This window comes from Osmia bicornis, chromosome 7 (assembly GCF_907164935.1).
Source record: "Osmia bicornis bicornis chromosome 7, iOsmBic2.1, whole genome shotgun sequence".
Lineage (NCBI taxonomy): Eukaryota > Metazoa > Arthropoda > Insecta > Hymenoptera > Megachilidae > Osmia > Osmia bicornis.
The window spans coordinates 8,594,041-8,665,363 of record NC_060222.1 but is presented as its reverse complement, the minus strand read 5'-3'; the positions used below and the strand labels follow the sequence as shown (position 1 = coordinate 8,665,363).

Below are 71,323 nucleotides of genomic sequence, written 5' to 3'. Positions count from 1 at the left end.
TACGTCTCGTTACTGACTTCACCGTTCCTTCTGCCTTCGCGAACGCGAACCACTCCTTGAGACGCGTAGGGGAAATCGTCCGCTCGTACTACTCGCGGTATCTTCTCCTTCGCATAAGTAGCGAAAGATCTAAACGTTACACAATATTGCCCTTATCAGAACATCTCTGTTGTTCAATATAAGGGCAAATATTTCTAATAATAATTTAAAGAATACATATCTAATAATTTCAATTTTACATTACAGAGCACAGTGGTCCAGAAACTGGTTTTTCGTAACCAAAATTCAATTTTTCAAATTTAATGTTTTGAAAAATTTTTTTTCCTACTAACTAAGAACACTTTAAAACTAGGAAATCCAAAATCATTTTCATTTTGGACGATTGTGTACCCGTGTACAACATGCTGAAGTCAAAATTCCGAAATTCGAAGTGAAACTAATTTTTGTAAGTATTCATTATAGATCATCAAATAATAGTTTTTGAGAACAACTTTATGCATATTAGTAGTTCTATTTTGATTATGTATAAATAGTGCAATGTTTTCAACAATTAAAACTTTGCGGATGGTTTTAAAAAAATGCTTAAAAGTGCTAGCTACCAGATTTGTTTTATAAGAAAGCTTAAACGTTTCTTTAAAGAATTATATAAATTGTAGGTTCAACCTTCCTCAACTTTTAAAGTTATACAAATTTCAATAAATGACGTTGCGGCCACCGCGGCAGCATACGTATCGCTCGGGCCGAAGTGACTTCTGTCTAGAGCAGGCATGGGCAGCTAGTAGTAAATTGAGCCGGAGCGCTCTCCGGCGCTCCGGAGCTTGTCGGCGAGCTCAAAGCGGAGCGTGAACCGAACCGAGCGGCGGAGAAATATCCCCACTCCGTAGTATCTTTAGGGTACGCAGTCGAAGCATGCATGTGTGACGTTCTCTGTCGAACGCCACACGTTCGTATCATCTCACCGCCGCAGCTCGATTTCTCCTACAATACTGCCCCACCACCTCAAAAGAGCGAATCAGTAGAGTAAGCGCGCTCCCAAAACAGTGTCGCTGTCAGACGCGCTCTTTGAGCCGGTTTCGTGCCCATGCCTGGGCTAGAGTCTAGAGCAGGCATGGGCACGAAACCGGCTCAAAGAGCGCGTCTGACAGCGACACTGTTTGGGAGCGCGCGTCACTCTACTGATTCGCTGTTTCAAGGTGGTGGGGCAGCATTGTAGGGGAAATCGAGCAGCGGCGGTGAGGTGATACGAACGTGTGGCGTTCGACAGAGAACGTCATGCATGCTTCGACTGCGTAACCTCGAGATACTACGGAGTGGGGATATTTCTCCGCCGCTCGGTTCGCTTCACGCTCCGCTTTGAGCTCGCGGACAAGTTCCGGAGCGCCGGATGCCCATGCCCATGCCTGGTCTAGAGTAATACGAAACGTTTTCTTTGCGAGACTTATTTCTTGTTAGTATTAATTTTTATAAACACGAGATAACAATCATTTGGAGACATATTTCAGCTTCATCGCCGTAGTATTTTAGTCAACGTGCTAAGCGAAACATCGGTGATAAAAAGTGTAAATTTAGTATAACTTTATTATAGTTATGCATATTAAACGGATTTTTTAGTTTTAATTTTAATTTGTTATAAGTATTTGTGTAGCAGTCGAAAGAAAACAAACGGTGTTTCGTCTCGGGATCGTCTGTTAGACTCGTCAGTGGGGCTGACAACAGACGACCCCTGCCCCAGACACCTATCATACCGCGGTTCGAAAGTTGTATATATTCGAGCCGCATGCCGGGCGAGCGCTTGCGAGAGCACGGTTCCCCTCGCCGCCACCTAGCGTTCCCCGGCCCGAACTCAAGGCGTCCGGGGAGACGAAACCCCCTCCATTAAACGATTGCGACATTTGTAAGACTATATGCAGTAGTGTCCGAAATGTCCTTATATGTTTTATTTCTTTCTCGCACTTAACAGTTTCGTTCAGAAAGAGTTAAATATTCTTATTTTTGTAGACGAATATTCGTTCAAATATGAAGAGCTTTTTAATGTTTGGAGAAGTGAACTTAATAAAAAAAAAAGTACAGTAAAACTTGGATATATGCAACAAACATTGGGACCCAGGCGTTGCATATATCCAGTCGAGGTGTCGAATCTCGGGTTACACGCGACGAGCAGCCAAGCGTGAACGTAGAAAAGGACAGACAGTGGTGGAAAGAGAGAGGTCCGGTGATCAAAGGAAAGAGCCGAAACGTATCGGTGTGACTAATACTAATTCAACTATAAAACTTTTTTATTTTTGACTTTTTTTTACTGAAACTTTTACTAACGCATTGGTGAAATTTTTCTGATTAAAATGATACCAGACACGATATAGTTTGAATTATAATTACTTGCTAAAATTGATGTTAAAAGTTGGCGAAAAGCAAAGGAGGATTGGAAATGAAAACCGGTTGCGGCGTCGACTCGGGTTTCAAACGTTGCATATATCCAAGCGAGGTGTCGATCCTGGGCATTTAAACGTTGCATATATCCAAGCGAGGTGTCGATTCTGGGCATTTAAACGTTGCAAATATCCAAGCGAGGTGTCGATTCTGGGCATTTAATGTTGCATATATCCAAGCGAGGTGTCGATTCTGCGTCCGTACAAATCGTTTGTACCGTGCCGCGTTACCTATTCTACGTTCGTACACAACATGCGACGTGTTGCATGTTGCATGTTGCGTGTTTCATGTATCTTTGGTGTACGGCCTGCCTTATACATATGTAACCAAATCATATCGTGTTTGGTACCATTTTAATCAGAAAAATTTCACAAATGCGTTAGTAAAAGTTTCATTAAGAAAAAGTTAAAAATAAAAAAGTTTTATCGTTCAATTAGTATTAGTCACATCGATATTACGGTCGGATCATATTACACGGTTTCCTCGCCGAGCGGCTCGGTTCGGCTTAGGGGAATCTCCCCAAGTGGAGGGGATAGCGATGTTGCATATATCCAGACAAACTTTTGTTGCATATATCCAGGTTTTACTGTAGGTGCTGTTTCTGCATATATTTTTAATAAAATGGAGAAAACTAATTTTTCTGAAGGGTACAGAAAATCTGTTCAGGAAACAGTGCGTAAATTTAGTTGCAATTTATATACAAAGTGGGCAAATTCGTATAGTATAGTACAAAAGTTTAAAAAAAAGAATCATGAATGGTTGGGAAAATATCTCATTATTAAAAAATATTCGAATATCGTTATGAGTCCCGAATTACAATAAAAAAATTTTTTTTAAATTATATTTTTGCATTTGTTTAGTTGTATTTTAGTTCTATTAATTATATTTAGTATATTTATATTGATTATATTTGGTCAAAAGTCGATTTAGAGACGTTTTTAATTTTGGCCACGGAAAGCGGGTTCCTGAACCACTGTGCAGAGAGAGGAGTAGCTGCTGGCATCGCGCGGCGCCTGAGCGGGTACCGCGGGGGAAGGGAAAGGGGGGTTAGCGGGTCAGGACGGGGGAATGTAGTCCATCTTAGTTTTTATTAAAGTTATTTTTAAAAAAATGGTATTCGTTGTTCTCCTTTTTTATTAATTACCTGTATTTGATCATTACTTAACCATTAAGAACGGAAAACCAGCTTACGGCATCTTACAAATACTGTTCGTTCCACTAATTCCACTAAAAAGTGTGAAATAAAATAATTTTTAACAAAAAAAAAATCCGACTTCGAAATGCACTAAAAAGTGTAAAATAATTTCTATTTCATTTATACTAATATTCCATAGCTATTAATAATATCCACTTAATCGTTAAATAGGATACTAAATATGTACATTTCAACCTTTTCGGAGGCGGCGTAAAATTAAAAACTTTTCTTCTACTAGGAAGATCCTAGTTCAGGCGTCGGCAACCTATGATAAATGACCCATTTAATAATTTCAAGTAAACAATATTCAACGGGAATCAACATACCCATTACGGATTAAATATACTGCAGTTTACGAGAGACCATGCTTAACTCGCGCCACAGCCGATTCTATACTCCGTTCAACGAGACGAGTCACCAAGTATAAACACGTGCACGTGAGCAGGACAGGGCCGACTTACGGGTTCCGGATCCCCAAATCGCATCGTAAGATAAGCCTGACATTGCATACAAGAGCCCTCGGCAAAGGACCACCATAACTTGGCCCTGAGTTGTAGCATGTGGCAGCCAATGACCGCAGTCGTAGAGACGATCACGTGAAAACCGAGGGAGTTGTTTGTTTTGACTTGGTGACTCGTCTCGTTGAACGGAGTATAGTACTAGCCGTGCTGAAGTAAAAATGGCAATACCGCGGGAGTCCGGTCTGAATATATCAACATCTACCCTACTCTATCTGTCTCCCGGACTCCCAGACTTCCAGCCAATCAACGTCGTCAGACTCTCGGCTACTCTCTGGACTTCACATAACCTCTTTGGTTTCGTTCCAATAATTTCACTTGTTTCAAGGTTTTTATTAACTTATAGACGCGTTTATCAATTCTTAAATGTTTCAATTTGATCCAAAGATGGTTTCATTTTGCTTCATACCTAAATTTTCTTGAAACCCCTGTAAATATTTCAAATATCATACTTCACAACACCAAACTACTTCGAGAGTACACAAAATATATATCACATTTATAACAATTTTATACTGTTGGCGAAATTTCCCAAGTCTACGCAGAACGACGAAGTTGGCAACGAAAGTATTTCGTCGGTGCGTCGTTACCATAGACATATGAAAATATAGATCGAGCTTTTGTACGAGGGGTAACTGATAATCGCGGTAAGGGAGGAACTCATCTGACTTCGACTATTTTCGTAAGCGTAGACTCGGGTATGTTCGGCTTTTCGCATCTGTACGATGAGTTGCATTGAACTTGTCGCAGTGAAGTTGGCTACAAATTCACTACGCATTCACGCCGCGTCGATGAGTGAATGCGTGGCCAACTTCACTGCGACAAGTTCAATGCAACTCATTGTCAGTGTATGTACATACACACATGTGAAATGTGAGCCGACTACTATCGAGTCTTGCCGGAATAAGTCGATGTCAAACGAGTACCTTACTCGCCCCGAATATCAGATCCCCCCTTGCCTAAAGTAGCAGTTTATGCTCGGTCTATATTTTCATATGTCTATGGTCGTTACCAATAGCGGCAGCACCTCTCGGGCCCACTTTGTCCACGCGGAACCGGTACGATCGACGCCATGACTGATTTCCTTCTTCTTGATCGATCGTTCGCTGAGTAAAGACGTGTTCGCTGATCTCGCTGTCGATCAAGTTTTGCTCAGTATCCGCGCCGTTGAATTGGGTCAGACCTCGCTTCTCCGTCAATTCCTTTGTCCACGTGTTGAGTTCGCATACGTTAATTATAGTCGATTAGTAATAAGTGTATATTTTTGTTCTGTGACTACGCTTACTTGTTATTGTAAATACTTTCTCTTATAAATACGGTTCAATGTCATTAAACTCTTTGTGAACGCTACTGTTACGTTGCGCAGCGCGAGAGGCGAGCGCGCAACGTAAAAAGAAAATTTAATTAAATATGTGTGTTAAGAAAATTCAATTAGAATTATTCTTATTTCTGGGCGATGAGAAAGGTATCGCTGCCACCAGTTCTGATCGTTTATGACGCGTTAACGTCCTCTACGGTCAGAACAAATTAAAAGACGGAAATTTAGGTAGAATTTATTTTCGTTGGGTTCGTCAGTGTTCTGGGTCCTGTACGGGTCCCTCCTTGAAACGTTGTGTTGGCGTGCGTGGATTTGAACGTAAAATAATATCAGGAATGGAAATTGAATGAAATGTTAATACTGTTTAGTGTGCAAGAAAATAATATAATTCAAAACTATTGAAGCTAATACAGAACTGAAAATGACTATTGAATTTAATACTGTTAGTTTCTGGTAATACTGATAATTACTATTAAATGAATTCAAATTAGAACAATAATGGTTAACAAGGGTAAAGATGCTTAACCTATTTTATAAACGTAATTCGATCAGAAAGGTATTTTTCCTTTGATTCACAATAAGAACTTCCAATATAATTTTAACGGATTTTAGTTGAAATTTTAGTGTTGGACGACCGGCTCGACCAAATATAATAGAAAATGGAGAAATTGGCGGTATCTATCCGCGAGGTAACGGCTTGAATGGAGAGGCTCTCACAACCCCCGAAAGGGCTTTACAAGTCGTTCCTGATAAAATATCGCAGTCGAACAATCGTCACACACAGAAAATCGCGATAGATCAAAATTCGGAGTATCAATATAGCGTATAACTTACAATTCGGTACCTGTACGTAATAACCGAGACGATCTAAAATGGAGTGACTCTCATAACCCGTAGGCATAATAGATCACCCGTTTTGCCTTGTTGAAATTGAATCACAATGCCGTGCTCGACGAATTAGTAATTGACAGGCTTACCGTGAAAATGTAGAATACAAGATACGATGTGAATCGCTTTGGAAATCGCTATTGAGTCGTTGAGAAATCGCTGTTGAATCTGGAACACCAAGAGAGTTGAGAGAATCGTGTCGCACTAGCACTTGTCGCGCACCCATTTGCCGTTTATTGCAAATAAAATTAACTAAGACGATACACAAGACGATTACAATTTTCGGAAATAGAATAATTAAACGCGAATGAATTTAATACGATAATTACGCGATCAACGGATTAAAAGAAAGAGAAAAGATAGAAATTTAATAGTATGAAAGCTTAACGTGCGCGTCTCTGAGTCTTTGCCGCGTATCCGGAATTTCACCCTCGCGACATTCTGCCTAATACGTAGGACTTGCCGCGCAGCTAAATTACACAAAGTACAAATCGGCAACTCTATCTCTAGACGCACGGGCTCCCGTCACGACTTACTCGATTGTTCGACGAAGAGTAATCAAAATCGATCGCGATCCTGGCCGGAAGGGCCCGTCGCGAGGATGATATCCTGCGTGGGGACATCTCAACAAATCATAGCGTGTGACGACAGCGTCACGTGCGTCGCTATTGGCTGAAGGCGCGTGCTAGCTAAATTCCTCTAGATCATACTTTCTCTCTTTCCTGGTGTTCCATCTTTGTCTAACGGTTTTTCGGCGTTTCTACGTCGTAGAATTTCTGGAATGTTCCGTTCTCGTCTATAATTCCAATACCAGATATAAAACGATGCGATTATCAATTAATAGTTTAAATCAGAATTACTGAACAATAAATATGCGAATAATTATGAACATGAATTATATCTGTTATACTATTATATATAAATAATTGATCGGCGATCACGAGGTTCCCTGATTAACAATTGGCTTGTTCATAATCATTTATTCGTAGATATTCGATTCGCAACACGAGTTGCGCTGGTGCGCACGTTGTAAAACATTCGGTGTTTGAATGCAATCTGCAATTATTCGATATATTGTCTTTAGCTATTAAGTCGAATATTCATTATTACATTTGTAACGTAGCTAGTTCGAGAACGTTCTTGCTATTCGAAAAATTACCGTTGGGTCTTGATTTCAGGCAAATTCTCGGAATTCGATACAAAGACTTTTATTGCCCCGTTCGACCCTTCGCCCCTAAACAGTCTTCGAACGCTCACTAACGCTTGCTTGCGAGGGTTCTCATTCCTCACTCTATCTTTCAAATAAATATTCAAATCGCTAGTTCATCTCGCGTTTCCATTCCAGCATTCAATTCATGCATACGATCGGATTAGGGACCGACTGGCGCCCACGCGTGAAAAGGAGGAGAGTATCGGTTGAAATTAAGAGTTAAATTAATCTTTACGCTTTTGCGCAGTTAACCTGAGGAGACCCCTGCAATGCGAAGCACTGGCTAACTGCGCAGCGAACGCTGTTTATGATACCTCTCCTTGGTCGAACCGAGTTTTTCTATCTCGAAATCTGTTACTACGCAGTTGAGCACGACGTTAGTTTCAAGGAGGGATAATAAACTAAAGAAAAGAATACAGAAATGGTGAAGAGAATGAAAGAATAGGAAAGACAAAAATAGAATAATTATAAGCTCAAACTCTTCCCTGTGCATTTCCTACATGAAGAAGACTCTCACAACCCGAAGGCTTGATGGGAAAGCACAGAGTCGAGGAGAAAATCAAAATTGTGTAGAAGCGATTTATCCCCCTCACGCCCCTTACATGAGGAGACTCCTATAACCCCAAGGCTTGATAAGGGAACGTGAGGTGGACAAATTTGTAAAATTTTCCAGACGTGACACTACAAAGTGCGTACTTCCTTGCAGCCTGCTCCGACCACGCGAATTTCCGAACATATACTACCACATCACTTCTATTTGCCATAGTTGCAATATTAATATATTGTTTATACATAATTAATACAAAATAGTGTATATTACTACAGCTTTTAATTAAAAAAGACGTTAATTACAATTCCGAGCACAGGACTCGGAAATTTGAAAATAGGACTCCCGATTGTCACGTGAACGGTGTTACCACGTTGTTCAACATGGCTAGTACTAGAGTCGGCTGTGCTCGCGCAGGTCACTAGGGAGATTTTTAATAATGTGTGTGATTCCCCTCTACAACTTGCTTCTTACTCTGCGATCATATAATTTTTCCTTTGAAAAATAATAGGAATTTCATTGTATCGTGTATCTTTATCATATTGTAACGTGAAACGATATCACGTGTATATGTTTAGAATTGTAACGACCCAGAGTGAGTACGTCACTGCACCGACTTGTAGGGAGAGCGGTTCCTTTAGAAGGCGACTTGTAATCAATGTGTTAGGGATTATAGGTTCGTGTGGTGTGCGGCTAAGGAGTGAAATCCAAACACTAATGTGCTAGAACTAATGGAAATTTGTTTATTCAAGAATATGAGGTAAGTGAATATTAATTGAAATATAACATAAAATGAAATCGCTAGTATTACAATAAGTGCGGCTAGAAATAGGAATACAATAAGAAATTATAATTTGTTCGCCCTAGATTGGGAATACAATAAGAAATATGTAATTAGTGATAGAAATTAGTAATTAGTAATTAGTAATAAATTATAATAATTAATAGCGCTAACGCGAACGTGGCCTAGTCTTCTATTACAGTCAATACTCTGTTTAATTTCATCAATGACTTTGGAAACTAAATTCCAGAGGTTTATGCAAAACTATTGGATTCAAGTTAACCTTTCCTATAGGTCGCAATCGGTTTCTGGTAATACCAGAGCTGTGTTAGACGCAGGCCGTCTCAAGGAGCTCGGCTCCTCGCTAGCTCTTTACACTTGAGTGTTGGCTTAGCGTAACACCTATGTAACACGTTGCGTACCGTGGATAGGAGGTCCACTGATCCGCAGTACTGCACGCCACCAGTGGAAGAGAAGGAATAAGCTATTTCTCGCGCTCTATTGCTGTTCAAACAGCTCAGCGCAAGGTTTCCTCTACTGTTCAGAGTATTGTCTGTTCCTGACCGTGGTCAGAGAAGATCTGCGCTGAAACCGTGTGGAACGCCTTTATTTATACTCAGATTTTGCTGAGTCGGCACTTTTTTTCCACATAGAGTTTCTTGGGGTAGCTGGGTTTTCCCCATCACGTGACGGTCCAGCATCCCCACTCTAGAATTTCACCCCACCGTATGTTTATTGGGGTTGCGCTGGCGCATGCGCGGTCAGACGTCGATAATTTATCGATAAACTGTTTTACCGTCTGACTTATCGACTATACGCTTATCGACGAATTCAGCAAACTCGGTTATCGACGAAAATGAAAACTATTTATTACAAAAATTATTATATACATTAAACTAAATATTAACAATAGAAATTAAATTAGACACTTTGTATGAAATATAATAAAGAAAAATGAAATAAAAAGGTATTGTGCTTCTTATTGGGTCGTTACAGAGTGGTATGGCGACATTGTCTTGGGAATATTTATCGATGGTCTGTTGTATCGATATGTCTCGAATATTCGTCGAGGACCTTTGTATCGATGGTTATAAATTAAGAGCGGAGTTTAAACCATCTGCGTGTATGTATGTATGTACACTCAGTCCCATCGAAGTTGTCGCAGTGAAGTTGGCGCGCTAACGCCGCCGCGGCGTGAATGCGTTAGCGCGCCAACTTCACTGCGACAACTTCGATGGGACTGAGTGTACACTTCCGTTAATCTGAAGTTTGCCGCGTCCCTCATGCCCCGCGCACCTTTAATCGACTACCAGTAGATGACCGAAGAGGACAAGTGTCGTTACAGGTAGGAGTGTAAATAATGTAAATAATATAAATAAGTATTGTAAAGTAACGAATAAAATCTTAAACTTTGTTTACAGAGAAACACATTTCAGTTTGGCTATTCACCTTCCTAACTACAGTAATAAAAGAACTTATAAAACGATAATGTTCTTTACAATGGCAAAAAGACTGCAGTTTGTATTTAAATCTGTGGCATCACCAAAGGATAAGAAAACAAATGTAATCGCCATAACCTCAATAAAAACAGAGGAGGTTATGGAATATGTGTTGCCACAAGATATGATGTTTATGAGTCAACATGAAGAACTAATGAAGACGGATGTCTATAAGAGAGTGAGGAAAAGTCTCAGTCAAAGAGGTCAAGAGTGTGGATTACACTTACAGAAGAATTGGAGAAAATATACTTCGATACAGATGGTAATGTAATGTTTAATGATGTATATTTAGAATAGGTAGCAGAAACAGATAGGGTAGTGGAATCTACACAAAAGAAAGAGAGCCAATTGAATTTGAAACATGTAGCAGAGAAGTTTATGATTGAGAAGTTTACATGCAAACATTCAAATACAAAACAGTGGCTAGACATATTTGAAAAAGAATGTAGGAGATTGGAAATCAAGGAAGATAGTACTAAGATTGAAATATTGAGGTTATTCCTTGAAAAACCATGTCTAGATTGGCACTCAGCAACTTTAACAACGTTGACAATGGAGTCTCAATGGGATGAATGGAAAAAGAAGTTTTTAGAAACATTTGCGGACAAGGGATGGAGTACAGGAATGTATGCTATAACTTACAAGTATAAGGAAGGTTCATTGATGGAATATGCTATAAGGAAAGAAAAACTAGTACTAGACATGGACAATGATATTAGTGCACAGACTCTAGTAATGCTTATAGCTGCAGGACTACGGGAATTTATTAGAAATAAAATAGACACAGAAAAGGGTGGAAGCTTAATTGAACTACTACATGAAATCAGAAAATGCGAAGGTCTAGTGAGTAAAAATAACTTCATAAAAAAAAGGAGGAAAGACAGGAGAATAAAAATAGATTTGACGAAAAAAAACATGTAAAAATTGTGAGAAATTAAATAAAGGTATCAGGTATCACCCAGAGAATTCATGCTGGTTCAAAAAGAAGAATGGAAATGAAGCTAGAGTAATTGGAAGCAACACGGTGATAGAGGTAGACTTAAATACAGAACAAAACACGAGTAATCACACCATTGATTAAAGTTAAAATACTACTAGAAGAAAAGCTAAAGGTAAACGGAATATATGACGCAGGTTCCCAAGTCTCTCTAATAAATTCAAAATTAGTTAAAATAAAAAAAAGACAGAAGATGTAAATAAGATATTTTTGCAAATCAAGAATCATATGCAAGGAAGATAATTAAACGTTTTAGATTAGAAGAAGCCAACACTGTAGCAATACCTGCTAATCAACATCAGGATCTTACTTTGCGTACCTCAGATGATGAGATGGTTACTAATGTTCCACATGAAGAAGCAGTAGGTAGCCTACTTTTCCTTGCCAAAGTAACGAGACCTGATATAGCATACGCTGTAAATGCTGTAAGTCAATATGCAGAAGCACCACAGAAGATTCATTGGAATGCTGTCAAAAGGATTTTAAAATATATAAAAGGTACTATTAGTTATGGAATTATTTTTGGAGGTATTGAAAACAATCTGAGCTTAGAGGTATATAGCGATGCCGATTTTGCCGGAGATAAGAATACTAGAAGATCAACTAGTGGTTTTATAATAAAACTAGGTAACAGTCTAATTACCTGGGGATCTCGTAAGCAACGGTCTGTTGCATTATCGTCAACAGAATCAGAATATATAGCAGCAAGTGAAGCTATGAAGGAATTAATTTGGTTTAAAAGATTATTAGATGATTTAATTAAAACTCAAACTCCATTTTTTCATATAGATAATCAAAGTGCTATTAAACTTATCAAGAACCCAGAGTATCATCAACGAACAAAACATATAGATATAAGATACAATTTTATCAGGCAATATTATAAAGAAGAGTTTTTCAAACTGCAGTATGTTAGTAGTGAAAAACAAGTAGCGGATATACTCACTAAACCTTCAAATAAAACAAGATTTATTTATCTACGAGAGGAGCTGAGGATAATTGCAGACCCGGAGAAGGAAGGAAAGAACAAGAAGAACCTATGTCAAACCAAAGTGGAAGTGTTGAAATAAACTTTAGATTTTTAAAAACAGGTTATACAGTAATGCTTCGAAATATGCAAGTGGCTCGGGACCGAACAGTTTGTGACGGTCCTGCGGTGGACCGGGGAGGCAGGGCGGCTCAGTCGTGTGGTCAGGGTTCCTTCGAATGAGTACACGGTTGTGGGTATGGGTGGTAACGTCGTTTATTCAATATTATCTTACTGACTAGCGGTTTACAGGCGATGCGGCGGAAATCTTGAATTCTTACAGGTATAGCTGGTCGCGTGAACGCGGCGCGGTCTTAATCCTACGCGGATCTTATAACTATTCGAACGCGGCTTAAATCTACGGTTCGCGGCGGATCTTAATACTATCGGCGCGGGTCTTATGACTACGGATCGCGGTCTTACAAGCTAAGTGCGGTCGCGTGAACAGCGTTACGAGGGTGGTGCTGGACGGGATTGAGGTATCGTCGGAGCGGTAGCGGCCGTAGTAATGGTACCCTCGGTTAGGTGGCAATCGCCGTCCCTCGGGCCTGGCCAGAGGACCTGTGTCCCGCCTGCTGGTGGCTTCCGCCGGGGCAGAACGGAGGTCTGGGTTGCCTGAAATGCAGGAAGGCCAGACGGGCCTTCCGCGGGCGGAGGATATCGACCTTTCTCGGGGCGGCCGGATTTCACCAAACCGTCCCGGAGCCGTGGAGGAAGCGGGAGTACAAAAACAGGAGTCTGGCTCGATCGTATCGGCGGTTGCGACGGTGCGGTTCGGTATGCTTCGCTTTCGCTTTCGCTTTCGATCTCGGTACGGAGCCGACTCGCTGTCTTGGGCCCGCGGGCCGCCTTATATTTGGTCAGGCGGCTTGGTCGCCTTGCGAGAGCGCCTCGCGGCTCGCGGCCCTCTATCGGTCGCGGCGCGAAGTTTCGTCGCGCGCGGCCTACGGTGGTCTGGTGGGGGGTCGGGCTATCGTACCCGTCACACCCCCCTCCTTCATCGGGCGGCTGATGCTTCAGGATCGGCCGAGCGGTCCCGCGGTGGTGGGTGGTTTACCCGGCTCCTTGCCAGGATACTTGGAGCTGGCCTCCCCGCAGCCTCTTCACCAGTATGGTGCCTCCTGGGACCGGCAGTCGGTAACGGCGGCCGAGCTGTGTGGCCGGCAGGTTGACCCGGTAGGTGTGCGGGCGGTTCCCGGGCATGGCCTGCACGGGTAGGCCTGCTTGCCGGGGCGGGCTTGCCGGAGCTTGGCCCGGATCAGCGGCGCGGTCCTCGGTCTGCGTACCGGTCGTGCGGGTGGTTGTGGTTCCGGTGGCCTGGGTTGCGGGCACGGCTGCTCGGGCGGCGGGTGTGCCCCGGGCGGGGGCCTCTGGCGTCAGTCCCTGGGCCGGTCGGGGCCTGCTGGGGGTGGCGGTTGCCGATGGCGTTGGCGGTGGTTCGGCCGCTGCGGTGGTCGGCTGCCTGGGTGGTGGGGCCGAGGTCAACCACCGTTGATCCGGCCCTTTGAATATAGGCAGGGTTACTGCGCTGACCCCGGCGATGCGCGGCACCCCGCGTGTTGGCGGCTGGTCCATTGTCTGGTGTGGTCCTGGGGCTGGCCGGGGCCGGGCGGTCACTTCCGGCCGGCGGACGACCTGGTGTGGTCGGGGTAGGGCCTTGGTTCCGGGGGCGACCCCTGGCGGCCGCTTTCCTCCCTGGCGCCTCTCCGTTGCCGGTTGTCTCGGCGGGCGGGTCGATGCCCTTTGCTCCGGTGGTACCGGGTTTATCGGCGGGGGTGGCGTCGTGTGTGCCGACCCGGTGGGTGGTTGCGGGACCTCGGGTGCTGGCCCTGCGCCTGGCTGTGGCGGCGTTGCCGGTAGCGGTGCCAGGATTGGCGGTGGCGGGGATGGCGGCCGGGGTTGGTCCCTGCCGGCTGTTGGACGGCGAGCTGGTGGTGGCCGGATCCTCGACGGTGGCCCGCTCCGTCTCCTTACTTCTGCTGCCGCTGCTGCTTTCGCGCGTTCTGTTATCGATCGCTTCATGATCTCTACTAATTGCCGGTTCGGTTTCGGGCTGACTTTTATAGGCAGATTCGTCTCCCTCCGGTCCCGCGGGTCGCGGGTAGGGCTTGAGGTCTTGTACGTGCGCGCGGTGCTTCTTTCCCCGCGCGTCGGTGATGAGCACGATGGTGGGGCCCAGACGCTGCCGTACGGTATAAGGACCAGCGTACTTGGGTGCGAGTTTTGCGCAGAATTGGTCGGCCGCGGAGGAGAGGTGGTGTTCTCGCCTGAGAACTGTCGTTCCGATGTCGGGGTGCCATTCCCGCCGGTGCTGGTCGTAGTACCGTTCCTGGCGGCTGGTGGCCAGTGCTTGTGCCCGGCGTGCGAGCTGGCGTGCCGTTTCTAGTTTTTCCAGCGCGCGGAGCTGGCTCGTGGTGTCGGCGGGGGATGGGTCGGTATTGATCATGTCCGGTGGGACGTACCGGGTGCCCGGCGCGGCCGGCTCGCGGCCAAAGTTTAAGTAGGCGGGTGTCTGCCCGGTCGCCTCGTGTTGGGCGGTGTTGTAGGCGAACATCAGTTCGGGGATCCATTGATCCCAGTGGCGGTGGTCGTCGCCCGTCGCCTGGGCGATCATCGTCTTGACCACCCGGTTGGCTCGCTCGACCGGGTTGCATTGCGGGGTATACGGTGGGGTTTTCTGGTGCTCTATCCCGTAGTCCCGGAGGAGGGCCGTGAATTCGCGGCTTTCGAATTGTCGGCCGTTGTCCGTGATTAGCCGACGTGGGCGGCCGAAGCGGAGTACTACCCTTTCCCTTAGCGCTCGGGTTACGGCAGGGGCCGTGGCCTGTCGTAGTGGTTGCATTTCAATCCATTTGGTGAATTTGTCCTGGAAGATGACGAGGGCCGTATGCCCCTTCTTGGAGCGTGGGAGGGGACCGACTAGGTCAGCGGCGACGACTTCCCAGGGTTGGTTGGCTGGGGTGGAGTGCATCAGCCCAGCGGGGGCCCGTTGGGAGGCCTTGTATTCCAGGCAGCTATGGCAGCGCTGTACGTACTGTCCGGCGTCGTGGAACATCCGTGGCCAATAGTACCGGGCGGCCAGGCGGGCGGCCGTTTTTGTTCGGCCGAGGTGTCCGGCGGTGGGTGCGTCGTGGGCTTCGTGTAGAACCGCTGCCCGTGCCGCTCGGGGGACACATAGCTTCCACTCCGTATCGGGGCGTAGCCCGGTACTGTCTCGGATGCGACGGTATAGTTGGCCGTCGGTCACCCGGTAGTCTCGGTATTTTGCCGGAGCGGCCTCTACGGTCTGTTTCCAGTGATGGTACCAGGCGTCTTGGGGCTCCGTGGCCCCTGGTTGGGGTTGGTCCACGCCGCTTACGGCCTGTGGGTTGCGGGAAAGGGCGTCGGCGACCAGGTTGTTCTCCCCTTTTCGGTACTGGATCTCAAAGTCATATTGTTGGAGTTCGAGGCTCCAGCGGGCTAGTCGTCCGGAGGGGCTGTCCATCTGCTGTAGCCACTTGAGGGCTTGGTGGTCGGTTAGGACCGTGAATCTGTATCCTTCCAGGTACGGTCGCATCTTTCGGATTCCCCAGACCACGGCCAGGCATTCCTTTTCCGTGACGCTGTAGTTGCGTTCGGCCGGGTTGAGCGTGCGGCTGGCATATGCTATAACCCTTTCCTCCCCCTCCACGGTTTGGGTGAGGACGGCGCCTAGCCCGTAGTTGCTGGCATCGGTTTGTAGTACGAACTCCTTCGTGAAGTCGGGGCAAGCTAGTACCGGTGCCGTGGCGAGCTGTTCGCGGAGTACGCAGAAGGCCTGTTCTGCGGTGTCGTCCCACTGCCACCGTTGTTTCTTCTCTAGGAGGCGGGTGAGGGGTGCCGCCGTGTCCGAGAAGCGGGGTATGAATCGCCTATACCACGAGAGCATGCCGAGGAAGCGGCGGAGCTCCCTCAGGTTGCTAGGCGTGGGGATGTCGCGTATTGCCTGAACTTTGTCAGGGTCTGTCTTGATTCCGTGTGCGGTGACCATGTGTCCGAGGTATCGGAGTTCCGACCGGCAGAAGTCGCACTTCTCCGGATTGATTTTTAGTCCGGCCTGGCGTAGGCGGTGGAGCACTAGTCGGAGGTTGGCGAGGTGCTCCTCGAAGGTCTTTCCGAGGACCAGGATGTCGTCGAGGTATACCTTGGCGATATGATCCATACCGGGCCCGATGATCTGGTCGAGGCAGCGTTGGAACGTGGCGGGAGCGGAGTGTAGCCCAAAGGGCATGACGCGGAATTGGTATAGGCCGCGTCCGGGTACCGTGAACGCGGTCAAGGGTCGGCTGTCGGCCGTCAGGGGTATCTGCCAGTATCCGTTCTTGAGGTCGATGGTGGAGATATACCGGGCCTCCCGTAGCTGGTCCAGGGTGGCTTGTACCTGGGGCAGTGGGTATGCGTCTTTTTCGGTGACGCTATTCAGCCGGCGGAAGTCGATACAGAATCGTGGCTTGCCGTTTTTCTTTCGTACCACTACCACGGGGGAGCTCCAGGGGCTCTCGGATGGCTCTATAACCCCTTCCTGGAGCATTCGGTCTACTTCCTCGTTGATGACCGCCTGGGTAGCGGGGTTTCTCGGGGTGTACCGCTGTTTGATCGGTTCGGTACCGGGGCGCAAGCGGATGCGGTGAGCCGTGCGGTGGGTGAGTCCTGGACTGTCCGTAAATTTTTCCAGTTCGTTTCCGAGGGTCTGCTGGAGGGTTTGCTCCTGCGCGGGGGTCAGATGGCAGACCCCGGCCAGCTCGAGTGGTTGGGCTTGGGCCGGCGGAGGCCTCGTGTACTGACCCTCCGAGTCGTTTCTGGCCGGTTGTGGCGCGGCCGCGGCGAGAACTGTTTCGGGCCCCCAACGGCGCCTCCCGATAGTGATGGTGGCCCCTAGGGCGAGTAGGGCGTCCATCCCCAGGAACGCGTCTTCGGTTAGCGTCGGGAGTACTGCGTATTCGTGGGTGAGCGGTTGCCCGTCCACTCGGGCGGTGACTTGGATTTCCTCCGCTACGGTGACGTGCGTTCCGTCCGCTACCCGGGCGATGGTGTCGGTGGGGAGGGTCTGGCAGCCGTGTTGGCGGCACCAGGCGGCGGTGTCGTGGTGGAGGAAGGACCGGGCGGCCCCGGAGTCGACGAGCGCTCGGAATTGCCTTCCGAAGGCTTCGAAGGGCAAGAAGATCCTGGGGTCCTCGCCTATTTCTCGGGTGGAGGCGCTATGATTGTTTGGGCCGGTCGGCTGCCTCCTTCTCCGGACCCGGCGGCGTTTCCCGTCGGCTGGTGGCACGGGCAGTCTCGGGAAGTACGCCCGACGGTGCCGCAGTGGGAGCAGAATAGTCTGGCGGGTCGCCGGCATTCTGTCCGTTGATGCCCTCTCTGGCCGCACCGCCAGCAGCAGGTGTCTCGGTCGTACCCGCTGCCGATCCCGGCCAGTGGTTGTTTTCTACTGGCCGTCGGGGTGGGGTTTAATTGTCGCTCTTGGTCAAGCGTTTTCTCGAGCTCGGTGGTCAGGGCGAGCAGTCCGGCCAGGGTCGAGAACTCGGTGCGGCGGATAAACTTGCGGAGGTCCGCCCGGAGGTTGTGGTAAATCCAGTCCAGTTGGCGGTCCTTGGGGATCTTTCCGTGTCTTCTCATCAGAGTCTGGATGGCGGTGACGTAATCCCTGGTGGCCTCGTTCGGCTGGTGGGTGCGCCGGTGGATTGCCAGCTCGAGTTCGAACTCGGTCTGCTGGGGGAGGTACATGGCCTTGAATGCCTCGATGAAATCCTCCCAGGTGGTCCACTCGTCTCGCTGGTTGCGGAACCATTGTAGTGCCGGTCCGAGCAGTATTTCGGACAGGCACTGGAGTATCTGGTGGGGGGTAACCCCATAGCTGGCTTGGAGGTCCCCCAGGCGGTCGAGGAATTCCTCGGCCCCCTTTCCGCCGGCGTAGTGTCCGCCCCAACGGCGGATGTTTTTCATGACCGCAGGGTCTAGCCCTGTGTCCATGGCTCGGGTTTCCTCGGGTTTTTCCCCGGGCCGTTTGTCTGTGTCTCGCGGCATCTCGAGGTGGCGTGTCTGATGGGCCACGCGGTGGCGGAGTTCGTCCAGGGTCCCCTCGGCGGGGATTCCCCTTCGGGCGGCTTCTTCTTGAAGTTCGGCTTTCTTTAGTTTGTAGACCCAACTGACCGGTGTACTCATTCAGTCCTCCCTTCGCGGTCCCTGTTCGGGCGCCAATTTGTGACGGTCCTGCGGTGGACCGGGGAGGCAGGGCGGCTCAGTCGTGTGGTCAGGGTTCCTTCGAATGAGTACACGGTTGTGGGTATGGGTGGTAACGTCGTTTATTCAATATTATCTTACTGACTAGCGGTTTACAGGCGATGCGGCGGAAATCTTGAATTCTTACAGGTATAGCTGGTCGCGTGAACGCGGCGCGGTCTTAATCCTACGCGGATCTTATAACTATTCGAACGCGGCTTAAATCTACGGTTCGCGGCGGATCTTAATACTATCGGCGCGGGTCTTATGACTACGGATCGCGGTCTTACAAGCTAAGTGCGGTCGCGTGAACAGCGTTACGAGGGTGGTGCTGGACGGGATTGAGGTATCGTCGGAGCGGTAGCGGCCGTAGTAATGGTACCCTCGGTTAGGTGGCAATCGCCGTCCCTCGGGCCTGGCCAGAGGACCTGTGTCCCGTCTGCTGGTGGCTTCCGCCGGGGCAGAACGGAGGTCTGGGTTGCCTGAAATGCAGGAAGGCCAGACGGGCCTTCCGCGGGCGGAGGATATCGACCTTTCTCGGGGCGGCCGGATTTCACCAAACCGTCCCGGAGCCGTGGAGGAAGCGGGAGTACAAAAACAGGAGTCTGGCTCGATCGTATCGGCGGTTGCGACGGTGCGGTTCGGTATGCTTCGCTTTCGCTTTCGCTTTCGATCTCGGTACGGAGCCGACTCGCTGTCTTGGGCCCGCGGGCCGCCTTATATTTGGTCAGGCGGCTTGGTCGCCTTGCGAGAGCGCCTCGCGGCTCGCGGCCCTCTATCGGTCGCGGCGCGAAGTTTCGTCGCGCGCGGCCTACGGTGGTCTGGTGGGGGGTCGGGCTATCGTACCCGTCACAAGTTGCTTATTTCGAAGCAGGTATGCTATTCGGCTTGACTTTGTTCTCGAAACGGGACGATAGAGAACGCGAGAAACTAGTGAGAGATCCGAGGTAGCGGCAAATCATAAAGTGATCGGCCGAGCAGCGATGTTATTTTTTGGACAAGGATAGAATATAGCTTGCCCTCTCATTCTCGCACTATGCTTTATTTCGAAGCAAATATACCAGACTGAGAAAGCATTATATATATTCCATCCTTCTTCTACTAACCGATGTCACTGCTCAGTCGAGCGTGAAATTTATTACCCTAAACATCGGCTTCGCGCTTTCATGGACCTCTCACTCATTTCTCGTACCTCTCACTTTGTGGGCGACTTCAAACAAAGAAGAGGGGATAGCGAGTTGCTTATTTCGAAGCAGAGACCACTTGCTCATTTCGAAGCATTACTGTATATACGTTGGGTCGACATAAGTAAGATTGTAAATTTAAATTAGTATTTATATCATATGAAGTTAAAAGATTCTATATAGTTTTATTTATTTTTAAAAGGTTGTATTCCTTAGATATAATTTCTTTTGTTTATTAATTCTTCTGTTTTAAAAACTTCTTCTTTATTCGGCTTTCTTGCTTTCGAAGTATGTAGACGTGTTTTTTCTGATTTCTGATTCTAATATATATATATATTCATATATATCCATTTGAATCGTGTTAAATATTGTTAAAATAAATTTTATTTGCTGATGCCACTAAACCATCATCTACGTATATTGCTTAGATAATTATCTCCATGCCTTCACCCTCAACAAAAACACAAGGGTCTGCATTAGTGGCCTGTAGATTAAATTTCTTTAAACAGTCCGTAAATTTCTTATTCCAACATCTTGCTGATTGTTCTAATCCATATAGTGACTTCTGCAATCTGCACACTCGTCCAGATCCATCGTCACAGCCCTCAGGTTGATGCATGTAAATAACTTCTGAAAGATCTCCATTTAGATAAGCAGTCTTCACATCAAATTGTGCCAACTCCATGTTGCTTGACCCTGCAATTGCTAAAATTGTTCTAATTGACGTAAATTTTACAACAGGACTAAAAGTTTCACAATAATCTATGCCTGGAATTTGAGTATAACCTTTAGCAACTAATCTTGCTTTAAACCTCCCTTTTTGATTACCGATAGCTGGTTTATACCTGAATACCCAACGATTCTGCAAAATTGAAGCATTCTCTGGCGCATGAACCAGTGTCCAGGTTCGATTTTGTTTTAAAGAATCCATTTCATTCAACATAGCTTCTTTCCAGCTCTCAGCATGCTCATTATTAATTGCTTCTTTGAAGGTTGCTGGTTCTTGATAATTTGTCAAAAATAACGTATCAATATCAAATACAAAATCATCATATTTCTTTGGTTTTTGTATAATTCTTCGAGATCGCGATTTATCCTATTCAGCGTTCCTATTGATATTACGTTGCTCTTTAACATTCCTGTTGATATTACGTTGTTGTTCCAACTTCTTTATTCGTCTTCTTGTTATTAGATGATCTTCTTTCGGAACATTGACAATGTCTTCAGCTATACCTTCTTCAACAATATTTTCTTGGGAAATAATATTTTCTGTATTTTCTTTAGACTCTATAATCTCTTCTGAGTTAACTAAATCTTGATTATTTTCTTGATTATCTTCTTCCTCCCTTGGAGCATCTTCTTCCTCCCTTGGAGCATCCTGAATTTGGATGGAGACTAATTTTTCTTCTTCAGGAATAGTTGTGCAGCTATATCTTTATCATTTTTACCCAAAGAATACCATTGTTGTAAAAGAAAATGTTTTGTAATTTCACTTTTATTCTCATATACTTCGTGCAATCTATTCCACATTTCTCTGGATGTTTGACAATTTAAAATATGAAGTAATGGTTGTTCACCTACCGTTGTAACGATAATTTTTTGTGCTATATTGTCAAGCTTTTTCCACAACTTAAGGTTTTTCGCATATGTGGTTCTTGTCTCTGCAGTTGCATCGTGGGCTAATTCAGGCTTCACATATGCGCCTGATATAATATCTTCTGCATCATCAGTAGCAATTAAAACTCTGACTTGAAACTTCCAGGTTCCCCAATTTTCCAAGCTTCTAAGTTTTTCAACTTTTCCAAGTTCACCCTCCATTTTGATTTCTATTGCACTATTGCACAGAATGGCCGGCTAATCCCAAAATCAAAATTTCGAAAAAACAGGAAATAATATTTTCTTTTTAATGAGAATATAATCTCGAGTATCCTGGGCCCATAACCTGAAGTTTATTTTATTTATTTTAACATTATTTAACACGATTCAAATGGATATATCTATATACATATATAAAAATGAATGTTTCTTTGTTTGTCACGTATGCGTTCCTACACCATTCATCCGATTGCGATGAAATTTTGGTGAGTTGTTGTGTGAACACCAGCGAAGGTTTCTGAATAAGTATAACTACTTTACAATAGGTGGCGCGTGAGTCGTTTAAACAAATGAATGTATTTCATATAGTTTAGCGACAGTTCGTATGTTTTTGGTGTATGAGTGCGCTCGCTTGACAGATGTAACGACCCAAGAGTTAAACACAATATCCTTTTAATTTCATTTTTCTTTATTATAACCAATTTTTATACAGAATATTTTATTTTATTTTATTTTATTGTTAATATTTAATGTATAAATTTCTGTAATAAACATTTTCATTTTGTCGATAACCGAGTCTGTTAAATACATCGATAAAAGTTTAGTCGATAAGTCGGACGGTAAAACAGTTTACCGATAAATTATCGACGTCCGACCGCGCACGCGCCAGCGCAACCCCAGTGGGCATACGGTGGGGTAGTATTCTAGAGTGGGGATGCTGGACCACCACGTGACGGGAAAAACCCAGCTACCCCAAGAACTCTATGCGGAAAAAAAGTGCCGACTCAGCAAAATCTGAGTATAAATAGAGGCGTTCCGCACAGTTTCATCGCAGATCTTCTCAGGCCTCGACCTGAAGCAGACAATACTCTGAGCAGTAGAGAAAAGCTTGCGCTGAACTGTTTAGGCAGCGATAGAGCGCGAGCTACAGCTAATTCCTACTATTCCACTGGTGGCGTGCAAGACTACGGATCAGTGGACCTCCTATTCGCGGTGCGCAACGTGTTACACAGGTGTTACGCTAAGCCAACACTCAAGTGTAAAGAGCTAGCCAGGAGCGGAGCTCCTTGAACGGCCTGCGTCTAACACGGCTCTGGTATAACCAGAAACCGATTGCGACCTATAGGAAGGGTTAACTTGGTTCCAATAGTCTAGCACAAACCTCTGGAGTTTAGTTTCCTAAGTTATTTGTGAAATTGAACAGAGTATTGACTGTGGTAGAAGAGTTAAGCCATATTCGCGTTAGCGCTATCAATTAATTACTCATTATTAATTTCTACTTATATTAATTACTAATTACATAATTCTTATTGTATTCCCAATTTAGGGCGAACAAATTATAATTTCTTACTGTATTCCTATTTCTAGCCGCACTTATTGTAATACTAGCGATTTTCTTTTATATTTCAATTCACTTACCTTTTATTCTTGAATAAACATATTTTCATTCAGTTTCTAGCACATTAGTGTTTGGATTTCACTCCTTAACCGCACACCACACGAACCTATAATCCTTAACACATTGATTACGAGTCGCCTTCTAAGGGAACCGCTCTCCCTACAAGTCGGTGCAGTAACGTACTCACTCTGGGTCGTTACACAGATGTCAATTGAATCCATACTAATATTATAAATGCGAAAGTAACTCTGTCTGTCTGTCTGTCTGTATGTTTGTTACCTTTTCACGCCTAAACCGCTGAACAGATTTCGATAAATCTTGGCATGGAGATAGATTGCATCCTTAGGAAGGACATAGGCTACCTTTTGTTTTCCAAAAAATAAAAAAAAAACAGATTTCCGTGAGCTTCGAATATGTTATAGATCAGGCTTCGGAATTAACTGCTCTTCTCGGCCGATTTTCAGATGTCACGCCTCCTTTCCCGCGCCGCGTGTCTTGGCCCCCGCGGCGACCATAGTGCTTGTGTAACCTCAAGCGCGTATCATATGAATCGCGCGTGGCGCATTAGGGCGACAACTGTAATAATAGATTTCCACATCACCCATGAGGTACTATTATCGATGCGTTGTTTTTTTCCATGCGCGATACATAATATGTGTATTTATGTACATATGAAATCGATTTCTTGATCGTTCACCTTCATCTCCCTTTTCTTTGCCATCTGTTTATGAAGTTATTTAAAAAAATTTGGTTGATCTTGACGTAAACTTGGGAAATTATTGAGATTAGGTTACACCTCACGGATTTTGATGAAATTTAAACATGTAAAATTAGACATTTTGAACAAGTTTTTCCTATACATATAACCGCCGCTCGGCCTTAGTTTTCGAGATATTTTCGAAAAACTGTTGAAACTAACACATTGAATTCTGGCCATCCGTATGTGTCCGTGACAACGTACGCATCAGTATGGGATCGCCGCTTTTCTACTGTTTCTGCAGCAGCAGCACGGCGACCGACATCAATATATATCAATCCCTCTCTCTCGTTCAATCCCTCTCTCTCTGTCACAGTCACTACTCCTGTACAAATTGAAATCTTAATACTTAAATCTTATAAATCTTTTACCAGGATATTTGTAACATTTTTCTGATTAAAATGACATCAAACGCGATATAATTTGGACTATATTTACAAGTTGACGATAATAAGTATCGAACACGGGGAAGGATGGCGAATGAAAAAGAAAGAGAATCCGCGATCGTAACAATCCGCAGTCCTTTTTCCATTCGTTGTCCTTTTCTAACAATGTAAGAAGTTTATGTTTATTTGTTTCTAGCGTTACGTTCTTCCAGTTCACGCCAGTCTAAAGAACTTATGCAAGCGGTGCAAACGTGTAATATACAAATTTGTAACCGCTTTCAGTGTTCCAAAAATGGTATTTCGTGATACGCGCGCCAGATATAAAAAATGTGTTTATCGCGGTTGTAGTGTTACGTCGCGTAACAGAACAACTGAGATATTACATTCATTCCCAGTTGCAGACAATGATCGGTTAATACAGTGGATCGTGAATAGTGGAAACGACGATTTCGCGGATTTAACCGATCTCCAATTGAAACACCGGTATATTTGTTCAAGGCATTTTGCCGAAAAAGACAAGGTGGTGCAACTGAAATTGAAGAAGGATACCGTACCGGTATTGTACAATTTGGGTGAGGATAATGAAGAGCCTACGTGTAACAGTCGTAAGCATTCACCCAAATTCCTTTGTAGATCAAAGAAAAAAGAAATTGATCAATTGAAATTAGCAACGCAGAAATTGCGTAAACTGCTTGCTAGAAAAAATAAACAAATATTAGCATTAAAACGTAAAATAGAGTCGTACGAAATGACGGAGTCAGATTTCGTTCGAAATATAAAAGACAAAGTTTCGAACGAAGTAAAGACGTTCATGTTAATGCAATTGTATCCACAACCCGTATATTCTGCGGACGAGCAACATATTTGTCTATCAATGCACTATTCGTCACCGAGTTTATTCAGAAAACTTCGTGACGATTTCGGTTTCCGTTTACCATGTGCTATGACAATTAGTAGATGGTTTGGAAGCATTGAAATGTGGCCGGGCATTTGTACGACCTTTTTTACGCAGTTACATAGAAAGGTATCGTGGATGGATAGTTCTGAAAGAAATTGCGTGTTACTGTTCGACGAAATGACAATAAAGAAGTCCTTTGATTTTCATTCAAAAAAACAAAAAATTGAAGGCTTCCAAGATTATGGTGCTTTTGGATCTAAGATGAAACCAGGCACGCAAGCCTTAGTTTTCATGTTTCGCGGTTTATTTTTTAATTGGAAGCAACCAATTGCTTATTTCATAAGTAGCAGCAACATGTCAACTGTAAACTTGTTGAATGTGCTTGATGCGGTAATTGCTGCTGTCTGTAGCGCTGGTTTACGCGTACGTGCAATTGTTTGCGATCAAGGTTCTGTCTACTACAGATCGGTAGTAGATCGAAAAGTATCTCTTGAGAAACCATATATAATACATGAAGAAAATAAAATTTATTTTCTTCATGATTATTTGCATATATTTAAAAACATTCGCAACAATTTATTGCAGTATGATTTGATGATTAACGATTCTGTAGTTTCATGGTCAGATATATCATCTCTATGGGACCTTGAACGAAAGAAAGGCACTAGGACAGCTGTAAAATTGTCAGAAAAGCATATTCGACCGAATTTATTCGAACGAATGAATTGTAGGCTCGCTTTGCAAGTGTTTAGTCGAACAGTTTCGGCAGCTTTGTTAACGGCCAGCACGCAGGGACAGATCCAAAGCGATACTGTTGTGAATACTGCATGTTTTGTTTGACTGTTGAATGATTTATTCGATAATTTAAACAGTCGAACCGCGCATGATGCTAATCCGCAAAAGTGTGCCTTATCAAATAAAAATCCTCAAGTAGAAGAGAATTTGATAAGACAGGCAACAGCATGTACAAATTGGTTTGTGATTCAAAAGGGTCGTCAGGTACGTCCTCCGTGCTTCAGAGGCTTGCAGCTGTCAATTAATGCGACGATACAATTGTGGCATGACATTCGCGATGAAGGTACGTCATATTTAATGACGTCGCGATTACAAGATCCAATAGAAAATTTGTTTTCTATGATCAGACATAACGCGGGTAATTATGAACAAAATCCGTCCGCAAAAACATTTAGATTAAATTTGCAGAAAAATATGATGTTAAATTTAATGAAGCCGTCGCAATCTGCAAATTGTTTAGATGATGAAGATCTTAATCTGTTGAAGTTACCACAATCTCCGGAAAATGTTGCGTCAATTAGTACCGGCGATTCGTCAGATTTTGTTAATTATGACAGCAGTGACTCCAGATTCATCAGAGATTCTGGAGTCACCCGTAAATGCCTAGAAGCAGAGGATGCAAGTGATACTATCATCGCTGATATCTTGCAAGAAGTATCTGAAACTGTCCACACCTTAGAATCGTGTGCCATTGAATATTTTGCGGGATATGTCGCTATGAAAAACATTAGAAAAACTAACTGCGACATATGCAAGGCAAAATTATTAGATAGTACAACAGTTCTTTCACGAAATGAACAGATTTTAATCTTTCTTCGTGCCTACAAGAAAAAAAATAATGATTCCGATTTTGGAAGTCTTATAGCCCCTAGTAAGAAATTTTCTTTTGCATTCAGGATATTTAATGCTATTTTTGATAAAATATATCCTACCTTACGGGCTGAAGAGGGTATTCTTGATAAAATATTTCCTTATTTTATACAAGGTGTTAACAATTCACCTGAGCTTCATGGTTGGTTTGATAGTAATACGTGTAACGAACATCGGAAAAAAATAGCATACTTTATGATGAAAGTAAAAATTCATAAGGATACGGTCTGGCTCGGTCAAGAATTACGACGCCCTAAAAGTTTTCCTCACAAGCCAACCGCAAAGGTGCGAAAATTGCAAAATCTGTGAAAGACTGTTTTCATTTTCAGAATATCTGCCTTTCTACTTGTCTACTTAAAACAAATACAGTCAGAGGCGATCTAACGTGGGCTGACAATTTATAACAAATACAGTCAGAGGCGATCTAACGTGAGCTGACAATTTATAACAAATACAGTCAGAGGCGATCTAACGTGAGCTGACAATTTATAACAAATACAGTCAAAGGCGATCTAACGTGAGCTGACAATTTATGAAGTGGTATAATAGGGCTCCAGGCGAAGATCCACTATAAAAAAATCTAACGCGCCATTAGTGGAACCTCAAAAGTGGTGTGGAAGACCACTATTAATTAATATTCATTATAAACGCGGAATTTTCTATGTGCGTCGGTGACTTGCGACTATATTCTTTTAAACCGCATGCGATCGACGCTCATAGGAAATTCTGCCTTTAGGAAACTAGCGAGTGTGAAGTGGAGGGAATGAGACAAGTGTTAATGCGTGAGAGAGAGAGCCTGCGCATATTACTGTTTCAGTCTCACTTGAACAATTCATTTGACATCTTCGTCAAGCGATTCGACCAATTACGAAAAAACTATCGGATAGTGGGGCATAGATCCCCACTTTCACCTTCACCCATGCCGTCTTCTAGTAGACGCATGGTGCAGATGAAGATCAGCAGCAGAAACGGAAGCATAAAAAAAAAATCGTCGTCATTATACAAAAGGTAAGAATTAAACTTGTATTCTGTTCAGCAAATGTGATTGTAATTAAAACGAACTGTGAGTTTGGGATTCTGATACTCCTATTTTAATTTATAACTTTCATTTTACAGATATTTGAGAATGGACAACGCTAATGTGGCAGCGGGGGCACCGGCGGAGGCACCGGCGGCGGGGGCACCGAGAGCGGAGGTACCGGCGGAAATAAAGATACCATTATTGTTAAATATATGTATATAACAGTAGTGACAAGTGTATGTACTATGTACTTCTCTCGATATACGTCGAAATAGATTTCGTGTGTGATTTCGTTTCATCTGTATAATACGTGTATATGAATGTATTTCGTAATAAACCTTTCTCTGGCTTATGTATATGTATTTTATTAATTGCGTAATTTTAAATGAATTTCAGAAAATCAGGGAGATGGCCAGGCGGGAAATACAGAAAACCATAAAAAAAGTACGGAAGCTTACGTACCGAAGACGCCCACCACCAGCCGCATACCCGGGGGGTATACATACCCGGGGGGTTATACATACCCTCCCCCCCCCCCGCAGTTCTATGCCAGGATGTACGCTCCTCCGCCGGCACCGATATACGCTCCCCCGCCGGCACCGATATACACCTCCGGCCCCATTAATTATTGTCCACAATATTATCCATGAATTATAATTATAACTATAACAAATATACATATGTATGCAATAAAAATATTATAAACATACATTTCTCTTCTTTCCGCAACCTATCCCTTATTATATTTAAAAAATATAATTACTTATCATTACTATATGCATAAATTTCATCTTTCCGCATATGTACGTACCATTTACCAACTTCGCATGATATTAAAATTATTAGTAATTATTGAGATTAGGTTACACCTCACGGATTTTGATGAAATTTAAACATGTAAAATTAGACATTTTGAACAAGTTTTTCCTATACACATAATCGCTGCTCGGCCTTAGTTTTCGAGACATTTTCGAAAAACTGTCGAAACTAACACATTGAATTCTGGCCATACGTGTGTGTCCGTCGCAACGTACGCATTAGTATGGGATCACCGCTTTTCTACTGTTTTTGCAGGCAGCAACACGGCGACCGACATCAATATACATATACAGGGTGTCATGTAACGTATTTTCACGCTCCTAGATGGTGGTAGGGGGGGTGATTCTGAACAACTTTTTCCTTTGCGAAAAAGTGGTCCGAAGCTTTCTTTTTGAATTATTAAGCAAAAACACTGACCAATCCGAGCGCGTATAACGCGCGGGCTCAGGGACGGTAGCGTCGGCTACGAAACGGGGCTTGACGTAGGTCGCGAACGAACGGCTCGGCACCCCGTTAGCATAGCACAATAAAAAAATTAAACTAGTTAAACATTTTTTGTTGTTGTTCAAAACGAATACGGAATCTAATCTCTTGTCGCCTGTCATTATGTAAAAAAGGAAATTTTAAACATTCTAAATAACAAATAAAAATGTTTGAAATTAAATAATGAATACAAATTTTAAAACAATTTCAGCGAAACTTACCCATTCGTTCGTAAATTCCTATCTGGGTCAATCCTGGGTTATTGTGTCGGTCTTCATCACTTGACGAAGAAACACGTGAGCAGAACAGCTGATTTCACGATCGGGTTAGTGAACTCGCCTCGTTTATTGCAGTTAGGTATCGCACTCGCGCAGTCCCTTTCGGGGTCGATTTTTTCACTGAAACGACCACACAAAAGCGTTTATTGTACCTAAGTGCAATAAACGAGGCGAGTTCACTAGCCCGACCGTGAAATCAGCTGTTCTGCACGCGTGTTTCTTCGTCAAGTGATGAAGACCGACACAATAACCCAGGATTGACCCAGATAGGAATTTACGAACGAATGGGTAAGTTTCACTGAAATTGTTTTAAAATTTGTATTCATTATTTCATTTCAAACATTTTTATTTGTTATTTAGAATGTTTAAAATTTCCTTCTTTGCATAATGACAGGCGACAAGAGATTAGATTCCGTATTCGTTTTGAACAACAACAAAAAATGTTTAACTAGTTTAATTTTTTTATTGTGCTATGCTAACGGGGTGTCGAGCCGTTCGTTCGCGACCTACGTCAAGCCCCGCTTCGTAGCCGACGCTGCCGTCCCTGAGCCTGCGCGTTATACGCGCTCGGATTGGTCAGTGTTTTTGCTTAATAATTCAAAAAGGAAGCTTCGGACCACTTTTTCGCCAAGGAAAAAGTTGTTCAGAATCACCCCCCCTACCACCATCTAGGAGCGTGAAAATGCGTTACATGACACCCTGTATATACATATATTACGGGTGGGCTTAAAAATTAAATTTAACTAACTTTCATAATTTTGAATTATCATTATACGTGTCTGGTCGCCGTTGGGCGACCAGAATATCACTTTACCCTTAATTCACTGATTAGGTAGAGTAGATTGGATTAGGTTAGGCTATATTAAATTCAAAGTTGCCATCATAGCTACGATACATTGAAATCATGAATGCAGAAGTACACAAGGTATGTATTGGTCATCGGTCACCGTGTTGTTGCCTGCAGAAACAGTAGAAAAGCGGCGATCCCATACTAATGCGTACGTTGTCACGGACACACACGGATGGCCAAAATTCAATGTGTTAGTTTCGACAGTTTGTCGAAAATATCTCGGAAACTAAGGCTGAGCGGCGGTTATATGTATAGGAAAAAATTGTTCAAAATGTTGAGTTTTACAATATGTATATTTAAATTTCATCAAACTCGGTGAGGTGTAAACTAATCTCAATAATTACCAAATTATTTTTTGAACAGAAAAAGATTATCTGAATAGACCTGCCTTAACACAATTCAAGTAAAAAATTACAGTGAAAACTACATCCGCATCCGTTGACTTCAGCACGACAAAGTGAAAGATCAAGCGGCATCCCTTAAACATATTCCATCTCATTTTATCTCGTTACGCGTATTCTCTTTCTTGCTCTTCAGAGATATGGCAACACTGAGCTCGAGACACTGAGTAAAGAGATATAGCTGTTGGTATTGAAGCAATTTTCTGTTATCGTCAACGTGCCGTAGACTGTTGCAGTGCGAAGTGTTTCATATTTTGGTACTAGGATAGAGCAGATGGCGCTCGATCTCTAGGCACAAATTCACGACCTTTCCAGAACATAGGCATGTTTAGTCTTCTTGGATCTGTAGTCACTGCGTGCCGTTTGCACGTCGCGACGTTTGACAGGTATAGGTTATAGTGAAAAACATGTGGAAATTGAATGCAGTTACTTTCTTACAAGATATATCTGGAAATATGTTTAAGGTAAAAGAAATATTAAATCTTATTTTTTTCAATACATTTTTTATTCCAAATTAATGTTGTTGAGTATAATGTAGCAATATATAATAATATGATTTTGTTTCCTTTATTTTCAGCGTTTGATCAGACACGGAGGGGAAAATTGCAACAGAGGTATTATGGAGTAGAAGTATTAAATAGATACAGTGGAGAAATTATTCAAGCAAGAGCAGTATTAAATTAGATAAGTTTGTCTTGCATGTTACAGACTTTAAAAACAATGTAATACCAGCATATTTCAAATAAATAGTTTAATAGAAATAGATGAATCTCTTAAACTTTAATTTCCTTAATATAGAATTTAAGTTACAATTCACATTGTTTTCTTCTACTTTCAAATAAATAGTTTTTTCATGTAACAATTTATAAAAAAAATCATTTGTATCAGAGTTTCTATTTCACTATTCACTTTTATCTATTTTATAGTGCTTGTATTGTTTACAAATCTTGAATTTGTCTCAAACGAGTAGAACAGTTGTATTGAAATATTCCATTGCTAAGTCGAATCTGAAATGATATTAAAACGTTTGGAAAGAATCTTATCAAAGAAGACTTATGGACAGAACGTTGGAAAAGAGAGTCAATCATATCGTTATTGGTAAATATAATCTGAGATCTTCTACAATGTCATTCAAGAAATTATCTTGAACAATTATACTAGATAATATTAATTAATGGTAGTCCAACAATGTAGTACGTTAACAACATTTTATTTCACTAATAATCTGGAGTACTTTTCATTTATTGAACGAGGAAAGGTGCTTATCATGGTAGATAAGTTGCTACACAGATGACATAATGGAATAATAAAACCTGAAAAAATACACACATTTTCAAGAATGTTCCTTTTTTATATTGGACACACTATTATTATTGTAATAACATTATTGAGATTATAGACATAACAAATCAGGCACCTTTTTACGAGCATTGGTTGAATTTCATTTTGAGAGACGTTAAATTCTTAACCTTTTTTGACACTTCAGTAGTATTTGATGTGTAGAATCCAAAAATATCGATTGTATGCCATTATTATGCTATTATGATATTGTAGGGGACGCTAGGGAAAATCCCTAGCCAGTAGCGGTTGGCAGAACCGAGGACGCGGAGGAGAACCGTGAATAAAACAGTCTACACACAAACTCTGTTGTGCAATACCGACCTAACCCCATAGTTGGTGACCCCGAGTTCAAGAAAAAATGACGGACCCCAGTGGAAGCGGCGGAACAAACGCTGCAGAAAATAGCACAGTAGCTATCCACATCGCAAAATTTTGGCCAGAACGGCCAGCGCTATGGTTCGCGCAATTAGACGCGCAATTCGCCCTGCGAAACATCACGCAGGACGAAACAAAATTCTGGCACGTGGTCTCACAGCTTGATGTGAAGACGGCTGAGGAGGTGGAAGATATTCTCCTGAACCCGCCGTTGGAAGGAAAGTACAGAAGAATCAAAGAGGAACTAATCGCAAGGCTTTCCACGTCAAAAAAGAAGAGGATCCAGAGGTTGCTAGAGCATGAGGAAATGGGCGACAGGACGCCTTCCCAATTCCTCCGCCATTTGCGGACGCTTGCAGGCGGAGACGTACCAGAGGACCTGTTGAAGACGCTTTGGACGAATCGCCTACCTACGAACATGCAACCAGTCCTGGCGGCTCAGGACGGCATGGAAATAGAAAAATTAGCATCACTGGCAGACAAAATCGGTGAGATATCCCCTCCAGCCAGAAATGCAGCGGCAGCGGCAGTTACCGACGTCGACGCGCTGGTAAAGCAGATCGCCGAGATGGTAACGGAGCAGCTACGAAAAGACCAAGGTAGAGGGCGGACCATGCATAGTAGCCGGGAAAACCGCAAGCAACGCCCGAAGTCCAAGTCACGACCCAATCGGTATGGCGGATTGTGTTTTTACCATTGGCGTTTCAAGGAGAAGTCCTATCGGTGCGAGCCGCCATGTTCCTATAAACCACAGGAAAACACAAGCCAGGGTCGCTAATGGCGACGGGCAGCCCTGGAAATGTGGGGCGTCGCCTTTTCGTTACCGACGCAGCAGCGAAGACGCAATTCCTCGTCGACACTGGAGCAGACGTCAGCGTATTCCCACGAAGAAAATTAGGTGGACCGCGTGCGCGAACAGAGTACGCGTTAGTGGCCGCAAATGGGACGCCCATTGCGACATACGGTCACATAACATTAACTCTAGATTTAGGTTTACATAGAAAATTTCCATGGACTTTCATCGTAGCCGAAGTGTCACGTCCAATACTAGGGGCGGATTTTTTGTGTCATTTCGGGCTATTAGTAGATATTAAGAGACAACGCTTAGTTGATAGGATAACCACGTGCGCGGTGAGTGTGAGAGTGTCTCGGGGCGTGATTGAATCGGTGCGTCACGCAGTGCCGGTGACAGACGGTGAAGTGCAAAAGTTGCTGGAGGAGTTTGAAGACATTACCAAACCCCTAGCGCCGCTGAAGAAGCCGCAGCACTCGACCGTTCATCATATCCTCACGACGCCCGGGCCGCCGATTACTTGCAGACCGCGACGTCTCACGACGGACAGTCTGGCGGCAGCGAAGCGGGAATTCCACCGCATGCTCCAGCAAGGAATCGCCAGGCCGTCGGAAAGCAGCTGGGCATCAGCGTTGCACCTCGTCCCCAAAAAGGGGAACGAGTGGCGCCCGTGCGGGGATTATCGCCCTTTGAACGCTAGAACGATACCGGACCGGTATCCCGTCCCGCACGTGGAAGACTTCACACAAGGCCTACAAGGAGCCACGGTTTACACGAAGATAGACCTCGTGAGGGCGTACCAGCAAATTCCCGTGGCGGAGGAAGATATCCAGAAGACAGCGATTACAACACCTTTTGGGTTATACGAATTTCCCATGATGACGTTTGGCCTGCCCAAACATTCCAACGATTCATGGATGAAGTGCTGCGCGGCCTGGAGTTCTGCGCGTGCTATATAGACGACATAATCATAGGGTCAAAGGGTCGAGGTGAGCATATGGACCATTTGAAACAGGTGTTTGAACGTTTGTCGAGGTACGGCGTGATAATCAACGTCGCAAAATGCGTGTTCGCGCAACCCAGCGTGACCTTCCTGGGGTACACCGTGGACAAAGATGGAATCAAACCTTTGCCAGACAGGGTAGACGCGATCATGAAGTATCCTAGACCAAGGGACCAGGCTGAACTAAGCAGATTCCTGGGTATGGTAAATTTTTATCGGAGATTCATTCCAGGAGCAGCGGGAATCCAAGCCCCGCTAGTTGACTGCCTAAAAGGAAAGAAGAAGAAGGACAAGATACCTTGGACGGATGAGACTGAGGCAGCTTTCAAGCGGACAAAAGAGGCGTTGGGAGAGGCAGCATTGCTGGCACACCCAGTAGCTCAAGCCAAGCTGAGCATCATGGTGGACGCCTCAGATACAGCCATAGGAGCGGTCCTGCAGCAACAAATACAAGGGGAGCATCAGCCCCTGGCGTTTTTCTCGAGGAGGCTCAACGCCGCCCAAAAGAAGTACAGCGTGTACGACCGAGAACTTCTGGCAGTGTACGCAGCGATAAAGCACTTCCGATATGCGTTAGAAGGTAGGAAATTTACAATTTTCACCGACCATAAGCCTCTAACATTTGCCTTAAGACAGAAACCGGAAAAATGCACACCGATGCAATTCAGACATCTGAATTTTATCGCTCAATTTTCCACGGACATCCAACACGTCGGTGGCAAGGACAACGTAGTGGCGGACGCGTTGTCGAGGGTCGAGGAGATAACGCCTGTTGATTATCGCAGCCTGGCACTCGATCAGCAAACCGACGAGGAGGTAAAGGCAGTGCTGCAGGACCCGCAGGGCCTCCAAATAAAAAAGATCCGCATGATGGAGCCGGACGTAGACGTCTACTGTGACATTTCAACCGGCCGAGCGCGACCTTTGGTTACACCAAAGTTCAGGCGCGCGATTTTTACACAGTTGCACGGATTGTCGCATCCTGGAGGAAGAGCGTCTACGAAGATGGTAACAGAACGTTACGTGTGGCCGTCGGTAAAAGCGGATTGCCGACGGTGGGCGAGGAGTTGCCTACAGTGTCAACGCGCAAAGGTGACAAGACACGTCATCACGCCGGTCGGGGAGTTTATAACTCCCACCGCGCGTTTTGAGCACATCCACGTCGACCTGGTCGGACCATTGCCGATGTCAAGAGGGCACACCTACTGTCTAACCGTCGTGGACCGATTCACGAGGTGGCCGGAAGCATTTCCCATACCGGACGCAACCGCCGAAACGGTGGCCAAAAAGTTACTTGAGGGATGGATAGCAAGATACGGCGTTCCCCTCAGGATCACGACAGACCAAGGATGACAATTTGAGTCGTGCATTTTTAAATCACTCGCACGAGCATTGGGGATGGAACATCACCGGACGTCGGCATACCACCCCCAATCAAACGGAGCTGTGGAAAGATTCCACAGGCAACTAAAAGCAGCCATAGGATGCCACGCGGACGGCAGTTGGACAGAGGTCTTACCGGCTGTCATGCTCGGAATACGAGCCACCTTCAAGGAGGACGCTGAGGCTACAGCAGCTGAGATGGTATTCGGCGAAGCTTTACGGCTTCCTGGCGACCTGATAGAAGGCGACGAACACCAGGAGCTGTCCCAATTCGTGGAACAGTTGCGACGACGAATGAAAGCTTTACAGCCGGTGCAACGGAAAGATCACGGGAAGAAGGCAATATTCGTGTTCAAGGACCTCGCGACAACGTCGCACGTGTTTGTGCGAAACGATACGGTTAAAAAACCGCTACAGCCGCAGTATAACGGACCATCTTGTGTAATACAGCGAGGCGAAAAGAACTTTATAGTACGAATTGGCGACCGAAACGTGAACGTGTCAAAAGAAAGACTGAAACCCGCGTTTATTTTAAGCAATATCGAAAACCAAGTACCTGTACTTACCAAAGAGTTCAAAAGAAAGACTGTGCTTTTCGACGAAACGCGAAATACTTACCAATAGGAATAGGATACCTACCTTTTACATATATATAGTTAAGTTGTATAGAATAACAATAGTCATAGTTGCATTGTATAAATAAATAATAGTTTGTCGATGTTTGTAAAAGAAAAAGAAGAGAAAGAAAGTAAGAGAAAAAACCTACAGACACCCGAAATTTGTAAATCCCGCCAACACCGGCGAGGGGGGTGGTGTAGGGGACGCTAGGGAAAATCCCTAGCCAGTAGCGGTTGGCAGAACCGAGGACGCGGAGGAGAACCGTGAATAAAACAGTCTACACACAAACTCTGTTGTGCAATACCGACCTAACCCCATAATATTAAATCTATTAATCTAAATACACATTCATATATATTTATTCCGCGATCCGATCTCATCAACAGTATTTAACACATAAATTCCAAAAACACTAATTTTATGCTTTGGAATCCACTGCTTCTTTTGACACTTTGATATAATATTCGATTGGAAAATTCGTAATTTATATACATTGTTGCGCGATACTTCGTACCTCTAGGGATTTTAAGATCCAAAGAACGTGGGTAAGCCGCCCGTGGAGCGCTAAAGCACTCTGCTCACGTGAATTATTTTAAAGAAAAAGTAAACTGATTTTAAACTATTTAAAATGAACTAAACTTTTAATAACGTTTAACTTTAAGTTTAATGTATGTTAAGAACCATAATTTAAATTGTGGAAGTGGGAGCCATAGTGTGTGAAAAGACGTGAGATAGTTCCGGGGCTGTTGCGCAGGTCAGAAAACAAAGGTTTCAAGTAGCGTTGGCCGGAGAGAGAGGGAGAGAGTCTGCGATATAGAGAGGTGTGAAGAACACGTGTGGCAGCTAGCTGCGATAGTATTACATGAGCAAGTGGAAAAGGACTGATATAACATTACATCAACTGATTATTCATAGTTCACTTTATATTATACATTTAGACTTAATATATTCTATTCATATTATTAATTTACCCTAACTCGAGAGTGCATTATTAACCCCTCAATTATTTAACGTTAACAATTCAGAAGTGGGATAGTGAGTACAGTATATAGATTGTACAAGATACAGAGTCTATACGGGATTAATTAACAAAAATAGTCTCAATAATCGTGAAAAATTCGGTCGAACGATACGGCGTAATAACGTACAAATTGAAACAAAGGCACGCGAGTGTTGTTACGGCGAAGGTCACGGGAGTGCGCGGCACGCGAAGTGAGAGACAATAGGCAACGAACTTTCTCAAGGACAATTTTAGTCGTTGTAATTATCAGTTTGAATATCGGGTGTGACTAAATGGCTGAAAAAGAAGAGTTGAAACAAGTTCGAGCAGAACTTGAGCGGCAGAAACAAAGACGCGTAGAAGAGAGAGAAAAATACTCAAATCTGTGAAGGACATGTATAGCTGGACGGATGCTACGGTGTTAAGTGTGGTGAAGGCGCATCTCGCTGATGGTGCATTGAAATGGCTTTTAAGTAAGATCGATACAATACATACTTTCAATGATTTTAAAGAAAGATTCGCGGCAACTTTTACGTATGCGCATTCGCGTAGTGAACAGCTGAGAAGTATGAGCGCGCGAATACAGAAATCGGGCGAAACAATTCAAGAATACGTGTTAGATAAGGTGTGGCTGTGCAAAAATTTAGACTTGACTGTTGCAGACGTTCGTGACGAGGTAGCAGCGGGGTTATGGTCTAAAGACCTTGCCCAGTATCTGCTCGTAAGAGAGTACACATCGACAGACGCCACTTTACAAGATCTTGTCCGGGTGGACAGAATTCAACAGAACCGACGGGAGATGGCAGCCGATCGACGCAGTCCACGAGGTGCAGTACGAGCAACGCGAGTCTTCACGGCTACAGGGACGCGGAGAGCGGACATCGGCAAAGCGAGTCACCCAGAACAACGCGACGAGAAGAGCGACAAAGTGAGCGAGAAAACCGTGGTTAGGGGTAACAATGCGATTAAATGTTTCAATTGTGGTGGCTTGGGACACCTTTCCCGCGACTGTAAGAGCGAAAAACGCGTGGTAACGTGCTATTTATGTAAACGTCCGGGTCATGTCGCATCTCGATGCGCAAATAATAAGCAGACAAATAATGTCAATTCATCGAAACCGTCTGGTAATGAAGTAAATATGGTTAGGTCAAATGAAATGGGAGATGTTGATGGGAAATTCGTGCGTGAGATCGGTATAGGGTCAACTAAGGTAGTTGCATGGGAGCGTCAGTAAACACTATTAAAGCTTCTATAGTAGCTCGAGAGAAATTAAAAATATATCCAGTACGCACAGTGTTAGAGGGATTCGGGAGAGGAGTTGTAGAGTCTCCAGGCGTGATAGAAGAAGACGCCGTGTTTGATCAATTAAAACCGAGAACGACTACATTTAGAGTGGTTCCCGACGAATCACAAAGGCATGACGTTATTTTGGGTCGCACATTTACCGAAGCGTTGGACCTAGTTTACACTAGAATTGGGGATGACCTAAAATTCATGGAAATTGATCCAGCCATTTTCCATACATATAGAAAAACGCGAGCACCGGCAATTGGTCGAATTGAATTAGAACCTGGCGTAGTGAATTTTGTTGATCTAAAGTTAGAGTCTCATACAGTGAATATTCCGGTTGTTAACCAAGGAGACCGAGTCGAGATTATCACAGCAGGAGATCGAGTAGGCGAACCGATTCTATCCGTCGAGAGAGTGAGTAGGAGAAATCCTAGAGTAGAAGAAATCGTAGAAGAAGAAGTAATTGTAGATAAATCAGTCACAGAGAAACAAAGAAAAGAGTTGGTTGACCTTCTCAACAGATATAGGATATGTGTTGCGAAAAATTTAAGCGAGTTAGGAGTAACGAATCAGATCGAAATGACAATAGCTACAGAGAAAGATGCAGTGGTACAAGCAAAGCCCTACCGTTTAAATGCTAGCGATCGCGACGATTTAGACAAAATTATTCAAGAATATAAACAAGCCGGAATAGTGACTGAAACAGATTCGCCTTTTGCGAGTCCTGTATTTGTTGTTAGAAAGAAAGATGGAACAGCCAGAATGGTGAATAAGAAATAGAAAATTGAATAAGCTCACGAAGATTATGCCTTATCCGATACCTAATTTTGATGATCTCTTAGAGAAATTAAATGGGGCTGAGTTTTTTATTACTCTCGATTTAGCCTGCGGGTATCTTTGGATGAAAGCTCTAAGGAGAAAACCGCGTTTATTACAGAAACGCAGACAGGACAATTCGAGAGGGCGATGTTCGGTTTAGTCAACGCCCCGCGATATTTTGCAAAGCTAATGGACAAAGTTTTGGGAGTTGCGAGGCGAAGAGGCATAGTTTTCAATTTCTTTGATGATCTTTGTATTTATGCGAAGGATTGGGAATCTTTACTTCAGAATGTGGAATACATCTTACAGGTACTTCAGAACGCGCGATTAACTTTAAACCTAGACAAATGTAAATTCGGGATGAGACGAGTAGAGTACTTGGGATACGTATTGGGAGAGGGAGGCGTTCAGCCAGGTGAAAGGAAGATAGCTGCCATCGAACAATTTCCTCAGCCTCAAAGTAAAGGTGACATTCGTAGATTCATAGGGCTAGCAAGCTTCTTCCGTCGATTTGTTGTGGGGTTTGCAAGTCTAGCTAGACCTCTCACCTATTTGTTGAAAGAAGATAACATTTTCCGATGGGAAGAAGACCAAGAACAAGCGTTTCAAATTATCAAACAGAAACTTGCGACGAAACCTGTACTTAAATTGTATAATCCCAAGGCGCATTGTACAGAATTACATACAGATGCATCGTCGATGGGGATAGGTGCGATGCTGCTACAAGCAGATTTCGAGAACGATCCGCTCAAACTGGTATACGCTGTAAGCCGTAGTACAACCGAATGCGAAGCTAATTATCACTCAAGCAGGTTAGAATTGATGGCCGTGGCTTGGGCATTGCGGAGGCTCAGACCGTTCTTGATTGGATTAGCGTTCACAGTAGTCACAGACTGCCAAAGCTTAATTCATATTAGTGCGTGGAAGACAAAAAACCCACAAATTGCTCGATGGATGAGCGAATTATCAGAATTCGACTTTCAATTAAAGCATCGACCGGGGAAATGCATGCAGCATGTTGACGCGTTGTCAAGGGCGCCTGTGAACGTGGTTCAAGATCAGACGGCAACGATTTTTCAAATTGTAACTAACGAAGACGAAGTCTTGGTATTTCAAAGGTCGGACTCAGATATTTTGAGATTGGTTAAAATTTTACAGAAACAAGAAACAGATCGTAATAATCATGAGAGACAGCTAGTGAAAACATTCGTGTTGCGTGATGGATTACTCTATAAGAAAATTGTTGTTGATAATGTAGAGCGAGAATTGTTTGTGGTTCCGAAAACAATGCGAAAATCAATAGTTATAAGGTATCACGATCTAACTAGCCATTTTGGAGTTGACAAAACCATAAAACGCATAACGGAATAATATTACTTTCCTGGGTTGAGACGGTATGTACGTGTTCATATTCGAAATTGTTTGTCGTGTATTCTGGCGAAACATAAAGCGGGGCCAGGTCAGGGTGAGTTGCATCCGATTCCGCCGGGTCTTAGACCCTTTGACATAGTTCATGTAGATCATCTAGGACCGTTCGTTACTACCCCGCGTAAGAATAAGTATATTTTTGCGATGATCGACAACCTCACCAAATTTGCTATGATAGCTCCGGTTAGAAATGTATCGGGCAAAGCAACTGTTAAAAAATTAGATGAGTTTATAACGAGAATAGGTGCGCCAAATAGAATCGTATCTGATAGAGGAACGGGGTTCACGTCAGCAGTGTTCCAAGAGTTCTGTCGGAAACATGGGATTAAACATACCTTAACTTCAACGAGACATCCACAAGCTAATGGCCTAGTAGAAAGATTAAATCAGACGATTCTACCAGCAATACGAATTGCAACTGATTCCGAAACTCAAAATGATTGGGATTTATCACTCAGACAAATAGAGCGTGATTTAAATTCAACCGTAAGTGCGGCAACTGGGAAAACTCCTTTCGAGGCACTCTTAGGATATAAACCCAAATTCGGGGACGGGAATTTAAGACAGTTAGGAACACAAAATGAGGATTGTATTCCGCCACAACATATACAAACCGATATACGTAGCGAGATTGAGCAAGAGCAGGCAAGGTATAAAGGAAGATACGACGCTAATAGGTATAAAAACGTAAACTACAAATTAGGAGACATAGTCTTTATTAGGAAAAATCCGACCGCGACAGGACAATCAACGAAATTACAACCGCTCTATACAGGACCGTTAGTAGTAGTTGGTGTAAATCCAGGTGACACATATGTGGTAAAAAAATTAAACGAAAGCGGTGATCGAGGTTTTCAAACTACGGCTCATGTGAGTAAACTCAAAATATGGAAGGGCACAGATTCAAATGACAGCGATAACGAAATATGTGAAAGCGATAACGAGAGTGTGAACGATGAGGCTGAAGAGAATGAACCGGGTGACGATTGTAATACCGATGATAGGAATGAGAGAGTGTTAACTCCACCTACTGGGGCGAAAGAAACGCGACCAAAAAGACTACGTACGAAACCGAGATACTTAAAAGATTATGAAATGTAGCAAAAGAAAATGACAATGTCGATAGTAAAGTGTTTACGGGTGTTGAAGGTAGGCTCAGGATACTAAAATTTAGTGATAGAAGGCCAGTTATATCTTTTTAGTTTTATTCGCATCTGAAAGATAAATTTTTTTTTTGTTTGTTGTTGTTGATCAGCATCTGATATGTGTATATATATATATAGATTTAGTTTATTCTTTTTTCTATTGTATAATTAGTTTAGGTTTTAGAATGTAAGAATTAAAATTTGAGACGAAGTGGGAGCTAACGTATTAAAGGCGTTTGGAGTGAACGCTGATTTGACAATGATTTGAGGAATTTTTGAGCGCACAATTACAAAGTTGAATCGTCTGCTTGAATTGAATAATTGAACACAACGGCGATGAATTTTGTCGTTGAATGAATTTACCTTGAACAGTGAATATTGAGCGCGCCAATTTCCGAGCTTTGACAGTGAACTAAGAGCGCTGTTAATTGTATGAATTCAGCCCGCTGCTGTGATATATCCCGTGAACATGTGCGTCGTCGACACGTGGTTGCCGACTCGCTTGAATTATGAACTCAGTGTAATTGAGCTGTACCTGTTGCAATCCGGTCGCACGATGAGTTGCTGCGGATTCCGTGGGTCTTGTTGAGCCTTCTTGATCTTCGGTGATTGATGAGTTGCACTTGATCTTGCACTTGAACAATGAGCACGTGTTTTTTGGATCGATTCGTGATCTTCAATGGCGGCTTGGCGCGAGAGTTGTCGAGAAGACCCCTGCTCACGCGTTACCTAGATGGGCAACTCCCGATCGATAAATCGATCGACCGTGAGCGCCATTATGGCTGAGCGGATTCTCAAACATTTCCGCCCGCCATCAGCAACTCGTTGATGATGTTTCTGCAGAGGTGAGCTCAGCTTGATGGTGAACAGGCAGGATGACAAGCTTGGTGATCGGTCTGACGAGAGTCGTGGTTGCAGTCTTCAAGGTTGCAACCCTGTTGAGGGCATCCTTGCCGAGGTGAACTTCGGTCACTCTTGCGAGTGGCCACTTGCTCGGTGGAAGATGCTCGTTCGTGAGCAGCACCAACGAGCCTGTCTTGATGTCGTTCGATGGATGATGCCACTTTGAGATTGATTGAAGTCTCTGCAGGTAGTGTCGAGACCACTGAGACCAGAAGTGTTGAACCCTCTGCTGGATCAGTTGCCATTTCGACAATCTACCTGGTGAGACGTCGAGCAGTGATGGTTCTGGTATCGTGTTGAGCGCTGAACCGATGAGGAAGTGTCCTGGGGTGAGCGCAGAGATGTCGTCGGGATCGTCACTGAGCGGCTCCAATGGTCTTGAGTTGAGCACCGCTTCGATCTGTGTGAGGAGAGTGGAAAACTCTTCGAATGTTAGTAGGAGCTCACCAATTGTTCTCCTGAGATGGTACTTGATTGATTTCACCACAGCTTCCCATTTTCCTCCCATGTGAGGAGCAGCTGGAGGGTTGAACATCCATTGAGTGCTGTCAGCTGACAGAATCGATGCGATCTGTCGGTGCTCCTGTGAACTGGACGTGAACAGGCGTTTGAGCTCTGCATGTGCTCCAATGAAATTTGTACCACAGTCAGAGTACAACTTGTGAGCGATCCCTCTTCTTGATGAGAATCTTCTGTAGGCTGCCAGAAATCCCGCGGTTGAGTAATCGCTGACAACCTCGAGGTGAACAGCTGATGAGGAGAAACATACGAACACGCAGATCCATCCTTTGATTGTTTTCGAGCCTCTTCCCTTTGAATTTTTCATTGTGATCGGTCCTGCATAATCGACACCGGTGTGAGCGAATGGTCGTGATGGTGTGACTCGACAGAGAGGTAGTTGACCCATCATCTGACGAGCACGAATCCCCCTCTGACGAGCACACACGACACATCTCAAAATGTGAGATTTTACAGGAGCTCTGCCACCGATGATCCAGTACCGTTGTCGAATGTATGCGAGCGTGAGCTGCGTTCCTCCGTGAAATGTTCGCTTGTGAGCATCTTCTATAATGATCTTCGACAGGTGAGCGTCCCGTGGGAGGATCGCTGGATGTTTTTCATCCCTGCTGAGCGCTGTGTTTGTGAGTCTTCCTCCTACTCGTATTGTTCCCTGCGAATCGATGAAGGCGGTGAGGCGACTGAAGGGGTGAGCTGCAGGCAGGGTTGAGCCTGAGTTGAGCGTCTTGATTTCGCTGGTGAAATACAAGTGTTGAGTCGCGTGAATCCAGAAGAGCTGCGCCTTCTCCATGTCGCAGAATGGTATGATGATCACAGGAGGAGTTTCGAGTTTTCTCTTAAGCCGTGAGGCAAACCTGAAACAAAGTGCAGTCAGTCTATACAGCTTAATAAGAGATGAATATTTGTAAATAAGATCCCAATGATAACTTAGCTTTTGAGCTGAAGCAAAGAGTGAGACATTGGGCCTCACTTCGAGCTCGCTGTTTAAAGTTGAGAATTCCTTTTGCTCTGGCCAATGATCTTGACTTCGAGCCATCCATGGAGGACCTTTCCACCAAAGCTCGAATCGTTGGAGTTGATCTGTCGAAATGCCTCGGGAAGCACAGTCGGCTGGATTAGAAGTACCTGGAACATGCCTCCAATGCGCATTTGGAGTGAGTTCTTGGATCTGAATGACTCTGTTCCGAACATAATCCTTCCAACGTGATGCTTGCGATTTGATCCATATGAGCGAAACTTGAGAGTCCGTCCACAGGTGCGTTGCATTGATTTTCACCTTGAGCGTTGATTGAACATATTTTGTGAGTTTTGCCAGTAGGAGTGCGGCCGACAACTCCAATCTGGGTATCGTGAGCCTCTTCAGTGGTGCAACTTTTGTCTTAGAGCAGACAAGTGACGTCATTGAGTCGTTGGACGGAGAGCTGACAGTGATGTAAATCACTGCTGCCATGGCAAGTTGAGAAGCATCAGAGAATCCATGAATTTCTACAGTTGAATTGTTCCATGTGTTGAACCATCTTGGAATTGTCAGTTTGGCCAAACCTTTGAGATCTTCTCTGATGATGAACCATCGTGATACAATTTGAGACGGTAATTGGTCGTCCCAATTGATTTTGTGTAGCCAGAGTTCTTGTAATAGCATTTTTGCTCGTACTATTACCGGTGAGACGAAACCTAATGGATCAAATATCCGAGCCACTTCGGACAATACGAGGCGTTTTGAACACTTACTTGGTTGATCAGTCAAAGTTGATGAGAAGCCGAATGCGTCAGTTTGAGGCATCCATTGAATACCGAGTAATTTGGTAGTGCAGTCGTCAAATGATATTGGAGCTGACGATTGTGTGGATGACGAAACAGCCCGTAGAAGATCTGGGTGAGTCGCATGCCATTTTGCGAGTGGAAATCCGCCCGCGTTGCACAATGCAATCAGCTGTTGAGCGACCTCCACAAGTTCCGAGATTGAGTCTGCTCCTCCAAAAATATCGTCCACATATCTGCCATGTGTGAGCGAAGGCGTTGCCAGAGGGAATCGATGACCCTCATCGTGAACAAGTTGCATGAGTGCTCGTATCGCCAGGAAGGGAGCCGCCTTTGTACCGTACGTGACAGTTGTGAGCTGGTAAGGGATGACATTGTGGTCTTCATCGATCCAAAGGATTCGCTGGAGATCCCAATCATCCTTGTGAACTGCTACCTGGCGATACATTTTTGTGATGTCTGTGGCAAAAATGTGGTAATAATGGCGAAGCCAAATTAGAACATCTGTAACATTCAAGAGCAAATTAGCACCAGTATGCATTAAATCGTTGACTGATTTGCCTGATGTCGTAGCTTTTGATCCGTTGAATACAACCCTGAGCTTCGTTGTTGAACTGTCGAGACGTAGAACTCCATGGTGAGGCAAATAATATGGTTGAAGATGAGCAGAGGTCTGAGGTGTTGAACCGTCAGACGAGACCCTCAACCCTCCTGATGCCGAAGCATCATGTGCCAAGGTCATCTCCCCATCAGGCCCAACGTTCTCAGCCTCTCTTGATGAAATTCTTTGGTGATCTGGAGCCTTTATCATGTGTCCTAATTCTTCGTACTCTTTCATGAACTCGACGTAGAGCTGGTTGTATGTTGAATCCTTGGAGAGTCGTCGCAAAGTGCTTTGTAGACATCTTTGAGCAATCTTGTGTGAATTGCCTAAGAGCGATGCTGGTGCCTTGAGTGGAATGCGAACGATGTACCTTCCTGTGTGATCACGAGAGTGAGTCGCACAGAAATGTGATTCGCATTCTTCTTCCTCCGGAGTGAGCGTACTTGGAATGTCCATTGGTGACTCCTCTTGAACCCAGAATTTGGTGAGTAGCTCTTGCAGATTGCTCTGGTCGTCTTGAGCAACTGCAAAATGTGAATAATGAGTATTTGAATGTGATTCGTCGACTGGGCCAATGACGAGCCATCCAAAATTGGAAAGTTGAGCAATTGGTGTTGTGGGTGAGCCCTTGATGATATTTGGCTTGATGATCTTTCCGTAGAAATCCGCTCCAATGATTAAATCGACTGGTCGTGGTGTCAAAAAATCATTGTCCGCCAACCTCAATTTCCTAATGTGAGGCCAATCCGGAGTTCTCATTGAGAACGATGGCAGGATTGTCGATACGGCTGTGAGCACGTGAGCCTGGATGCAGACAGTCTGTTGTGAATGCATCGATTGGAGTGTGACAGTGACCACACCCTTTGTTTCAGTTGATTTTGTTCCACCAACACCAATTATTGTGATGGATGATCGGTGTCTCCGAAGGTTGAGCTGGCTGGTTAATTCTTCGGAGATGAAAGAGAGTTCTGATCCGGAGTCGATGAGCAGACGAACGTTGTGGAGTGTTGAGTCGGTCTTGAGGAGAGCCTGAGCCGTTGCGAGGAGCGTTAAATGAGCGGTTTTGTTGACGACTGCACCTGCATCTTATTCAGTGGTTTGAGCCGATGATGATGTTGTCTTTGATGAGCTGGCCGTGGACTGGTGAGTCTTGCGTCTCTGCTGTGCGGACACAGGTGGAGGCGGCAACGGCGGGGCGCCATGCAGCATGGTGTGGTGACATGCTGAGCATTCCTTGCATTTTTGAGTCGACCTGCACGCCCTCACGCTGTGTCGGCCCAGACAGTTGAAGCAAAGCCGGTTGAGGTCGACACAGATGGCTCGATCTTTGAGGGCCATCCTTCGAAAGTGTTCGCACGAGACGATGTAGTGTCGTTCGCCACAACAGTCACATTGGTCGAACGGCGATGGTCTCTCGAAGGGATACGTGAGCTCTTGTTGAGCCGTCGCAGCTGTTAATGCTCGGGCCCCTTGAGCTGTTGATCTGGATGATCCTGGCAGCGGCTGAGTCATCGCTCTTGAGGTGGGCGGTTGAGCGACTGGCTTCGGTTGAGCTGGCTTGGCTGGAGCTGACTTTGTGGGATCTGCTGCCAAACTCTCCAAGGTTCACACTCGTGAGGTCACGAACTCCACGAGCCGATCAAAACTGGGGTACTCCGTGGAGGATCCCAGTGCTGACTCCCACCTCTCCTTTGTTGAGCGGTCGAGCTTACGGCACATTTGGTGCACAAGCATACATTCGCCGAGTGAGCTGGGCTCGATTATATTGAGCACTCCTTGCTTCGTTTCGAGGGCGGTGGAGACGAGCTGACTCAGTGACTTTGGGTCGTTTTGGTACACCGTCACCGAGGCGAGCTGGTCGAGATGGGCTTGTACTAATTGCCGCTTGTTCTCATAGCGCCCTTTGAGCTGGGCGATCGCAGCGTGCAGCGATGGGCCGGTGAGCGGGAGATTCGATACGCTTTGGAGCGGCTCTCCTTCCAGGCATCCCTTCAAATAATAGAACCGCTCCACATCGTCGAGGTGAGCCTTTTTGAGCACGATCGAGCTAAAGAGCTCGAAGAATGATGGCCATTGTATATAATCGCCAGAAAATTTTGGCAGTGAGATGTCCGGAAGGCGAGATTGTTGATTCGCCGCTTGAGTGGTCCCTGCTTCGGCTGGTTGATCTGGTCGTTGAGTCGCCAGTCTGGTCCTCTCTTGAGCGATGAGCGACCTGAGAGCTGAGCTGGCACGCTGCATCTGGCGGAAATAATTTTCCTCAAAGTAGGGATGGTCGAGCTGCGTAGCGGGCCACACGATTTCAAAGTGGGCGTGCTCTTTGTGGAACGCCTTCTGAGCTTCGTCGATCTGGAACTTGAAGTCATCGAGCTCGTCCTTGGCGAGCTGCCCCTTCCGGTCTTGAGCGTCTTTGAGCAAGCGTTGAGCTGTGTCGATCCGCTCCAGCTGTGTCCTCACTTTGATCTGCAGCTCGCTGGTCAGTGTGGAGACGGCCGTGTTCGCCCGTGTGGCGTGGGTGTGAGGCGATGGCGTTCGACGCGCGCTCTCTTGAGCTCCCGGCACTGGTGAGGTGCGGGTTGACGCCGTCTTTGTCGGCACCTCCAAGGACTCCTGTGAGCTGTCTTGCATCTCGCTCCACTTGTCTGTCGATTTTTGCGAGTGAGCCATCTTGAGGTGTGTTGAGCTGGTCTACGTTGGATGAAATGGTCTTGTGAGTCGTCTCTCTGCAGTTGGTTGAGTTGATGCTCTGAGCGCCACCTGTTGTGGCGAGAGTGTCAGTGAAATTTGAATTGCTAAGGAGAGCAAGATGGCTGATCCCCGAAACCGTTACGCACACGCGACACAGAATTGAAACGCACAATGATCGAACCAGAATTTGCGACAACCGAGTCCAGCAAGGGCGCAATCCGGCTCGAAGGACCAAATCCTTCCAGGATTTCCATCAATCCTGAACAATGACTAACATTTGATAACGAAAAACCGATTCTCTTCTACTGATCGAGCTGTATAATAAGGAGTCCTTGATAACAAAATACTGTTCTTCCTTTACAATTTAAATTTGACGCACTTCAGTCACCACATTCAACTTTCTTTACAACCTAGTTCATAATTTATACAGCCTGGTTCACAATACGTTTCGCATCTATATTCTATTAAGGTGATGCGAGCGTCGAGGCCGAACTTCGAATTCCGCGTCGGTAAAACAGTCAACGTTGCATTGAAAATTAGACCGAACAGAAACTGAATTCAGCGCCAGCTCAGTTATTGCATCCAACTAACGGCATGCTATTCTACATCACTTTTCGCATACATCTAAATGACACACGGATGCTACGATAGCTATATTATGTATGCCACCGCCAAAGTATAAAATACGATACTGCATACATCACCTAGGAAATGTATGAATGACATAACTCCTTCACCCAAATATTATATATACATTTCTTGTAATATAACATAACCAAGGGAAGAATATTCCTACAAATCGAATGCCTAAGGTTAGTTTTTTTTTTTAATAATATGTCCCGATATGGTACTCTGATATATACATATAAGTGGTATCAAATCTTTTTCCGAAGTACGAATGTTTAGGAATAAGAACTATATAAATGTGATAGGAACGCAGTATATTTGTTTTTGAATAACATAAATTGTAATACTATGAACGAAATAAAAAGAAAATGATAAATTATAAAATAAAATTCTGCAAAATTGATAATGCATTTACGGAGTTCCGTTGTGGCAACGGTCGTGTGCGAACGTGGGCTTAGCCAGACGGTGCGAATAAAGAGTGAGAAAGCCGTAAAAGTGAAGAAATAAAGTATAAAGACAGCAGGAGGGTGAGCGGGAAGGGAAAAGATAGTGTGAAGGTGTAGGGAGAAAACAATTTTGAGAGAAAGGAGAGGAAATTAGACGATAAGAAAGTGAAGTGTTTGGAGGTTAGAACCCAGAAAGGATAGAAAAGAGCGGCAAGCAGAGAGGAGAGGCCGAAAGTAGTGACACCTGGGGGAGAGAGGGCGGTGGCCACAGGAACAAAGGGATGGCCGGTAAAGAAGAAGAAGGAGCAGAGAAGAGGACGGGAACACAGAGAATGGAGGACGAGGCGAGGGAAAAGAAAGAAGGGGAGGCGAGGGAGGAACCCGAGAAACCGGAAAAAGGGGGAAAAAGAGGCAGGCCCTCCAATATAGAGGTCCTGAGAAGGGAAAGAAAGCAAAGCTTGGGAAGTATGTCAAACTTAGAGGAAATGTGGAAAAGGAAAAGAGAGGAAGGAAACGAAGAGGGACTCCCGAAAGAAAAAGAGGACGAAGAGAGAAGGCAAACAAATGATTGGATGTTTAGAGAAAGTAGCTTGACGGGGAGGTCACCAGAGAAGAAAAAAGAAAGAAGAGAAGGCGAAGGAGGAGTAGGGGAAATAAAAGAGTTAATAAAAGATTTAGGAAAAGATTTGGGAGGGAGGATGGGAAGGGTGGAGGCAAATATGAGGGCCCTGGGAAATGAAATAAGAGTAGAAATGGAGAAACTAAAAGAAGATACGATGAGAAGAGAGGTCATGTGGGCGGAGCAAAAGAGAGAAATAGAAGGGAAGATAGAAATTTTGATAAAAAAGATTGGGGAATTAGAAAAGAGAGGAGAAGAGGGGGCAAGATGGAATGAAATAGAACAGAAAGTGCATAAAATGGTGCAGGAGTCCATAGAAAAAAGAAAAGAAGAGCTAGGAGGTGAGAAGGTCAATGAGAAGATCATTGAGCTAGAAAAGAAATGGGAGAAGAAAGAGAGAGAGGAGAGGAAGAAAAACATAATAATCAGAGGAACGAAAGTGAGAAGAGAGGGGGTGAAAGAGAAGGCGGAGGAGATACTAAAGATAATTGGGGTGGAGGACGCAATAGAAGAAGCGAAAGAGGTAGGCGGGGTGGAAAAAGGGAAAGACGCTAGCATGATACTTGTAAAAATAAAGTCGAGCGAGCTGAAAAGGAGAATAATGGAAAATAAAAAGAGGCTAAAAGGGCGGGAAGAAAGGATGGAAGATGACTTAACGTGGGCGGAGAGGAAGACCCAATGGACATTAAGAAAAATCGGAAGAGAAGAAAGAGAGAAAGGAAAATACGTGTGGGTAGACCACGGGAAAATAAGAATAGAGGGGAAATGGTGGAGATGGGATGACGAAAAAGGAGCGCTGGTAGACTGGGAGGGAAAAGAGTGGAAGGCCTACCAAGAAGGAGGACAAAGGAAGGGGGGAGGGGAGAAGGGGATATAGAGGCGGAAGAAAGCTTCGAAAGACCATGCAAGCAAAAGAAAAGAGGAAGGAAAGGAACAGCGGACGAGGGAGGGGAAGAAGAGAGCGGAAGGAGGGACGAGAAGAAGGGAACAACAGATAGAAAAATAAGTAAAAGGACAGATGAGAAGAAAAACAAAGAAGAGGAGGAAGGGTGAGTATGGGCAGTAGGATTCTGGAACTGTGCGGGAGTAAGAAACAAAGATGAAGATTTTTGGGAAACAATAAAGAAATGGGACGCGGTAATACTCATAGAGACATGGTTGGAGGAAAGGGGGTGGGAAAATATGAAAGACAGGCTACCAAAAGGGTACAGGTGGGAGGTACAATTAGCGAGCAGAAGGAACAAAAAAGGAAGAGCAATGGGAGGGATGCTAATGGGGGTAAAAGAAGGGATGATAGGGGAGGAAGGGGAGTTTAGAAAAGGAGAAGAAAAAGAGGGCATATTGGTGGCAGAATGCAAGGGGGGGAAAGAGAATTGGAGGCTGGTGGGGGTGTACGTAAACGGAGACATGGAAACAAAGATAGAGGAGCTGAAACCATGGCTAGAGGAAATTGCGGGGGAAGGAAGGACGATAATTGGGGGTGATTTCAATGCGAGAACAGGAGAGGAAGGAGGAGCACAAGAAAAAGGGGAGGAGGAGGAGGGGGAAAAGAGAAGAAGATCCAAGGACAAGAAGATCAACGGGGACGGAAAAAGATTGCTGGAAATTTTAAGGGAGCCGGGCTGGTCAATTGTGAATGGGAACGTAGAAGGGGATGAAGAGGGAGAATTTACCTACACAGGGGCCAGAGGAGACACGGTGATTGACTATGTGATAGCGGAAGTAGTGGGGAGGGAAGGAATTGTATGCATGGAAGTGGGGGACAGTGTAGACTCAGACCACCACCCGGTGATAGTGAAACTGAGGGCGGGAGGTATACAAAGGATGAAAGCAAAAAAGGAAAGGAGAACAACAACGAGAGGAAACTGGACGGAACAGGGGAGGAGAAAGTTCAGGGAAGAACTAAACTGGAGGAGAAGCAGGGACGGCAAAATTGAAGAGGATATGGAAGCAATGATAGAGCAATTCAAAAGAGGATTAGAATAAAGCAGAGAAAAGGAGCAGAGGAGTAAGAAAAAAGGATGGTGGGATGAGGAATGCAAGAAAAGGAAAAGGGAGCTTAGGGGAGTACTAAGGGAGTGGAGGAAGGGGCGGACGGAGGGAGAAAGCTATAGGAAAGCAAAGAGGGAATACAACAGTTTATACAAAGATAAAAAGAGGGAGGAAAACGAGAGGTTCATAAAAGAGGTGGAGGAAGCCAGAACAGACAGAGAGGTATGGAGAATAGTGAACAGAGAAAGGAAGAAAAGAGAACAGGTTCACGCAAATATAAAGGAGGACGAGTGGAAAATCCACTTTATGAACCTGGTAGGTGGGACAGAAGAAAAAGTAGTGATGGGTGGCGAGAGAAAGCCGGAGGAGGAAGAAGAGGGGGCGCAAGAGGAAGAAATAAGCAGGGAGGAAATCAGAAGAGCAGTAGCAAAGCTGAAGGATGGGAAAGCAGTAGACGGAGATGGAATACCGAATGAGGTATGGAAGTACGGAGGGGAGGAAGTATCGAAATGGATTTGGGAAACTTGCAACAGAGTATGGAAGGGAGAAGGGTGGCCAGAGGGATGGAAGGAGGGTATAATTGCACCAATCAGAAAGAAAGGGAAAGGAAAACAAGCCATTAGTATGGACTACAGGGGAGTGACCCTGATGCCAACATTGTACAAGATATACGCGGCGGTGCTAACGGAGAGAATAAGGAAAGAGGCTGAAGACAAAGGAATGATACCAGACAGCCAGACAGGATTCAGAAAAGGAATGGGAACCATGGATAATATATTCACACTGAACTATGTAGTAAACAGGCAGATTAAGAAAGAGAAAGGGAAAGTGGTGGCGTGCTTTGTCGACCTAAAAGCCGCCTTCGATTTGGTGGATAGGGGAGTGCTGATGGAGGCTCTAAGGGAAAGAGGGGTAAGGAAAGGGTTAAGAGAAAGGGTAAAAGAAGTATTGAGAGAAACCAAAAGCAGGGTAAGGACGAGCGAAGGGATGTCAGAACCCTTCTGAACGGCGAGAGGACTAAGGTAAGGGTGCCCGCTAAGTCCAATTCTATATAATCTACTGACGGCGGATATGGAAGAGTAAATAAGGAAAGGAGGAATGGGGGGGATCAAGATAGGGGAGAGGAAAATATGCACACTGGCTTACGCAGATGACGTGGTGATAATGGCGGAGAAAGAAGAAGATATGGCAGTGCTACTAAAGAAGCTAGAGAGATACCTGGACAAGAAGAGGCTGGAATTGAATAGGGAAAAATCAAAGGTGATGAGATTCAGAAAGGGGGGAGGAAGATGGAAGAAGAGAGACTGGCTCTGGAAGGGAAAGAAAATGGAAGAGGTGGAAGCGTTCAAGTATCTAGGATACACGTTTAAAAGAAACGGAGGGAGCGAACTACACGTAAAAGACAGAGTGAGCAGAGCTAGCGTGGTAATGAGACAAGTGTGGGAGATTGGGAAAAGAAGATTTGGAAAAGACTGGAAGAAGAGGATTTGGGTATGGGACAGATTAGTATGGACTGTAATATCGTATGGCGCTGAAGTGTGGGGGTGGAGGGAATGGAGAGAAGTAGAAAGACTGCAGGAGAGGTACCTGAGATGGATATTAGGGGTGGAATGGTGCACCCCGGGTTACATGCTGAGAGAGGAACTACAAAGAGCGAAACTGAGAGTTAAAGCCGGGAAACTAGCATGGGGGTTCGAGAAAAGGATGTGGGAGGGGAGGGGAGGAGAAGTGGCAAGAAAATGCTGGGAGGAAATAATAAGAGGGGAACAGCGAGGGGCAGCAAAGAACAATTGGGAGGAAGAGAGAAGAAAGTTTTTCGCAGAAAGGGGAATAGAATTGGCGCAGCTGGAAACAAAAAGGAGGGAAGGGGAAATGAGCTTTGACGAAATAGAAGAAGCAGACTTAAGACTACAGGAGGAAGAGAGATGGGACAAAATTAGAGCGTCGAAATATAACAAATGGTACAAAGCGATCAAAGGTTAAGGAATTCCAAAATATCTAGAGAAAGGCTGGAGGGAAGAAAGATGGAGAAGAGTCGCCAGATTCAGATACGAAATGAGGTAAAAGAAGCAAAATACTGGGAAAGCGAGGAGAAGAAGGTATGCAGACACTGCAAGTGGGAGCAAGAATCGTGGGAGCATGTGTGGGAAGGGTGCGGTTCAAACAAGGAGAGAAAAGAAGGATGGCAAGAGAAAGTAAAGGAATTGCTGGGGAAGAACGGAGAGGGGGAAACGTGGATGGAAGAGGTGGAAAAGGAAAGAAGAGTGAGAGAAGTAGAGGAAGTCGAGCGGAGAGACACCGACTATACCGACGGTACCAATTAGTAAGGGAGATGGAAAAGAAGAGGAGCGGCAACAAGAGAAAGTAAAAACAGGTTGGCAACACTGTGGAATCACGAAGATTTCAGGAGGTGAGGAAGCAACTCGAGGCATTCGCACAAAAGACACGTGGCAAATCTAACGTGGAAACAAACTGCGAATTGAAATTGCAAATTTGTAAAGTGCAAACAAGCGAGGAAATGAGAAGGGAACGAGAGGGAAAGAAATGGATTCGCGAGAAGCGCAGACATGGGAGATGAGAAAACTGAGGGAGGAAATAAAAGAGCTAAGGGAGGAAATAAGAGGGTGGAGATTAGAAGAGCGCAGAGAAAGAACGGAGAACACAAGAAGAGGGGAGAAAGAAGAAGGAAAAGAGAAAAAGGAGGATGAAGAAAAGAAGTGCAAGGGTGCAGAAAAAGAAGAAAGCAGGAGTATGGAAAGGGTGAGAAGTGAAAGAAGAAAGAAAAGTTTAGTCTGGAAAGGAGTACAGGGAGAGAGCCTGGAGGAAAAGATGTCAAACATTAATAAGATCCTAAGAAAAGAACTGGGGGCGAGGGCAATTATAAAGGCCGCAATAGAAAGAGAAGGGGATGGGGGAAGAAAAATAGTAATAATAGAGCTGGAGGAAGAAGAAAGAAAGAAAGAAATGGTCTGGATGAGGAATGGAATCTGGGAAAGGTGGGGGGTGGAGGTGGATGAGGACCTTTCAAGAGAAGATGGGTAGTTTATAACAATAGAAGAATCTGGGTGGAAGGAGAAGAACATGTATGGTGCGAGGAGAAAGGAGGATGGAGAAAGGAACTCCTGGGGGACAGGATCGAAAAGGTGATGAAGACGGGACAAGAAGAAGGAGGAGAAGAAAGGAACAAGGAGAGGAAGAGAAGAGAATAGAGAAAATAAGGACGGAGCGCAGAGAAGAGTAAGAAGAGAGTGAAAGCTTAAAACTAAAGGTTTAGTTTCGGTTTTGGTTTTAATATAAACGAATTAAAGAATAGATTAGCTAAGGCAAGTGAAGCAGGTGCAAAATCAGGAACAATCCAAGTTCGTTTTGTAGGACAGTTTATAGTTTTGTTATTGATATTATCACAATTATTGTTTTCATTGAATATTTTGATTTTGATTTACGGTCAAGGCATTTCTATAGTTTCTTTTTCTATTTTTATTCTTAAGTTCTAGGTTTAAGTTTAGCATAAGTAAAGAAAAGAATAGAATAACTGAGGATAGCAAAGTATGTGCGAATTCAGGGACAATTTAGGTTAATTTTGTAGGACAGAAAATAGGTCGTTACTTTTATTATCATTGTACTGTTTTTATTTTTATGTTATTTTATTTTTCTTACTTTTTCGATATGGTGATTTATAGCAAGGCGCTTCTTTAGTTTTCTTTAGTTTTTCTTTAGTTTTTTATTTTCCCTTTTTTGTTTTTATAATATTCTTATTTTTATTTTTATTTCTAATTTTATTTTTATTTACACTGTTACTTTCATTTTAAGTTCAGGGTACCAGACTGAGTACAAAACAGAAAGTAAGGGGAACAGAAAAGGGAAAGTAAAAAGAAAGGAGGTAGAAATAAGAAAGGCAGGAAAATAAATGGAGGGGAGATAGTTTAAGACTGATAGAATAAAAAAGAAAAGGGGGGAAGGCAAGAATAGGTAGGATAGGGCGTAGAGTGATAAGGTGATACAGATGCAGTATTGTAAATATAGCATATGACCGAAAAGGTATATTTGGGTAAAGACATATGGCGTAAGTGCCTGTTATTATTAATTCATTTTTAGATTATATTTTTGATACAGGTTTGGCAAGCGGAGTATTATTTTTGTAAAGGTTCGGGACCGCTCCTAGCAAAAGCGCCTCATAATCCCATTGGGAATTGAATAAAGACATACAATGATAATGCATTTACTTTATTCAATAAAAAAAATAAAAGATACCATAAACATTTGTCATGTATCCAGTATATGTACATTTATATACAATCTTCGTCATGATCTGCTCGTGAAAAATGAATGTATATATACATAATTCACACTTTTCCTGTTTTGGGGGATATAGGAAAGGGACGGGTACTACAATAACTGTAAACAAAATATATAATAAAAAATAAAATATTTTATTTCACTGACGGCAGTACACAGGATAAGGAATAGGGGAATAAATGACTGCAACATAAGTAGCGGAAAATATGATGTAATTAAAAAAAAATATAATTAAAAAATATAAAATATATATGAAATTAATAATAATAATCTCGGAGTGCCCCAACCCCCGAAAGGGGCGCGGGGAACCAGGACGACCTTGGTCGATCCAGGCCGAGCCCCAACCGAGCGCGTCTCCGGGTGGCGGATAGGAGGACGACCGGGTGCGTGAAGTGGGCCCCGAGTACCGTGGAACGGGACGCCTCAGGCGACCAGGAAACGGAAAAGGTGCGCCTACGGAGTGCCCCGGCCAACGGGTGCTATAAGTGACCCCTGAAGGCCTAAAAACCCTCGGAGGGGAACTAAAGCCCCGTCGCGGACCAGCTCCCCAAGCTAAGGTGTAAGCAATCGTGCCGAGAGCTGGATGGCACCGGGGTAATGGTGTCACGAACGATGCCCTTGGGGTACCAGGCGCCCCCCCCCCCATTGTATCTAGCCTTACCCCTGCAAGCGGGCTCTGCAGTGGTAGACCTATACTTCCCGACTACTCGTGGGACACATATGGAAAACAAAAACAATAACCAAAACGAAAACAACGACACCCAAACAAACACGGACACTAACACGGACACGAACACGGACACGAACACCATAACAACAAACACCAACAGGAACGCACCCGGAAGCGGGCCGGTTGAGGAGGGAAGGGACCCAATTTTGGGGACCGCCTCCGAAACACCGCCGACGGGCGGTTCTGGGGCGAGTATGTCTGAGGCAGGCGAGGTCACAACCTTGCCGGCTCTGGACTTACTCACCCTCAATGAGGAGCCTTCCTCCGGCGCGGCCGGGGCCGGCCAGGGAGCAATCCCAGGACCGAACCCGGTAGCACGAAGGAAGGTTAAGCTCAGCGGAGCAGCCAGAAAGAAGAAGGCCCGCTTGGCGCTCCTAGCGCCGACGGAGTCTTCCGACAAGACGGCTACCGCTGGGACAACATGCATGGCGGGGATGGCCCCCGCGACGGCCGCTGCGAGGGGGGGCCTGACTACAGGGAAACCCCGCGCAGAGACGTCGCAGGTGGATAGCAAGGGGGCGGAAGGTAAGGGGCTCAAAAGGACCCGACCATCCGTCTCCCCCAACACCCAGCCTTGCGCGAAGAAAAGACAAAGAATCTTTCCTTCGCCAAAAAGCTTCAGTGAGGCGCTGACGGCGGAGAGGAGGCTGGCGATCGCGCCGGCCAACTATCCGGAGTCGACCCTCACGGAAGCGCAGGCTTCCGCAATCTAGCAGGCGATCGTGGGAGCGTTGTGTGGGCTTCAGAAAGGGGAGACCATGCCGCGCTTCGACGAGTGCCGGTTCGGAGGGGGCCTGCTACTGGTGACTAGCGCGGACACCGGAGCGGTGGAATGGCTGAGGGCCATAGCCACCACAATCAGGCCTTGGGAGGGGGCGGTCCTCCAAGTGCTAGATGGCCGGCGCCTCCCAAAGCTCAGGAGGATGGTCACGGTCATCCCCGGCCCTCCGGTGGCCACGGAGGCAATTTTAAAAATGATGGAGGGTCAGAACCCGGGGCTCCACACGAACCTTTGGAGAGTGTGGAGCAGGAGAGAGGGGCCGAATTCGGTTACTCTCGTCCTGGGGGTTGACCCGGCATCATACAGCCTCATCAAGAGGCAAGGTTCGGAAGTCCACGTGGGCCTGCGCAGGGCACTCTTTAGAGAGGGACCTGCCGGGACCACGGAGGACAAAAAGAACCCCAACACGGTCCCAGGGAACAAACCGGGACCAGCAGCCCCGATGATGGAGGAAGGGAAGGCGGGGGTGAGTGGTGTGGATGGAGGAGAAGGGGAGCCCAGGGCGCTGGCTACGGCGCCCACGGAGACCCTCCCACCCTGCGCCGACACCCTCCCACCCACCCCACCCAAGGGCTGCAACACAACGACGGCGGCTGCCGGATCCTCCCAAGGACCGAAGGCCGCCGATATGCAACCTCCGTCTAGTGGGAGCATCCCCAGGGCAGTAATGTCAAGGGGAAGGCCGACCACGGCGGAGGCGACGAGAAGAACCGGGCTTCTGGGGGTGCAGAGGGGGAGCCAACGCACCCTGACACACACCCTGAAGGCCGGCTCTAGGGGAAGAAGAGGGACAGGCCCCGGCAAGGGCCCCCTCACAAGCAGGTACAATGGGCCCCGGCAGGGAACATAACGTACCTACTTCAACCAAGCGAGACTGGACCACATCTGGCACCAACAAGGTGTCAGAAGGTACCAGATTCTCGCAGATCAATTTGCAACATTGCAAGGCGGCAACGGATATCCTCCTGTGCCGCCTAACGATGGGGCAGACAGATATAGCCCTCATACAGGAACCTTGGATCCACAAGGAACGTGTAGGAGGGCTTAACACGGGGTGTGGCTCACTCCACTATGATGCCACATCCACAAGGCCCAGGGCCTGCATCTTCGTCAAAAAGGAAATTGCGGCCCTGAAACTTAATGAATTCTGTACAGCTGATCTTTCAGCGGTTAAGGTCAAACTTAACCTCGGTGGGAATAAGTCAGAGCTGGTGGTATGCTCGGCGTACCTACCGTACGACTCCGAGGAACCTCCACCCACGAGGGAACTCAGGGCTCTGATAGATCACTGTGCTGTCAAAGGTCTGCACCTGGTGATCGGTTGCGATGCTAACTCGCACCACACAGTATGGGGCAGTACCAATACCAACGGCAGCGGCACAGCACTGCTAGAGTACCTCGCCACCACGAGCATGGAGATCCTAAACAAAGGCTCCGCCCCCACCTTCGTCACCTCCCGTAGACAGGAGGTAATTGACCTGACCCTGGGCACCACAAAGGTGGCACAGGTTGTCAAACACTGGCAAGTTCGAGACGAAAGCACGCTCTCGGACCACCGCCTAATTACGTTCAACTTAATGGGCGACAGGGAAGGCGGTACTGGTGAAGCATACAGGAACCCAAAGGCCACCAACTGGGCACTCTACAGAGAGGGCCTAGAAGGGAGGCTTAAGGGGCACTGTCAGCGTCCCAGGACCGTGGGCGAAATTGAGCAAGCGGTGAAGCACTTAAGCTCCGCCGTTACTCAAGCCTACGAGGATGCCTGCCCTGTCAAAATTGGAAGTAGTAACAAAAGGGTCCCCTGGTGGAACAAGAAATTGGACCAAGCCAGAAAGGACACCCGCAGACTACTGAACAAAGCCATGAAGGCAAATACGAAGCCAGCCTGGGACAGTTACAAAAGGTCCCAGCAAGCTTACAAAAAGCTAATAAGAACTAGCAAGAGGTCAGCCTGGAAGACCTTCTGCAAAGAAACCGAAGCTCTACCAGTAGTTGCCAGGTTAAGGAGGGTCTTCTCAACAGGCCCCTCACCGGGGTTGGATCGTCTCAGACGCCCCGACGGAAGTCTGACGAACAACCACAAAGAGACATTAGAACACCTTATCCAGACACATTTCCCAGGCTCAATAGCGGAGGGCCGGGGGCGTCGTCGCAGCGATACGACGCGCACCGACCCCGCTCTAGCGGACTGGGAAACAGCGGAGAAGGTGATAAACACAGACAGGGTGAAGTGGGCCATCGGCTCCTTCAGTAGATTCAAGAGCCCGGGCACTGACGGGATCTTTCCGGCACTCCTTCAGGAGGGCGGTGAGGACTTGTACAGGCGCCTGGGCCAGATCTTCAAATCCTGCCTGGCGAAGGGCTATGTACCCAAAGCCTGGAGACACTCCAAGGTAGTGTTCATCCCTAAACCTGGGAGGGACAATTACGACCTTGCTAAGGCATACAGACCCATCAGCCTCACCTCTTTCATGCTCAAAACGCTGGAGAGGCTGGTCGATAGGTACATCAGAGACGAGGTTTTGGCCAATAAACCACTACACCCCTCTCAACACGCCTATCAAAACGGCAAATCCACCGAGACGGCACTTCATAAACTAGTAGGCTTTATTGAAGGCGCACTGTCGAGCGGCGAATCTGCCCTCTGCATTTTCCTCGACATCGAGGGGGCGTTTGACAACACACCCCATGATGCCATTAAGGAAGCTGCGAGGAGGTATAATATTAAGGACTCCGTCGTAAGATGGATCCACAACATGCTGACGAACAGAACAGCCATAGCAAGCCTGGGAGAGGAGACGGTGAGGGCTGACGTCGCGAGGGGCTGCCCGCAGGGAGGAGTCCTGTCCCCCCTGCTGTGGACCCTCGTGGTTGATGAACTCATACGTATACTCGCCTCGGAAGGCTTTGAGGTTCAGGGCTACGCCGACGACCTCTCTATCACGGTCAGGGGCAGACACCCGTTGGATCTAGCGAGGAGATTACAAAAGGCTATCATACTCGTAGAATCTTGGTGTCAATCACACTCACTCTCGGTTAACCCGAGCAAAACGGAGCTGGTCCTGTTCACAAGGAGAAGACGCTTTTATTTTAAGGCTCCTCACCTTTTTGGGACGCAGCTACAACTCACAGATGAGGTTAAATATCTAGGCGTAATACTAGACAAAAAACTCACCTGGAAGAACCATGTGAACAGGCAGACCCAGAAAGCAATCAGCACCTACTGGGCCTGCCGCAGAATGTTTGGCCCCACATGGGGACTCAAACCAAGGGTGGTCAGGTGGATATACCAGGCCATCCTTGAACCTATCACAACATACGCCTCGATTGTGTGGTGGACCTCCATGAAGAGGGAAGCACACAGAAAGGCTATAGAAAGAATATACAGAATAACGCTGCTGGGGATAATAGGTGCACTCCCCACCACGCCCACCTTGGCAATGGGTGCGCTGCTCGACATCAAGCCACCCCATCTAACAGTGATGGCAACGGCTTGGAGAGCGGCCATCCGCCTCCACCAAGCTGAAGAATGGTCCCCGACGGGCGGCGGGCACACCGAAATCCTCAGGGATGTGGGATCAGAGTCAATTCTGACCCACGGTGGGGACCGCTGCAAGACGGAATACCTCTTCAGACGAGAATATGATCTAATCCTCCCAGATAGGCAGAAATGGCTGAAAGACCCAAACGACCTTCTGAACCCGGGGGGCTGGTCTGGTTCACAGACGGCTCTAAGACCAGTATCGGCACCGGAGCCGGGATTGCGGGGGAAAGCCCTAGGGTCGAAATGACCCACAAGCTGGGCCACCACGTTACGGTCTTCCAAGCAGAAGTGTTTGCCATATGGGCCTGCGCCAAATATAATTTGGAAAGGGCCCACTCAGGAAAACACATATACATCTGCAGTGACAGCATGGCCGCGCTGAAAGCCCTCCACAAAGTGGAAATAGGGTTGAAGCTAGTCAAGGACTGCGCACTGACTTTGAGACAGCTATCTCTGAACAACAGAGTTAAGCTGCTATGGGTACCAGGTCACACTGGTATCCCAGGAAACGAGAGGGCTAACGAATTGGCACGACTGGGGGCGTCAAGCTCCCAGCCATGCCATGAGTACCCCATTGGTGTCTCAACCTATGCGTTGAAAGGCTTGGCCAAGGACTGGTTAAACCAGGAATTCACCAGGCTCTGGCACAACGCCAATGGCATGAGACACACGAGGGCCCTATTTGAGGGACCGTCACAGAAGCTGGGTGACACCTTAAGTCACCTGGACAGGGCGCAGCTGCGCATGCTCGTGGGCCTAGTGACAGGACACTGGTACACGAGAAAACACCTCGCGCGCATGAGACTCACGGAGGAGACATTATGTCCGAGGTGTGAGGAAGAGGACGAAACCCCTCTACACGTACTTCTAAGATGCAGGGAACTAAGGGCCCGAAGAGGAGCAATCCTGGGGACCTGGGAACCCTCATCATTAAGCATTTCGGCTGGCCTGGTGCCGGCGCTTCTAAACTTCGCCACAGAAGCCCAGTTGCCAAGGCACAGCCAGTAAAGAGGCTGCCTAGCGGCCCGGGTACAATGGTCCCCAAGGACTGAGTGCCCGGCTAGCCTCAGCCCACTAGAAATAGAAAAATAGAATAATAATAATAATAATAACTTAACAAATATATAAAAACAATAATAGTAAAAATAAAAAAATTACAAAAAAAATGAAATATTTCTACTGTTACAGCCGCGACCGCGACCACGACCAACTCCATTGGCATTACCGCGACCGCGGCCGCGGCTGGGCCATGGCGTCATCTCCCTTCGCAATTTATTAATTTCGCGCCTGTACTTCCGGATCATGAGCTGCTTCAATCTTTGTAACTGGAAAAATAAATATTGTGTTATTATTCATAAATAATGAATACCAGAAAGATCGTACGAACAGGAAAGTAAAAATACGACTTACAGCATATCCAGCTTAATCCTGGTCCGGCTGTGGCTGGTAAGGTTGCAGCTGGTGTGGTTGCGGCTGGTAAGACTGCAAAAATAAATATTATATTATTATGTATTACAAAAATGAATAGCACAAATAATCTACGAACAGGAAAGTAAAAATACGACTTACAGTATATCCAGCTTGATGGTGGTCCGGCTGCGGCAGGTAATGTTGCGGCAGGTAAGGTTGCGGCTGCGGCTGCGGCTGGTAAGGCTGGAAAAATAAATATTATATTATTATGTATAACAGAAATGATTAGCAGAAATAACGTACAAATAGGAAAGTAAAAATACGACTTACAGTATATCCAGCTTGATGGTGGTCCAGCTGCGGCTGGTAAGGTTGCGGCTGCGGCTGCGGCTGGTAAGGCTGGAAAAATAAATATTATATTATTATGTACAACAGAAATGATTAGCAGAAATAACGTACGAATAGGAAAGTAAAAATACGACTTACAGTATATCCAGCTTGATGGTGGTCCGGCTGCGGCAGGTAATGTTGCGGCTACGGCTGCGGCTGGTAAGGCTGGAAAAATAAATATTATATTATTATGTACAACAGAAATGATTAGCCGAAATAACGTACGAATAGGAAAGTAAAAATACGACTTACGATATACTGCGGTTGCCGTCGCAGCTCCAGCTGCAGCAAACGCTGCTGGAATTGCAGCAGCAGCGGATTCTGCTGCTGCAAATGGAGCTGCTGCAATTGTTCTTGCAATTGCAACAACTCTGGCTCCGGCTGCTGGGGCTCCGGCCGCTGGGGCTCCGGTCGCTGGGGTTCCGGCCGCTGGGGCTCCGGTCGCTGGGGTTCCGGCCGCTGGGGCTCCGGCCGCTGGGGCTCCGGCCGTTGGGGCTCCAGCCGCTGGGGTTCCGCTTGTCGGGGTTCCTCCGGTTCTTTCGGAACCTCCGACTCTTTCGGACCTCTTTTGATTTCTAAAAAAAGATTGTAAAACATAAATAATACTGCACAGAAATTTCAAATATATTTATCCACAAATGAATGTTCATTGACAATTACATGTATTGAACTGAGTTGAATTACAAAATACGAATAAATTAGTTGACATAAAAGTCAATGTATCATGGAAAAATAATCCGGAAGACAAAAATTATCTCTGCACAAGTTATCGCACGAATATATATAGTTATCCAAACTATGATATTATCAAAGACAATATTATAATGTCCTCCTCGGCTTTTGTCACGAGCCGGATGCGTTGCACTCAATTTTTAATTATATTTTCACACAAGTGGATTTCAATTTCATCAATAGAGACTGATGAAGAAAGACCGTTCAATGATATTGTTTTCATAATTTGTCATAAAATAGACTTTGTATTAAAATGAAGTAACGACACAAAAATCAAATACTTTGCGTTTTATTTCAATTTGAAGATGTGACAATTTCGATGACCCGATATATGAAACAAAGCAAATGTCGAGAAAAATATTTTTGTTACAAATGCTCATAGAATGTAGTTGTCAATGACAATCACGAAATAAAGATGAAAAGAAAACACTTACTGGGAATTCGGTACTCCACTGAAACTTTTTCCATCTTCACTAGTTCGATGCACTCAGTGAACTGTCGCTGCCAGTGAAATTGGGAAACGCCACAGCGTTGGCGTTTCATTTTTGTTTCGTGCGCAGCGTGGTGGGGGAATGGCCCATGGTCTCAATGCATGACCCGCGTTGCCATCCACTTCTTTCTAAGACGTTTTCGCGATATCGGCGAAGACACACCAAAAGCATGCTCATAAACCTAAATTTGTATAAATATTTCTAACCATTTGTGCAAAAAATAAGCACAAATGGGAAATAATAAAGGTGCAAATAAGAGGTTTCCGGGTGCGAGAAAGTTCTCCCTCAAAAAAGTTTATAGAAAACTGTAAGTGCTTACAATTTATACATTTCAGTAACTTGTGTGAATTGTCCTACAGATGTTTATAATCTTATTCATTGTACTTTGCAGGCGACAGGAACAATGGCAATCGTCGACATCGATGATTCCACCAACTGCAGTTTTCAAAGAGAGAAATTCTCTCTTTGGAAAACTTATAAACAACGTAAAGGAGGTCGGTCAGACATATATGTCTGGCCATCAACTAATTTGTAAATATAATAATAAAAAGGTCCTTACCGAAAATAAAGATGCGGGGCCCATCTCACAATCAAAAAAGGTCCTTACCGAAAATAAAGATGCGGGACCCATCCCACAATCAAAAAGCGTCCTTTCCCAAAATAAACAGATAGGTTGCATCTCACAATCAAAAAGCGTCCTTACCAAAAATAAAGATGCGGGACGCATCTCACAATCAAAAAAGGTCCTTACCGAAAATGAAGATGCGGGACCCATCTCACAATCAAAGAAGGTCCTTCGCGAAAACAACGAAACTGTCGTTGTACAATGCGATTTCACAAGTGTGAAACCCACTGTACAAAACGTCCTGAACGATATCGACGACAATCTTCTCGTAGAGGCCGGACACGTAGATATGGGACGTATTTCGGAAAATGTGCCAGAAGGCCGCCACATTGTTGACGTTCAGTTCTTTTGGAATGAAATACATAGAACGTTCGACAACCATACGCGAGGTATTGAATGTCATTTTCGCGATTGGAAAATGATCGGTAGTCGCCAGATTGGTTGTCTCACACAGTTTTCCTTCAAGTGCCAAATGTGCAATTACGAAGATACTGTTTGGTCGGAACCTATGCATTCAAATATAATGAATGTAAATGAGGCCATGACGACCGCAACTGTTACAGTCGGAATCGGCTATGCACAAATAGAAGAATTATGCGCCGCCCTGAACATGCCCTGCATGGCTGAATCGACGTACCGCAGGTACCGTGAAAAACTTGTAGATGAGTTTATGAAAAGCGCAATGCATACCATGCAGGCAGCAGGTGAAGAAGAAAGACGATTAGCTTTTGAAAACAATGAAGTCGTCGACATTATCCCATACATAACTGTCATAGCGGATGGTAGCTGGATGAAGAGATCGTATGGTACGAATTATAATTCACTTTCCGGTGTTGGTGCCATTGTAGGTTTCCGCACAGGAAAACTTCTGTTTATCGGCATACGAAATAAATATTGCACAATATGTGATATAGCGGAACGAAAATCTACATCCCCAAAACATCATAAATGTTATAAAAACTATGATCGTTATGCCAGTTCCAGTAGCACGGAAAGTGATGCTATTGCTGAAGGTTTCAGTTGCATCATTGGAATGCATGGCTTGATATATAGAACGGTTGTTGCCAATGGTGATAGCAACGTCTATCATACTATTGTGAATAACAGACCTTACCGAGAACAAAAAGTAACCGTTAGAAAAGTAGAGTGTACCAATCACTTACTTCGTAATTTATGTAAAAAGTTGAGACACGTTGCGGAGAATACGCAAACGAAGGGTCACAGAGCTCGTGGCTATGTTGCGCACCGAAATATCATTAAAAAAAATATTTTAAATATTCGTAAAGCCGTTGTTTTAGCAGTCAATGCGCGAAAACAAGAAAAAGGGCCTGAGCATATCAAAGCTAGAGAACTTCAGAAGGACATTTTAAGTATTCCTAGCCATATATTTGGTGAGCACAAGGAGTGCAATAGCCGCAGCCATATGTGTATGCGAGACGAAAACAGAGCTGAGAAAAATTACGTTCCATCTTTGAAATTGTTCGGTCTGTATAGCGAAGTCGAGAAAGCCATACGATTCCTCAGCTGCTATTCGGATAGTTTGTTAATGAATGTTACAAACAATCCCGCAGAAAACGTATTAATTTTGGTGCAAGAGGTTCCTACAATGCTAGAGTTGCAGGAGCTGTTACGCAATACAATACGCAACAAGTACTTACAGAAATGCATAACAACATGTGTAAAACCGTTCCGCCACTAGTAAAGAGATTGGAGGAACGGCGACAGAAAAAAGTTGCGAAAACGAAACAATTTCGAATGACCTATGGCAAGGCAAGGAAATTGAAGCCAGTGCAAGGAACGGATAAATATTATGGTCCAAACTCGCAAAGACCGGATCTTCACCTAAAGAAGAAAGAATGCACATCATTAAAGAAAACCATGAAAGCCCAGTAGGAAGATATAAAGGAATAAAAAAGACTTACCATAGAATCAGAAATAATTATTATTGGAAGAACATGAAAAAGGAAATCACTGATTACATTAGAACTTGCATTAGCTGTCAAAAAGTAAAATTAGTAAGGATGAAAAACAAGGAACCAATGGTCATCACTGACACCCCTATTGATGCATTTGACAAAGTATCTTTAGATATATTAGGACCATTGCCCATAACTACAACAGGAAACAGCTATATACTTACCATCCAGGATAACCTGACCAAATACTCAGCTACAATACCCTTAGTATCAACCACATCTGAAGAAGTAGTAAGAGCTTTTACAGAACACTTCATATGCAAATTTGGTAGTCCAAAAGCCATACTTACAGACCAGGGTATATGTTTCACAGGATCATTAATGAGAAAATTAGCCAAAGCACTCCAAATCAAAACATACAGAACATCTTCATTCCATCCACAATCAAATGGATCACTAGAAAGAAGCCATCATGTTTTAATTGAATATTTAAAACATTATATTTCAAAAGAAAAACGTTGGGATGAATGGTTACCACAAGCAATGTTTTCCTATAACACCAGCATCCACGAAGGAACAAAATTTACACCACACGAATTAGTTGTCGGGAAGAAAGCTCGTCAACCATCAAGTATTAAACCGATTGATAATTTAAAAACATACCCCGATTATATTGAAAAACTGATTCAAACACTGCACAATTTACGAGAAATAGCAAAATCAAATTTGGAAAAAGAAAAGCACAGACAAAAACACTATTACGACAGAAAAATTCAACCAATAAATTACGAAACGGGTGAAAAAGTTATGCTGTTAAACCCGCCTAGAAGAAACAAATTTGAAAAAGAATACACTGGACCATACACTATACTTCGAAACATAGAACCAAATAACATAGAACTGGCAATAGGACCCAATAAAAAGCGTATCGTTCATAAAAATAGGCTAAAGAGGGCCTATCTACCAATCAACATCATAGATCCATCCATCCATCCATCAAATTTCGCCCCCAAAGGGGCCGGCGCTTTTGAGGACTTATCTGTCCCCATTTTGCCCACCGAAAGTTTGCGTCCACGCGCTTAGGGAGATGTGCTGGCAGCCACGCTGCCAGCACTAAACTCTCGCGCATTTTTACAGTTCATTATTCTTATTTCTTACTCACTCCGTACTTTAGGTCTCACTCAATCCATACTTTTAATGTCCCCTCATCTGTGTATATGTGTGTGTGTGCGTGCATGTGTTCATGTGTGTGTGTTCTGTGTGTCCCCTTTTAGTCGCCTCTTACGACAGGCAGGGGATACCGTGGCCGTATTCTAAGCCCCCCGAGCCACAGGGGGACCATCCATCCATCAAATTTCACCCAATTTAAATTCGCGGGATGCATTTGCATCCCCCTAATTATAAGGGTAGGCGCTTTTAGGGACTTTTCTGCTCCTTTGTTGCCCAACGAACAACTGCGTCCACGCGCCTGTGGGAATGGGCGCCTTTTTTGAATTAATGTATCCTATCTTTGTGCTTTATCTTAAAGTTTTCTTTCTTTTTCTTTTACAATTTTCCCTACTCTCTTGTTTTACATGTTTTGTGCCATACTGTTATTTCCCTATTCCATACTAATATTTTCAAATAGTGGAAATTAACCTTGCACTCTCTGTTTCACTCACTCCTTCGGTTTCTCTTTGGACCTTGACAGAGGCTTCTGTTGTACGGTGTGTTACAATACAATTTTTCCTTAGCTTAATTTACATTATTATTTAATAAATTATTTTACACACATTCATACTCGTCTTACTTATTCCCATTCTCTCTCTCTCATTCATCCGTCTATTCTTATTATTCTACTGCCGAGCGATCGGCAACCTTCCTTCGAGCTTTCAGTTTTCATAGTTTCCAATTCTACTAGGGTTTGATAGAGTTCTTCCTAGAATTTCTTCTTACAAATCCGATTTTTCCCGTATCTCGAAGTCCAATTCCGCTTACATGCTCAACTTTTCTTTTCATTGTCTTGCTTCTTAGTTGTTTTTCCAATCTATTTTCAGGTCACTCGTTCATCTCTCTCAGGGGCGTCGCGCCAGCCCGGGGAGCCCTACACGTCGGCACATGGCTTCGGAGTAGGGCAGCGTGTTTGCTTTTTAATCTACATGTATGAATTTCTTTATATAGTAATAAAGATATTTGAACCCTTCTCTATCCCCTGCAATATATCTCATGTAACCTTACTATTTGTGGTCCGAGCTTTCTCTACTTGAAAGACACGAGGAGGAAATGAAGGTCTGTAAGTGTAGAGAGAGGCAGATAGGAAGAGGCGGTCGAGCTTCAATGTCGTCTCGAAACGTGCAGCTTACGCGGGATGCTTTGATAATAACTAGGTCAATATTTCTTTCGCGCTTATGCCGCGACAATAACAAAGCAGTTCGCAAGGTCGGCCGCGTATAAGAAGTCCCGAAATTCCTTCCTAGGTCGAATACACACGATTAACGGAGCAATACGTAAACATTACATTAGTCGTTTCCATTGAATTTAAATAGTACAATGCGCGAACGGTTAACGTTCGCAAAATCCCCCCAAATATTTATGATGGTGTTTCTTCTAACTATACTGTCAAACGGAAAGGTCGTTGCGTCGTTCGATCGTTAAAGGACGCTCAACTCGAGCGTATCTCACCGGAGTGCACGAAATCGGGTCAGTAGGTTTTTTGGAGCTACAGGAACGTATTCGACACTGGCCGTGAGACGGTGGTCCAGAGGTACCCGAAGAGAAGGAAGGCACACCGTGAAACGTGTGGGTTCCGGCTCTTCGGACTTCTCAACACACCCAAATAACGATCGTGTTTCACCATGTACTGCTTGGTCTTTCGCGTTGGATCGGGCTTCCAAATTGCAGTAAATACTGCCCGAACTCAGGAGTGAGTGAATAATGGGTTCGGGGGTGTGTAGGCCTGAGAACCCGTTATCACCACTGGCTTTGTTCGTTCGAAACTCGTTAATACAAGAGAGAGAAAAGAGGCACCTGACAGTGGGAGGCGAGCCTTTCTCCTCAGATCTTCAATTTTACGAGAATCTGGAAGTTATATTCGTTTCGTGGGTAATCCTGGCTAGTTCTCCAGACTGCAGCCATTGCTGCCCGAGCTCGGGGTTGAGTGAATAATGAGTTCAAGGTATCGTGGACCTGAGAACCCGTTATCACCACTCGCTTTACTCGTACGACACTTGTTAGCACACGAAATGGGAGAGGTACTCCTTTGAAGATGAGTAGGTCTCGTTTCTCGGACTTTCAAATGTACGTAACCTGGAGAATGTCCCTACTGGCCTCTGATCCCCCGGACATCGGGTTTCCGAATTCCGAATTTATAATTCCAACGTCTAGCAGTGCCGTGGTACAGTTTGGACCACCGACTCCTCAGTTTGAGGCGAGAACAATAATCGCGAATACTAGCCGTTTTACTAAGTACCCGAAAGTCAGTTTGACTCGAATTATGTTCCGTGTTTCGCTAATGTGAATTACGTGCTTCTAAACGCGTGTCGCCTAGTCGACCGTAGAGATCAGAGTGATCCCTCATCGATCGACACGCCGGTCCCCAAATCGACTCGTTCTAGTGGGGGTATCACGCACGCGCTTAACGAAGTTGTCGCTAATTTCCCACTCCTACAGAGATAAAAGTAGGGGTTTCTGGCGACGAGACTCGGATCTTATATATGTAACCGAAAGGAATATGTACGGTTACACTCAACATATTCAGTCTATCTTTGGCCACGTTCTCCACGTGCCTCGTATGTTCTTTGAAGTAACATTTTTTATGTTAAATTTAAAAAAAAATTTTTTTTTTATTTTAAATATTATACCCAGAAATTTTGCTTCATTCGATTCTACTATATTCGTGTTTTCCACCCTTACCGTGACCGGTCTACTGTTTTGGCTATTAAAATTTCGCGTTCGTCTCCACCTTGTAAAATTTACTACTACAGTTTTTTGTACAGAAAGTGTTAGTCCTATTTTCCCAAAAGGGTATAGCAGGATAAGATGGTCAAAAGTGCCCTTGAGCCGAATTTGCTTCGCAATGCACCATTCGATAGCATATCCCAAAAAACCATGGTACACCAAGTTTCAACCCTGTACCTCAACCGGGAGGGTAGTTACAGGGTAAGAAAGAAAAAGTAGTTTTTGTCATATTTTCCCTATTTAATGGCATTCAAAAAATCTGAAAAAATTCTAGAATATTCTAGCCATGTTTCTTTATGATAGTGAATTTTTTCAGATTTTTCGTCTGCAAATCCTAGGCGTGAAAAATCAAAAACGCAAAAAAAAGTCGAAAAATTGAGATTTCGGGTAGAAGCTTTCGAGATACTAGATTTTTACTTTTACAGTAGTTAGATATTAGCATGATTGGTGTCCGCAATTTTTTTCAGATTTTTCATTCTGGTGCGTCAAACCGAAAAAAATCAAAAACCGATATTTTC

General features: G+C 44.9%; 6 protein-coding genes across 6 annotated transcripts; 3 read left to right on the top strand and 3 right to left on the bottom strand.

Annotated features, from left to right (window-relative positions):
* Positions 1-35,510: 35,510 nt before the first annotated feature.
* LOC123987990 lies at positions 35,511-36,119 on the top strand. Its single transcript, XM_046286561.1, has one exon. The coding sequence runs from the start codon at positions 35,511-35,513 to the stop codon at positions 36,117-36,119; it is 609 nt and encodes a 202-aa protein (XP_046142517.1).
* Positions 36,120-37,507: 1,388 nt separating this feature from the next.
* Positions 37,508-40,593, top strand: LOC123987989. The gene is made up of 3 exons (XM_046286560.1): positions 37,508-38,339; positions 38,399-39,168; positions 39,532-40,593. Exons 1-3 carry the CDS (start codon positions 37,508-37,510, stop codon positions 40,591-40,593), a joined length of 2,664 nt encoding a protein of 887 aa, XP_046142516.1.
* Positions 40,594-42,609: 2,016 nt separating this feature from the next.
* LOC123987988 lies at positions 42,610-46,416 on the bottom strand. The gene has a single exon (XM_046286559.1). It carries the CDS (start codon positions 46,414-46,416, stop codon positions 42,610-42,612), a length of 3,807 nt encoding a protein of 1,268 aa, XP_046142515.1.
* A 771-nt stretch (positions 46,417-47,187) lies between these two features.
* On the bottom strand, positions 47,188-48,249 carry LOC123987987. Its single transcript, XM_046286558.1, has one exon. The coding sequence runs from the start codon at positions 48,247-48,249 to the stop codon at positions 47,188-47,190; it is 1,062 nt and encodes a 353-aa protein (XP_046142514.1).
* Positions 48,250-49,624: 1,375 nt separating this feature from the next.
* On the top strand, positions 49,625-50,839 carry LOC123987986 (trichohyalin-like). The gene has a single exon (XM_046286557.1). It carries the CDS (start codon positions 49,625-49,627, stop codon positions 50,837-50,839), a length of 1,215 nt encoding a protein of 404 aa, XP_046142513.1.
* An 11,741-nt stretch (positions 50,840-62,580) lies between these two features.
* On the bottom strand, positions 62,581-64,305 carry LOC114882375 (ice-structuring glycoprotein-like). The gene is made up of 8 exons (XM_046286556.1): positions 64,272-64,305; positions 63,766-63,775; positions 63,358-63,680; positions 63,202-63,270; positions 63,046-63,114; positions 62,875-62,958; positions 62,716-62,787; positions 62,581-62,630 (listed from the first exon to the last, which is right to left on the bottom strand). Exons 1-8 carry the CDS (start codon positions 64,303-64,305, stop codon positions 62,581-62,583), a joined length of 711 nt encoding a protein of 236 aa, XP_046142512.1.
* Between the last annotated feature and the right edge of the window lie 7,018 nt (positions 64,306-71,323).

Bases quoted from the DNA above. Each gene is read 5' to 3' on its own strand.
- LOC114882375 (XM_046286556.1), bottom strand. From the start codon at position 64,305: ATGGAAAAAGTTTCAGTGGAGTACCGAATTCCCA. The intron at 63,271-63,357 runs GTAAGTCGTATT...TTATTTTTCCAG, and splicing joins GACGGCAACCGCAGTATATC to CCTTACCAGCCGCAGCCGTA. The intron at 63,115-63,201 runs GTAAGTCGTATT...TTATTTTTCCAG, and splicing joins ACCATCAAGCTGGATATACT to CCTTACCAGCCGCAGCCGCA.
- LOC123987989 (XM_046286560.1), top strand. From the start codon at position 37,508: ATGTATAGCTGGACGGATGCTACGGTGTTAAGTGTGGTGAAGGCGCAT. The intron at 38,340-38,398 runs GTCAGTAAACAC...AAATATATCCAG, and splicing joins TAAGGTAGTTGCATGGGAGC to TACGCACAGTGTTAGAGGGA. The intron at 39,169-39,531 runs GTGAATAAGAAA...TACATCTTACAG, and splicing joins AAGATGGAACAGCCAGAATG to GTACTTCAGAACGCGCGATT.
- LOC123987986 (XM_046286557.1), top strand. From the start codon at position 49,625: ATGGCCGGTAAAGAAGAAGAAGGAGCAGAGAAGAGGACGGGAACACAG.
- LOC123987990 (XM_046286561.1), top strand. From the start codon at position 35,511: ATGGAACATCACCGGACGTCGGCATACCACCCCCAATCAAACGGAGCT.
- LOC123987988 (XM_046286559.1), bottom strand. From the start codon at position 46,416: ATGCATTCACAACAGACTGTCTGCATCCAGGCTCACGTGCTCACAGCC.
- LOC123987987 (XM_046286558.1), bottom strand. From the start codon at position 48,249: ATGGCTCACTCGCAAAAATCGACAGACAAGTGGAGCGAGATGCAAGAC.